Source organism: Conger conger, chromosome 12 (assembly GCF_963514075.1).
Source record: "Conger conger chromosome 12, fConCon1.1, whole genome shotgun sequence".
Classification (NCBI taxonomy): domain Eukaryota; kingdom Metazoa; phylum Chordata; class Actinopteri; order Anguilliformes; family Congridae; genus Conger; species Conger conger.
In genome coordinates this window covers 4539884-4611676 of record NC_083771.1, presented here as the reverse complement: position 1 = coordinate 4611676, position 71793 = coordinate 4539884, and the positions used below count along the sequence as shown (strand labels likewise).

Sequence of the window (71793 nt, the reverse complement as noted above, 5' to 3'; positions counted from 1 at the left end):
AAGATTTTTGTTTCAAGACCATTGTTAATCCGTTCCTATCATTGAAAAAGGCTCACTGACATGTTGACTCACCCTCTGCCTGTGTTTATAGTCCTTAAATTCGGGTTTCAAAATATACAGTTGACAGCCCGACAATCTGTACCAAAACAGTAAGCTCATTGGTTGAAAATTGGTTCTACTTGCAGCCAATGGCGTTTCATCGTCAGGATGTTTACATAGAAGGGGGAGGGATAAACAGTGTTGTGGATTGAAGGTGTTTGTTTTGTTGACTGTTAGTCCGAAATTACCTATTGTACCTTTTAAAGATGTTATTTCACAACACTAAAAGTTGGGGTCGCATGTCACAGGAGTCTTGGGAGGCTTTTGTTATACCATTGCGGGCTGTATTCTGACATATTCTGCTAATCACACTAAGGAACATAAAGAGAACACAGCGAGGCATAAATCAACCCCACATTACATTACATTACATTACAGTTATTTAGCTGACTTTTTTTTTCCAAAGCTTGACTAAGCAGGAGACAATCCCCCCCTGGATCAATGCAGGGTTAAGGGCCTTGCTCAAGGGCCTAACAGCTGTGTGGATCTCATTGTGGCTACACCAGGGCTTGAATCAACCTTCCGGGTCCCAGTCATGTACCGTAGCCACCAGGCTACAGGCTGGTCTCTTCCCTGCACATATTCCTCCGTGGGGTGCATTTAATGCCATCCCATTAATCATGCAGATATGTGGGCAGCCCGGTGCTGTATGTTAAAGAACTCGAGTTTCCAAGCCCAGAAGGAAGGTGGAGTTCATCTGTCGTCTGCCTGAATGGTGTGAAAGAGTCTGAAGACAACACTGCGTAAAAGAGCCCCCACTCGAGATCTCTTCAGATTCACTCCTCTGGCAGATTGGGCTCAGAGCGGTGAGTAAGGCGAGGAGAGTGAGAAGTGAGAGGTTACTCACCACCTATTTAGCGGGGTGAGGAGCGCTTTGGCGGCTGGCCGCGCACGGGGGACCTCCGTCCTCAGAGTTCTCCTGCCGCGGCAGCTTGAGCTCCAGACGGGAGGGGGGCAGATGGAAAACATTGTTTTTAAAACCGAGGAGGAGGAGGATATTTAAAACGGGACTGGATTGGAGTTGAAGGCCGGCTCAGTGCCCCAGCTGAAGACGCACAGTAACCTGTGGGGCCTGTACTGTACGTGTGCTGCTCACTTTGAATTCTCACTCCTCAAATGGCCAGTTATTCAGCAATTTTTTATTTTTTGCTGCACTGTTTTGAAATCATATTGCCTGGAATGAAATAGAAATATTACGTTTTTTTTTTCACACTTCACAGACTTTCAGCGATGCAGCGTGTTTTGCTATACCAAATGTGGAATTGTGTTGACTAGAATGAACTGAAAATATTACCTCATTTCCTCATATTTGCTATTGATAATGTAGAAATTGATATCAAATGTATCTGCTCATCAAAATCACTGCTATAGGTTATCTGTGCAGGAATATGAACACAAAATGTTTTTCTCTTGGGTCATTTCATCTGACACACCAGCACACTTAACCATAGAGCAGAACAGAAATGGCAGCATTGTTATGTAAATTGACCTTTGTTTTTAAATTTAACTGCCTGGACCTCCAGATTTAAAGTCTAACAAAAGCAGCTCCATTAACAGTACTTATCAGACTACCAAGGTAAATAAAGTTCTCAACTCCTTTGAGAGGCTGGCCATTAACACGGATTGGCGCAGACAAAGTGTTAATGCACATAATGGTAACACTTTAATAATGTTCTATGAATTGGCATGAACTGATGTTGCTGTTTACCAACTACTAATGAGAAGTGAATCTGTACGACTCTGTTAATGCATTTGTCATTAATGCATCATTAATGTGTGCAGGAATATGAACACAAAACTTTTTTCTCTGGGGTCATTTCAACTGCGCTTCTGTTTTTGATGAAAGAGAGAACCTGGGAAGGAAAGGCTTGCCATAGTGTTGTGCTCTCTGGTTTTCATCTTGGTCACAGACCATACAAAGACTGGGAGAAATCAATCACTTCTGGATGTAACTACCAATTGATTTACTAATCAAATTTACAGTATTTGAAGGTCTAAATTAAACCTGGAGTGAGACTCAATACTCCGGAGAAACATGCAAACACCAAACTCATGTTGGATATGACAATGGGGGAATAATTAGTTTTGTTAAAGTTAATGTAGCTCTAAGAAAGTAGAATCTGTTCATGCACTAAACTCATATGAAAAACATTTTTGTGCACCAAAATGAATGAGGGCACTGTGTGGGTCCATGCATTATACAGAACCACGTTATTTAAGGGAAAGATTAATGGTTGTGGCAGTCCTTTGAGAGGCTGGCCATTAACACAGCTTTGTGCAGACAAAGTGTTAATGCACATAATGGTAACACTTTATAATAAGGTTCCATGAATTGGCATGAACTGAATGAAAAATGAAAAGTTGATGTATTTGTTAATGGTTAACTAATCATAAGTTCATCCAATGGTTTACTAATGTATATAAATATCATGTAGCAAATATGTTAGTTGGTTGTTAATAAATGCATTAACTAATGAAAAGTGAATTTCAGTCTTAATTAATGTATTTGTCCAGCATTAATTCATGTGAAAAACTACATTAGTTAATGCCAATTCATGAACATTATTGTAAAGTGTGACCCACATACCTGTTGTTTTTGTGGTGATGTTATTGCCACAGCTCTTTCATAAGGCTTCATTATTACTGACTGCTTTGCTAATGATAACACGGCCCTATGCAATGCTGCTCTGCATTGAGAAACTAAGCTTCACAAACGAAACCTATTTATTGCAACACTGTACTTTTACGACACAGTTTTCTGCACTGCTATGTGAGTGTATCCCTGTCAGCAGCAATAGTTCAGCTGATGAAGTCTATGTGCTTTGGGGTGTGGTAGAGGGGTTAGAACAAGGGCTTGTATAGTAACATACTAATCTAAAATTACTTCACCTTTTCCCTGTTAGGGCAAAGAGCTTTATTCCCCAGTCTCCATATGGGAAATTGAAGGTGCTGTTCAGAGCATGTAAATTGGTAAACCTGCGGGGTCTGAGAGTCCCTGACCCCCATCCCTCCTGCGGATGTGGCTACTATTGAACAGGGAGCAGAAATCTTTTCTTAAGGGGACAATGGATTTGCCAAACAATACAGGGTCCAGATTTGTATTTAAAATGGGGAACAAATGTTTACATTTTCATGCAATATAGTTTAGATAGGTGGCCAGCAAGGGCACGTATGCATGAATTGAATGGCACAGATGAAATAAGCATTCATGCAGTGTAGTGGTTTCTCACCATGAAATACACTGGGAGTTATTGATGTAAGTAGGCATGATGTGATTGATGTGAAAATTGCACGTCACTGGGGCAAATAATCAGGGTGAACAATGCAAAGGGCTTGCTCGAAAGGTTCAATCAATGCTCAGTTATGGTTTCTAGGAGATTAAACATGTTTCATTAAAAGCAAGAATTAGTGAAGCGAGCCTGCCAGCACGATGAAAGTCATTGTCGCCGAGCGCGCCTGTTTCCTTACCGCGTCACAAATGCGATATGGGATACATTAGACAGCGGCATATCAAACGCATCTCATATTTATTCAAAAGTCACAAATCCTTGAAAATGTGTGGATGGGAATGCATAAGATTGCCACCGAACCAAGGACTCAAAACAACCTGGTACAGGTGGGCCGCCCACGCTCCGGTGCTGCTTGCCTAGGCTCCCAGCGCGTCCAAATTTGACGGTGTTTACAGCCTATTAGGGCATTTCTGCACGGCTGGCAAGCCGACCGTGTAGCAGCCTGCTCAGCCCCAGCGCCTGGGAGACGGAGCCGGGAGCGGCGCTGACCGACAGGAGCTCAGCCGAGTGAGAGGCAGGAACGGGAAAAGCCTGGGAGGACTGTCGGCCTCCGACGAGCCGTGCACACGGAGAGGGGTCAGCGCTAACTTCGGCTGACAGAAGGCCAAGAACAACTGGAAGGTTTTATAAATATGCATCATGTAGACTACCCACGTGTTGCTGGAGCATACATGAGCAAAAATATTCAAATAAAAATATTAGCCAAATTTAAATGTTTTTTTTTTTCACAGGATATTCAGTGCCAGTGTGTTCATTATGCACTATAACGTTGATTCTTATTCATAGAAGAAGAAAGTAGCCTTGCGTATGTAGCTAATGGGAGGCAGAAATACATATATATGATATAATAGCATTTTCTTTTTTTTATATAGAAATCGTGACTTTTGTTTAATGCCTTTTTTGAATTAGCGATGATAGAGCTTTCATGTAAGATCTTTTAAAAAGGCTGATTAACACATCCCAACAAAAGTAATGTTATAGTTCTTTATAATTTTGTATATAAATATAAAAACGTATTCTACTACTACTACTGATGCTGCTGCTACTAATACTGCAAATGTGAAAATTGTCTGTGTTCAGTACTGGTTCATGGTAGCACGATCAGAATTAAAATATCATTATTTTTTATGTAAACACACTAATCAGAATTTTACTCTTTAATCAGTGAAAATACACAACAGAACCCGAGATAGAATAACGATAAGAAGAGCCTGGCTTTCCTCAGAAAAGGACATTTAGCGATACAGGGAGTTTTCTGGAAGAGCGTGTTTATTTCCTCTAGAGGAGTATGACCTCATCGCATTCTAATACCAGTTAGAATTCTTAAATTTAGAACATTCCTTATCGTGTATGTCACTCTAACTAGCAGCATTGGCTTTGTCATGGATATGGCTCAAAACTGTTGCTTGACAAAAAGACACGAAAACAGGAAGGATCAAATACTGTATATAAAATGCAACTCAAATTAATTCAACTTTTTAGTGTACTTCAAGTTGTTGCAATACCAGCGATAAGTAAGTCAACTAGTATTTTTACTTTGGAAAACCATCTTGTTGAACTGGTTCCCAGGATATATGTGGAGTATGTGGCGCTGTGAATATTTCTTAGAAATATAGCTTTCTTGACCTGCGTCCAAATTTTATTTTGTAACGTGTGACTAGGTCTTTACATTTACATTTACATTTTAGTCATTTGGCAGACGCTTTTAATCCAAAGCGACTTACAAGTGCATAGGTTCTACCACAAGTCAAAGCATCACAACCAGAACAAGGAAAATACACCTGGACTGCTGTTCTAAACATATAGTCGTCATTATAAGTGCAATTCTTTTTATTTTTTTATTTTTATTTTTGGGGGGGGGGGGGGTTAGACAGGGATAGGGGTATCAGAAGGGGGGGGCGGGGTAAGTCAGGAGGGAGGACTAAGGTAGAGTTTGAAGAGGTGTGTTTTGAGTCTGCGTCGAAATAGGGGGAGGGATTCTGCTGTCCTGACAGTGGTAGACAAGTCATTCCACCACTGAGGGACCAGAACGGAAAACAGGCGTGAACGTGCAGCTCGACCGCCAGGTGCCCGTAGAGAGGGAACCGTAAGGCGACCAGAGCTCAGGTCTTTGGATGGGAAGGCTGATGACTTGGGGTTCCACCACACATAGGTACTAAAAAAACTTTTCTTCAACCAGATCCTGTAATCACTTTGTGGAGGAAGGTCACAGATTGAAGAAAGAATTAGTGTTTGTTGTTTCAGAGTTGTATCAGTTTTTTTTTGTTGTGGTAAAGCTACAGTCGATGAATGTGACTTCAATTAAAAGAAAACAATCCCGTCAAGCAAGAGCTGAAGAATCCAGGACATTGTATGCTAGGCCCTTATGATGTTCTACAGAGCATTCTCCAGAATGTGCCTATTCTGACATGTCTGTGGTGTGTGAATGTGTTGGAGATATAGATAGAATGGAGCTCATAGTTTGACAGGAGCAGCTGCAAGGAGTAGGGTCACAGGAAGTGTCACTGCCTAAGATTTGCTTGCCTTCTGCTTGTTATCATGTGTGATACTTGAGATTTGTCAGGAGTGCAGATACACCAGAGTCTATTTGTCCTGTGTATAGCTGGGCTTTTCAGTCCTTTCATTTCGCAGTGAACCATGCACTGTGGTTAAAATGGCACCTACCTTATTTATGACCTGATGTCTGTAAATATGCCTCTAGTATAGACCGGAAATGCACTAGAAGAGGATCTGAGAATCTTTGGTCCGGCACACACTGTCTGCAGGGTTCTTGTTGTGTGAGTTATGTGTTCAGTCCTGGAGCCTTGGCCCTGGTTGCACACAGCATGTCTGGGAAAACAGATTACAGATTTTTCCATAAAGTTCCATAAATCCCCATTACCACCCATGTGTAAGCTTCATTTCTCTGTTGGGAATACGAGCGGGAAAAACGGCGAAATTGATCTCTGCAGTAACACCCAGGCCTGGGTTGCTGTGGTCAGATTGGACTGCGGGGAAACTGGGTCATAATGGCTTGGGCGTGTCAGACCTACAGCCTGTGAGGTCAGTCCAGAGTCCACACCCATGAGTCAGATGAAGAGGAGGGCGTGAGAAGAACACATTCATGTGAGCCTCACTGCAGTCGCTGGGTGTGTCTGCTTTCCGTTCCAAATAACCAAGCCATCCCTGGGAATGAATAATGACATCAATGAAACGACTTGAAGGACCTCCTGATTGGTACGTGAACAAACTCATGATTTGTTCCCCAAAGCTGTCGCTTCGAACATTTAGACCCAAGCTCAGCCGACCGCTGAGATGCGAGAGAAATGCGCTGTACTGTAAATTGTAATGAGGAATAATTATTCAATTGTAATTGAGAATATATTCAGTGAGACTCACCACTGGGGTACACTGACTAGCATTATGTGTGAATATTAGTTTTTGGAGGCAGAATTAACTCTCAACTTGTCTTCCTAAATGTTGTGTAAAATAAATAAAATGTCTTTCCCAGGTTACTAGCGTGCTAGTTTGCTGAGAATGTCTTATTTAAATAGCATAATCATAAGATAACACAGCTTCTCCTCCCACTACCCCCTCCCCCCCAAATTGTTGAATTAGGTCAATGCAAGTCATGCACTGACTCCATTTTAACTTCTCTGTGCGTTCCCACTGTCGTGCACTTCGTCTTTCATTATGAGCAGTTCTGTGTTACTTTGCTTTCCTAGAATTTGCTGCTACTTTTGATGGTAAACCAAGCCACTCTGGATAAACCCACCCTGACAAGGTACATGAGGGGTATGAGTATGTGGCACTTTGAACAACCTCGTGAGGTAAAGGTAGAGTTACAGCAATGAAAGTTTTAGACACGATAAGTGAGTAGCATTGTTTTAGCTTTAATTATAGAACAGCCATTTTTCTGTCTACACTTATCTTAATGAAAAACATGCAGTGCATTATTAACGGACTGAAAAAAATTGCACGGATTTTAAATTGAACCACATTTCTGTTCTGCTAATAAGCTCAATTTTCTTGTCTTATCTTTTATTGTCCCTCTGCAGCAGATGAACTAGGATAACTGGGAGTACTTTAAAAATGAGATTTTTCCTAATGTAGGTTTGGCAAACCCAGCAAAGGCCATGGAACAATATTATGAGAACAGAATATGGTTGTGACTGGCCTCAGGTCTCACTGGCAGGGAAAGGAAAGAGTTAATGCAGAACATTGGTAAAGTACCCAGCCCAAATCAAGTTTAGTAGTGCCCAGTCTTAAATGCCAATTAATATTTCCTTTGACAAAAGATTTGTTTAATCACAGAGTAGTCAGTCTTGTTAAAACGATAGGCATGTCGTTGTTAAAGGAATGCTTGTGTGACTGTACATCTCCGGGTTTCAGAGTGTCGCTGAGGCAGGGCAAAGCTATGGCAGGTGTGCAACAAATGTGCCCAGTACTATAAATCAGAAGCAGCTGGATGGTTGGCATTTGATTATACAGGAGAAGAGGCAAACGTAAAGACAATTATCCTAAGCATTCCCGTTCAGTCTTTATCCCTGTCAGAACTCGCAGGAGACTGCATTTCCTGTGAGCAAGGCCTGAAACACGAAGGCTCTCCCTTCTCAAAGGGTGTTACACAACGCAGATATCATACTGCACTTTCTACGGTTAACCCATCCTTTCACTCATCCTATGACTAAGAGTGGAGGAACATAAACCCATTAAGAGCCTTTTGTTTAAACATTATAATGCAATTGTTCACAAATTAGTTCAAACGTACATTATTTTTTATTTTTTGCTAAATTGTATTTTTGTAAAACATAACATGGTGAAAGATCAAAGATATTATGTAGAGTTCTGCTGTTATGTGAACCTTCATATTCAACATTAAACAGAAAGGTTTAAACACTGAGGTGTAAAAACACATGTTGTTTTTCATCAGTTTTGTCAGTCTTGCTTTTGTTATCGTAAAGCTATTCTGTGCACATAATTTAGCTGGAAGATATCTACCGCCATCTACTGACCGTAAAAGGTATTCACCAAAATTCCCAGAAAAGACTGGGAAGGATGGAGCTATCCTCTCATTTCTTGTCAGATGATAATCCTACAATACCTACAGGCAATTTAGACTCTCCAATCAGCCTAACCTGCATGTCTTTGTACTGTGGGAGGAAACCAGAGTACCCGGAGGAAACCCACGCAGACAGGGGGAGAACATGCAAACTCCGCACAGAGAGGCCCCGGCCGACAGGGATTCGAACCCAGGACCTCCTTGCTGTGAGGTAGCAGTGCTACCCACTGCACCATCCATGCCGCCCTAGAACAATTCATATTGTGTAAATTAATTACTCTATGCTTTCACACAGTACCTTTTCTAATCTTTTACCTTCATTGTAACTGGAAACGTTGAGCATGGATATTTCTTGAATGCAGTTACTGAATTCTTTAGAATACTGAATTCTATGCACCTATGTTTTAAAACCAATACCTGAAAGAAAAGTATAACCCATTTCTATTTAAAATGTATATTGCGTTTTGTATTTGCTGCTTCGAGTTTGTGAATGATCTACCTGTAAACGGAAGCACTGATTAGTAGTTATTAGTAATTAGCTTGCACACCTGTGGAGTCATACAGGTATATACAGTATAAGACTGCTATCAGCACACAACACAGTTTCACTGAATGAAATATGCTGAAGTGTTTGAATAGTTTAGTCGTATCTTAACTAAAAATATTGAGTGCAGAATGTGGAAAATATTTCCAGAATGAATTTTCACACTTCTGTTTTTAAACCAAACGACCAAAATAAAAAGATAATCCACTTCTATTTAAAATTAATATTTTGTACTTTTTAGATTTTTTGGCACAAGTACTTAGCAAATCTAAAAATGGAGGTAATTGGTTGTCTCTCTGTAATTAGCTCGTACACCCGTGGTGATGGGTGTGGAGTTAGGTAGGCGATATAATACTGCTATCTGCAGCAACACCACTTCACTGAAGGCAGTCTGCTGGAATGTTTGAATCGTTTCACCTCATGTGATAGTTTACGCCATTGAGGGCGGCTCTTTCCTTTAGACGGTTATTATGCTTTGACGGTACAACAGTAGCACACACCTCCACCTCTCCGCGGGGTGCACAGCCCGCGCTGTCTGGCTTCAGAAGCAGCGGGAATGAAAATGCTCCCCAGCTTGTCGAGGCCTATCTTCGCTGTCAGATACACTTCTGGATTTGAACATGAAGTCAAACGCTTCCGAAGCCTTTATTGACTTTGCGGCGCCTTCAAAGTGAGGCGCTTTTACGCGGGAAGGTATGTCGAAGAGCTCGAGGGTGACATCGCAGCGTGTGGCTAAACGACGTGAGCAGAGGACGTGCCACTCGAGGCCTCTTCCATCTGGGCCTGCAGTTAATCCTCATTAAGCGTGTGATTAATTGGAGAGACACACAGGACGCCTCACTGAAATGGGGAAATGGATATGTGTCTCTACTACCTACTACAACTAAAGCTACAAGCTGCTTTTAAGATAGGCGACAGTTGTCAGTCATGTAAAATGTCTTATGAATAAACTTTACAAACTGGCAGCTGTTGACCTCAATGTGATGTAAAGTTTGACGTAAAGGCTTTGATTTCCCATTGGGGGAAATTATTCATTGGTTGATCAACCTGAGGCAAGAACAGGTTTGCACAAAATAAGGGTTTGATAAAGCTTGAGTCATGATATTGCGTAACATTTTCTGAACATTAAAACACCCAGTTTGGTGGATGACACCTTGTTATCGTATTTCTCACCACTGTAATGTAATATGTTTAATCATAGAGGCCAGAACTAAACTTCCTCTGACGATGTGACAGCTACAACTTATAAATGCAAAAAAAATAAAAAATAAAAAAATAAAGCATGTGTGTGCATGTAATTTTCTATATAAATGTGTGTAAGAAACAGAAAAAATATTAAAAAGGAATGGAGAAAAAAAAGTTCGTCAAATGAAAAGAGAAAGGGAAAAATCCAACATGAAAACTGAGGCAGAAGGAGCAGGCTGTCTCCTATAAGGCTTTACTCTGTGCAGTTATCTGTGCACCTGGAGTCTGCATGTATTCATATTACCCAATTATTCTTGAATTTTTTTTGATATTGTATATCAATAGGATTTATGCTTGCCACCTGAGACCACTGCACTCAAGGAAGGAACTGACATGACATATTTGTTTATAATTGTGAGTAACAGTACAATTTGTATGTTTAGACTGTTTTGGAGTTACTTGTTCATTTTCTTGCTTAGACCACAAACCCCCAATGCCTTATCCTTACTATTGCAAATTCTGCAGGTCCTCAGAAACTTCTCTAAATGTCCTTTGTCAGAAACTGTCTGGGTTTGAGTATTTTTTAAACCCAGAAAGGGAACAATCCCTTTAAATGAGCAAACCATAGAAAACATAAAGCCTGTTAAAGCTACACAATTTTGTAAGGGTGATTGCTTTATACTGATGAGAACGGAGTTAGCCCCTGAAAGTCATGTGTCTGTGCCGATTGCCAAATGCCTATACTGTAATGTAATGAAATTGTAAATCACAAGTATACCACAAAGGTCCCAGTTTGGTGCAGCAACTTCGACAGTACAACAGTGTAGAAGTTTCACTCTGAGGTATAATCATTTGTAAATTAGTAAGATAAAAACTGTGCTAGATCCAGCATAGCTGCCACAAAATAACACATACAAATGATCACACATAAAGTGTAAATTATTCAACTATTCAATATCATTCACTGTTGTCTTAATAATTAATGTGTTACAGTTTGCATACAATTATAGAAACATGCCCACAGTATTTTGGTAGTCTTATATATAATTTGCAATAGTTCGACTAAAGTACAAGCCTACTTTCGCGAGTTTTCTTTTTACACTGCCCTGCTCTGAGACACAGAAGCTTCTGGAGATTATCGGTGATTAGGAGTGTTAGTCATGAGGAGCCCACCATTTCATATTGGTAAAACAAACTGCAATAATCACTGAGTCTTAATGTCTCTTCTTGGTGGAAATATGTGTGTTCGACAAAAACACTGAACTGAACTGAACTGCTGTTCTTTTACTTTCATTTTGCTTGACAAAACCAGTCTTCTGGTTTCACATTGGAATATAATTCCTAACAAGGGCATCAGCAACAGCTCATAGACGTCATAGATTTAGCAATGAATTATAAGAGCTTGAGGCAAGGGAAGGGTGGAAATAACTGAGTACCATGTGCCAAGAGAAAAGATGGGAACATGGCAACATTATATTAGCATATATATATATATATATATATATATATATAAAAATAAAAATATAACTGACAGGTGGCCAAGGGTAGGAATGCTGTACACTGAGTCTGGCAAATGACCCATGACCTTCCCAACATTTTACCAGTTAAACATCTTATATTTTATGTATGACTTTTATTGCCTGTATTTTAAAAAGGGACATTAGTGCAAGATTTTGGAATTTAATCTCAATTCATAAACACCAGAGTGAAACATTTTCAGAACATAAAACAAAGAAGAACAGAAGAAAAGGCCAGCAGGCAAAGGGTTCATTCATCAGGAATTTCCCAAAATTCACCAATATTTATTTGAATTTTCAAAATACAGGATTGCCTGAAACATGAGACATTGCTTTCTGAGAAAAACGATTTCTCATTCTGAACAGAAACATCCTGCCATAATTACCAATATACAGCCACTGCCACGTATATAGACAATTATACAGATATTCCCATTCGACTGCAATCGCTCTGTCTCCAGATACCCTCCACTGTCACACTTTAATGGAAGGGTGTATTTCTACTGTAAACATTCATGGAATTCATGTGATATTACTTACTAACAATCCCTTTGCAACTTTATAGACCACAATGTTAACGGGTAAGGCATATATGGAGCAAATAGTGAAATATGAATATTTCTGCAATGTTCTATAATGAAACATGCACGTGCCACTTGGACACTTGTTCAGATGGAATTTAATGCACAGACTGTAAAGGTTACATAAAGATTTTGAACCAGGATTATCGGTTACCTGTGTATTGCCTGGTCGGTGAAAGTGGGAATACATACATTAGTAAGCAATATCAGCAACCCCTTAAAATAAAGTGTGACCAGCTCCACCAGCATGAGGAAACATGGAAATAAGGCAAGGAGGAGGCGACCGGGTCAGTCAGTCAGGGAAGAACCAGGCTCAGGACAGCTGAAGCCCCTGCTGGAGGGCAGTTCAGTCATCTTGCGTTTACGTTCTCCGTGTCAGCTTGAGTGCTTTCCGTAGTGTCTGCGGCCATTTTGTTTCGTTTACTCACACTGGAGCAGTACAAACGCTGTATTTTGGTTTTGAGAACTAAATGTTTGACATGATCTCTACTACCGTTAAATTGTTTTTAAAGTTCCAATTTAATAGACTGAAGAGAAACGAAGTGAGCATTTGGCTGGATATAGAGAATGCAAAGTATTATAGATGCTTGGTATGCGCGCAACCATTTTTTCTCCCCAATTTGGAATTCCCAATCAGATGTGTATAGCAGCGCTCATTTCAGCACCATTGATTCAGGAGAACAGATGAGCTCTCCAAGGCAAGTGACCCCAAGCCCTCTCAGCACACCGCTGTGAACAAGTCACGCTCACAGACGTGAGTCAGTGGACGACCATTACGATCCGCGACGGAGGAACTCCCTGTCAACTCAGACCGATAGGGCCTCAGTGGATGCTGGTGGAGCCGAGACCAGAGGCCCAGAAACCCCAGAGGAAACCCCCAGCTCTAACCCGGGAGGTCACCCAGCCAGTCTCTGGGTCACCACCTCGCGGTACATGATGGAGATGTATATGAAGAGCAGCAGGATCACGAACAGGTCGTCCAGGAAGCCCAGGAGGCCGAAGAGCGCCTCAGGGATGAAGTCCAGCGGCGAGGCCAGGTACGTCAGCGCCCCCACCAGGCAGAGCAGAATCCGCAGGCGGAACATCCAGAAGAGCCCGCCCACGGAGAACATCTCCCGGAAAGCGTGCCGCAGCAGGGTGGGCACGTCGCGGAGGCGGTCCATCAGCTGAGGGGGAAACGCAAACGGGGAAAGCCTTTCAAAACGGGCCCAAATACAGTCATTTTCACAATGCTGTGAAAAAAATTAATAAAAAATGAATTCCAAACAAGTGCATCACCGATAGCTCAGACGTCACAGACTTAGCAATGAATTAGAAGAGCCTGAGGCACAGAAATGGCAGAGTGCCACGTCTCAAGATTGTTTAAAAGATAGGAACACCGCAGCAACATATTAGCACGCTGACAGGTAGCTGAGAGCAGGACTACTGGTGTACTGTGCACGTATCTGCAGTTTTCCGTGTCCCGTGCACGTATCTGCAGTTTTCCGTGTCCCGTGCACGTATCTGCAGTTTTACGTGTCCCGTGCACGTATACGGAGTTTTACGTGTCCCGTGCACGTATACGGAGTTTTACGTGTCCCGTGCACGTATACGGAGTTTTACGTGTCCCGTGCACGTATACGGAGTTTTACGTGTCCCGTGCACATATACAGAGTTTTCCGTGTTCCACGCACGTACACGCAGCGCTGAGAAAGACGCAGAAGGTGCACTCACAGATCTCGGCTGACCGGAGAACCTGCGGTTGTAGTCGTTGACGTCCTGTTGGATCTGCCTGGCCTCAGCCTGGTCGTCCTGCGCCGGATTCCCAGGAGCGTTCGCCCGGAAGAGCGGGAACAGCAGGGTCACCTGAAGACCAAACGTAGAACCATTTCAGCACAGGCCCTTTTAACACATCACCGTTACAAACCTGATGAGACACCAGAAACACAATACAGTTTTTTTATTGTTTTTTTTTTTTTTATGAATAATTTATAAACCTGGTTACAATCATAAACAAATTCAATCATACAAATGCATGTGAAATCTTATAGACAGGCATATTTACTGGGGTTTTTTTTATATTAAAAAGTGGTCAGTGCAGTCTACATAGGACTGCCGCGTTGTGCATGTGATCTACCTGCATCATATTACTGCTTTGCGCATGCAGTCTTTGTAGGATTATTGTATCACCCACCAACCAATGCACACCCAATTCTCACCATTTGTCTACAGATGGGACAGTTTATTGCTCCGAGCCATGATCCATTCCTCCAGTATGCAATGATACAGGCACCTGAGGACGAAGCTGAACAGTGTCAACCTGCTCAAAGAGAACAACTGACCAAACAAATACGCCCAGTCAAGGCCTCGCTATCTTCCCCTTGGGAGTTATCATCAATAACAGGTGAACAGAAATAAAAATTACATGTTATATTTGGCAGGTGACATCATGGTTATGCACTGACCACAGAAGAGGTGACCGCAGTTGGTCTCCACAGGCAGGGAAGCCTGCTGTAGGCAGACTGGACAGGACATGTCTGTGTAAAACTGCTGCCTGCGGCCTTCAGGTGCATCCTAGGGCACGGTGAAAATATCAGAGACGAACACAGCTTAAACACAACAGCAGGAAGTACTCAACGCACTCTTAAAATTATGACAATATACACGCTCACAAGAGTCTTTCAACACGTTTCCGGTACAAAAATGGACCAAGAATATCTCCCAGTGGAGCTTGGCTGCTTGCAAAGTTTTTTTAATTTTTATATATAGTTTTATATACAGTATAGAACCTTTCTATTATCACTTAACATATGTATCTTATTACTGATGCATTTTTAACTGCACAAAAACATACAGAACGTACAGGAGTCAATTTCCCAAACGATTTTAAAAACACATTCTTATTTAAAATACACACTCTTTATATGCGCAGTGAGTAGGGTCGTGCCGTCCGTACCTGCTCGGACTGGAGCTGCTGCCGGATGATCCTCACCTGCTCCTGGTTCTCTGGGTGGATGTTCTGCTGCTCATTTCTGAGGTGAAAGAAGCCAAGAGCAGCCTCCATCGTTATAGAGATTTGGATTTAAACAACTGCAGAGGCAGACGGTTTCATGAGACCCAAGCTATTCCTTCAGTTTTACTACTAGCAAATAAAATAATGTTTTAAAACACACTTTTATGTTATGTACACAATTAAATAACAAAAGCACTCTGAAAAATGTTACAATAAGGGGCCTTCTTTATAATCTGTAATAGATATAAATGATATTCAATATTACAGCTAAAATAATCTTTCAATGCACAGTTTTCACAAAGATCATATACTTTAAACTTAGTAAAATTATAAAGAAAAAAAATAAATTCTTGAAGCATTTATACTAATCTGGGATAACACCAAGGCACCCTTCTATCAACACTGGTCCCAAGAATACTTTAAACAAAGGCAATGGTTTCTGAGTTGTCAAGATTTGGACAGGTACAGTATATAACCAGGCTTATCTTCATGAATAATTACCTGCAGAGCAGAATGGCCAGTCCGCCCAGAAACGCAAAACTGAGTACAACCACAGCAAGAACCAGGTCGCTGACGCCCTCTATGAGCGAATCCTCATCTTGCATGGAGTTCACATCCCCCCACTGGTTTTCGTCCATTCCACTGTATCATAACCTGTACCCCTGGAAAGCAGGAACCGACAGAATAGACAGACAGTTAGACGAGACTTAGGATAGTGCTTTTTATAGAAATTGCAATAACATTCATCACAAGTGACAGCAGGTGCTGTTGTTGTGCGGATGCAATCTGATATTAAATGGCAGGCTTTTTGGCGATTGTGGGAGGACTCGGTCGGTTATGAGACCGCGTGTGATCGGTCTCTCGTGAACCCCAGGTTGATCAGAGCACCCTTGGAGTGCATGAGAATGCCATATATAAGGTGCATTCCTCCGACTCAGTATGAGCTTAGCTGCACGCTGCACGGGGAAAAGCAGGCTGTGGACCGGTGACACCACGTGTTATGAATTACAGATGTCTTCACCCTGCCGAATCGACAGTTATGCATAAATGCAGCTACAAATGGATATTCAAAGTCAGGATCGCAATTGGACATCTTCGGTCCTATGTTGGGCACTAAATGTAATAATAATACTAATTATTATTTAATTAGTATAATTATACTATATAATAATACTAGTTTTAAACTACATCAGACATAAAATGGTCGTCTGAAAACAGTAGGCGATTGCTGGCGGGTTCATTCATATAAGCAGGAAACTGCACTGGAAATTCTGGGTACTTGTGTCAACACCAGAACTCATGAACTGGTGTCAGGCGACGCAAGTCAAACAAATGAAAACAAACAAAAATGATACGTCTGGGTGGAATTCATGATTTCGTTTTTAGTTTATCTTAACATATATTTGGTGAAAAATATGTAACTAACAAAGTCTTTTGAAGTTAAAGGTAACATGAAACGGAAGTTAGAGCAGCACTAACTTCCGTGAAATTACATGCGTGAGTGAAACAAATCTTTCGGGGAGATTTTTAAAGGGTACAAAGCTACAAATCTTCAATACTGATGTACAGCGTATGTTAGGTTAACATGCTAGCTATATCTGGCCGCTTTTAACACACTTAGCGATAGTAATTTACTTTTCTACCCGCAATTATCGTTTCTGTTTCAGTTTCGCCTTCATGTTGTAAATCGGTTAAGTTAACTCGAGGACCAGCTATCCAAATGTCAACCAGATAGATAGCTAACTTTATACGTTTTAAAACACCTTCCAACATTATGGATTCGCCAGTTAAATAAGTTAACACTAATAACAGCTGTTCAACTTACCGGGATGTTACCAACTACTGTTTCGCTGCAGGCATGTCTTCACCGGCAGAAACAGCCAGCCACCTATCACAGGAAACGTCATCTCAGTTAGTTACCTTGCACAGATGGCTCGGTCCGCATCAATGGTCTAACTTGTGACTGTAACATGCTACGATTTAACATATAGCTTGGCACAACGTTAACTAGATAAAGGCTGCCACGTTAAGACACGACAACTAACGTAGGCAACGTACGTTAACCAACTTGGTTTCCTGTTGACTTTAGCTTGCTAACGTTAGCCAGATTTAAACAGGGCTTAACCAATCGATGGGTGCGTTATATTTTGCGACATATATACCTAAATAGAAAAACAAGTATAATGTCTGATCAGCACAAAGCTGGCATTGATGAAAATGAAAGGCTCGGCATAACAGTTCTTCTTAGTTACGTTAACTTTGAGAGCTAACGGTACCTGTCTTCGTACATGGCAATTCATCGTCATGCCACTTCCGCATTCTAATACGGGGCTTCCTGGGGTGTGTTGTCTCCGTTATTGCCTGTGGTATTTATTATTTTCATCAAAAGACCCACAAATGTGTAGTTCTCAGAAGTTTTACATATACATATAAAAAAGGTATAGCTGCCGGATAAAGTTTTTTTAGATTGCGAAACATTCGAGCAGTCCCTGCGAGGATTGGGCTGTCCTAATTCTGCTGGGTGGCACTCGTAGGACCCCGACAGGAGAAGGCAAGAGAGGGAGAAACCGGTGGAGCAGTTTTTTTTCCTGTCCCTATGTGGCTGTTTACAGTCATTTCCCCCTTGTTAGATACTCATTTAATAAGCAAAATATATATTTTTTAAAAACGGGAGTGCGTCTTACGCCAGTGCTAACCTCATATTTCGGCATCTTCCTAGTGCTTTGTCTTTGAACCAGCCGGACGTTTTGTGATTTTATTATTGTGTGTTGATTTTAAGGATAACGTTTTCTTATTTTTATATCGTGGATTAATTTACATACGATGAGTACTTTAGACTCCGTGGATCGTGTGGAACTGTGTGAGAGCCTCTTGACATGGGTGAGTATTTTATTTCTATTTTTCTGTTTGGATGGTTTGGGGGATGAATTCAAGATTCCGATTCAAGGCCCTAGTGTTGGCATTTCAGGCTGCTAAGGGGACTGCCCAACCTTACATACAATCCTTAATCACTCCTTACTCCCCAGCTAGACCACTCCGGTCTGCCAGCTCCGGTCTTCCTTTTCAAACTGTACCTTAGTCCTCCCTCCTGATTTCCCCCGCCCCCTTTCTGATATCCCTATCCCTCTTGTCTAACCCCCTCAAAAAAATAAACAAAAAATAAAATTGCACTTATGATGTTTATGTTTAGAACAACACTTCATGTGTATTTTACTAGTTACGGATGTGATGCTTGTGGAACTTGTGGAAGAACCTATGCACTTGTAAGTCGCTTTGGATTAAAAGCGTCTGGTAAATGACAAAAATGTAAATGTAAAAATGAATTGAATATTTTCCAGAGTCTCACGCAATCCCCAGAAGCGATGGCTAACAAGAAGCCGACAAGCAAATTGTGGCTAGGAAGTGAAAGGCTAACGTTAACCTGGTCGATTCGTTTGGATTTTGGATGTCAAGAGTTAAAGTCAAAAAGAGACCAGTCGTGTAAATGTGGACAATGTTACATAACTAGCCTAAGTAAGTTGGCTAGCTTGCTAACTAACGTCGTTAGTTCATACAACACGTATGTTATCCATCCACAGTGACACTGCTGCTTGCTGCTAACGTTAGAGCAATTTGCCTGGTTTCCTGTCTTGTTATCCTTCCTCCTTCCATGTTTTAATGTCACTTCCCTTTCTAAGTTGTGTATCTCCAGCTAACGTTTGCGGAACCTACGCTATTCATTTGTCTAGACAGATACAATACCAGCTATCGTATTTTGTCAAGTTAACTCGCTAGGCTAGCTAGGTACTATTAACTTGACGTAGCATTGTGTGTGCGTTTCACTAACGTTACGCGAATCATTTAATGAGCAGGCTAGTAAATTACCGAACAAATATGCAGATGAAGTAGTCATGGTGTTTCCCCATACGTAGATGAAGTAGAGGATGGGGTGTCCATGGTTTCGTTGGTAGCCTAAGGGTCAGTTGTGGAATAGAATAGCTTAATTCAATGCTGAAAACTACTTTAATTAAAATAAAAATCTACCTTGTGAGCTGCATTTGATTTAGATGATAGCTTGATGATTTATCAAAGCGCCCTTTGTTTATACTCTTGCGTCAAGTACAGATGACTGATGCGTGGAATGCCTACTGGCTTCTAGTAAAATGCACATTGTCATCAGAACTGCCATCAGGCCTGTTGTCATACCACAGTGTTTTAGATTTTCAAAACACTGAAGGTGCTGCATTCTTGACATTACTTTAAAGAGATATTTGGTGGATGTGTAGTGGATACGTCCCTCTGTGATAAGTTATGGTTATTTCAACAATTTCCCGCTGCTTTATGGTCACTCGGTAAGGATATTCGTCTCTCCTGTTACACGCCCAGTTTAAATCCTATAGCCCACATTAATTTTAACATAAAGTTGCTTTATAAGGTCAATTGCCATTTGCAAAATTTGCATAGTGCTTTTTACAAAGGGCATTGTCACAAAGCAGCTTTATAGAGTTCCAGGCCTGAACCCCCCCCGAGAGCACACTTGAGGCGACTGTGGCTGGAAGAAACCTTGAGCAGAACCTGCCTCAGGCCGGAGGATGAAGTTATGTTAAGCCTGAATTTCGGTTCCCCAAATCCTGAGAGAATGGTTTCAAAATCCATCTTCAGGACGTACCTTTTCTGATTACTTTGTAATTTCAGTTGTACTGGGTCGCACCACTATACTTCCAATGTTACTTCCTTTCTTGACTTTTTGGGATGCTTTCATACCTCAGCATTTGTTCTGCATGGATAGGGTAGGGAAGTGTTTTTTGAAATCAGAGTTCTTGTGAGGTGATACATCAGAGTTCATATCTCTTGGGTTTTTTTTGCCATTAATAATGTTCTGATATCTATGTTTGGGATTGTAATCTTTGTGAGATTTAGCGTTATTTCTCTTTGCGCATGTTCAACATTTTCTTAATTTAGGAGAGACTATTATTTTTGCCAAATTCAAAGCAAATAGATGGGCAATTGACAGCTTAAAGATCCCCTGAAAATCCACTCTTTTTACACATAATGACAAAGGCCCAGTGTTAGCTGGCTAGCATTGAGTACAGGGTGGTTAATGCATAAGAGGGAGGGAGTCAGGATAGCTGGTATTTGCAGTTATCTACAGGGGATTTTTGGTATCAGTTCACTGTTGGCATTTTAATTGAATATCCTATGGCCAAAGTCTGCAGTTATGCTTACATTAATAATAAGTATTGAAACATTGAAAGAAACTGCTATTAAAGATTTGCAGTTTGTGGTGTAACATGTCTGAAATCAATTGCGGTGTTGATTTCAGACATGTGGAAAAAACCCCCCAAAAAACAACAACCTCTTTTAACATGCTTTGTGAAGAATATACAAGCACTAGAAAGTAGCCCAATTGTGTATTTTGTCAGATATCCTGCATAGCTACCAATATTCATTTTCCTTTTGATGTTGTTTACATATGTTTTAAGCAGAACAACAATTGGGAAGTTTGGGTCATTTTTTGATATTTATTATAAGACATTAAAGGCTAGGGAAAAAGGGAGCTACTTGAAAGTGCCAGATCAATAAATCGCTAAATCTAGGCTGGCCTATGTCAACAGAACATAATGCTCATGAGATTTGTATATAAGGTAAGGTAAATAAATAGCTAGGTTATACTATGACCATTTCTGGTAGCAGTGTGTTGTGGAAAAAGATAATTGTACATTCCTGTAAACGATTTGAAGAGGAATCCTGCTTGGCACGCAGTCTCGGTGGTTCTGACGAGTTTTGGAGATTACCAGCACAATTTACAAAATTGTGAATGGTTTTCCAGAGGCAAAAAGAGAACAAAAGAAAACCCATTGGGCCTAAAAATTGTAAGCTGATGAATGAAAAGCATGTTCGCACAAAGCAATGCTTTCGCTAAAGCGACATTGGGCTCAGTTTATGCTCAGTCTAATTTTTTTGCCTTCTACCCTGTACACAAACAAGCTTTGTTGGACATATTGTTCTTTATGTCTGTATTTATAGTAAATTGTGCACTTCTTCACTTCAGCCATCATGTGAGTTGGCCAGATTGTGTTGTTTATCACAGAACTCGCATTTGACTAAGAGTTTTTGAGTATTGAGAGTCAGCTGGAGGAAAGAGCATTCGTCCTTATTAAGGACGCAGTTCCCATAATATTTTCTTATGAGGGACACACTTCCCATAATATGCCGTCACAGTAATCATTAGCTGCGCGACATGAGCTCAGGAGGTAAGAGCTGTCATCCAGTAATCGGAGGGCTGCCGGTTCGATCCCACCCTGGGTGTGTCCAAGTGTCCCTAAGCAAGAGACCTAACCCCAAATTGCTCCTGGTGCCTTGCATGGCAGCCTGGTGGGTGAGGTGCATCAACTGTAAAACTTTGGCTAAAAGCGCTATATAACTGCAGTCCATTTACCATTATCAGAAAATACCTTTACCGAGAGAGCGAGTAAGTGGAGAAACTGGTTTGGACTTTTGGTACCCATATGTTTATAGTAACAGGTATTTCTTCTGTATTTCAACTTGCATTGAGAGATAATGATGTCATTTTCCCTTTTCATGTTTTCACTTTGTGTACTGTGTACTGACCACAGTAAACTTCGCGTACTGTGTACTGACCACAGTAAACTTTGCGTACTGTCTTCTGCTCAACCTTTGAGACAGACCACTCCAGCCCTCAGCTGCCTTTCATTCTCTATGGTCCTCCAAGGAAATGAGGCTGGGGTGCAAGGCGAGTTTGGTGCAAACGGGCATCGTAATGGAGATGTGTATCCTTAGGCTACGCTGTCTGCCGTAGTCAAAACAACCTTTAACTGCTGGTCCAATCTTGTGGTTTATTTCAGCTTCCCTGTCAACTGCGCTCTGCTGACAAAACACAGTGAGCCTGTTAGAATGAGACTATTTTGGGAGGTTGAAAATGAGCTGTGCTGTTGTCCTGAATATATTTTATTTACACGGGCAAAGAAAAAGTTAGTGTGCCTACAAATAATTGGTCCTGGCTCATTGGAAGCCGAACGGTTAGTTTGCTGGCGTGTAGTTCATAGAGTTTGCTCTTTTGTTTATTTGCTTTACACCCAATTTTGAATTGGCAGATGAATGTTAATCTCTGATAAAACTAAGCCTGTGTGCGTGATGCGCTGCTGTCGTAGGCAAAATGTGTACGAGGTTCTAGGGCCAGTCCCCCCAGGCAGGCAGACAGACAGGAGAGGAGATGACTGGGTTTTGCATTTCTGACGTCTGGCTCGTGTAGTGTTCTGCCTGGGGGTCTGATTGGACCATCTGGCCACCCCGTCCTGGGCAGACGGCTCTGGTGCTGGCTAATCGATGAGCACCGTGATCCAGCAGGCTGCTTCTCGAGCGCCTGGGAGGGTAGGTAAGACATGACAGCTTTCAGCTGCTTGCATAGCTTCTCAGCCTTTGGAATTGATCTGCTGGTAAAATGCGTCTGATGCTGGAATAGCATTAATAACCGTGCTAATTTCTCCTTACTTGTCAGCGGGCCTTGCTTGGCACGTCATCGTCAACAGATTGCCTATAATTTCCGCAATATGGTGGCCTGGCCCAGAAACCTAGCAATGGTCAGAAATGGTAAACTGTGAGGCAGCCTGCAGCCTCGAGGCTAAGGTGCTTGACTGGGACCAGGTTGGTGGCTCAAGCCCTGGTGTAGCCACAGTAAGAGCAGTGCAGCTGTTGGACCCTTGACCCTCCAGGGGGGATTGGCTCTTGCTTTATCTAACATTGGATAAAACTGTCAGCTAAGTAACTGTAATGTAGTGTAAGGTAAAACCCCTCTCACTCAACAGCTGATTGTAGTGATTATATCTTCTGATGCCCCCCGCCCCCCCCCTCTTTTTGTAAAAGTCACTGAGGACAGCAGCCTGCCCAGCTTGGCTGGCATAATAATTGTATAATTATGTTATCTGATGCTGATGCTTTTTATATACGCCGACTTACTGTTGATTAGACTTAGCCCGGGACAATCCCCCCCTGGAGCAATGCAGGGTTAAGGGCCTTGCTGAAGGGCCTAACAGCTGTGTGGATCCTACAGTGGCTACACTGGGACTTGAATCACCGACCTTCCAGGTCCCAGTCATGCGCCTTAGCCAGTAAGCTTCCAGCTGCCCCTGACATAGCATGTCGGCTCTGAATGAGCGAAACCTTCTTAGTTTTGCTTCTTTGGCTTGTTGACATTCAGGAATAAGCTCTGAAACGTTTAGCAGACTGAACAGCAGGCAGAGCCTCAGTCAGTTCACTGTGTGGAATATGTGACCACGTGGCAGTGTTTACTGTCTCAACAGAGCCTTTCCACTGAAAAACACAGCCGTGCTGTAATCCCAGAAGAGAAGGCCCAAGGCCCGTAAACCAGGCAGGATAACTCAACGCAGAGAGGCAGTCTGTCTGTAGGTTTACAGTTCAAGGCAAAGTAAATGGGGCTGTGAACATTTATTCAGAAGGGATATCTGGATTCTTATAAAGCTTTTTCAGGACTGTCTTTTCCACCATAGGAACATTTTTGTCAAGCAACCAGAGATGATGTTGAAGACAGCAAGACGGTCATATTTATAGCAAACAAAAGCTGTGGTTTACTGCTCACACAGGAAGTAGGACAAGCATGTTCACTAAGTAGGCCAATGTTCTTCAAGGGGATTTTTCAATCAAATATATTGGTTTACTTTCATAGGGTTGGATCTCGCTTTTGCAAATTGGTAAAATATGTGGGGGATGACTGTATGTGAAACATTTTTCATTCTTAATTTCCTTCGGGAACATTGGTATGTTTAATTTGCATATAAAGCAGTTTTCATAGTTTAGCTACTAGCGTGTGTTGCCCGGAGGTAATTGAAGTTAAGCTCATCGTTGAAAGGGCGATTGTTTTGAGAACTGGTCCTGTTAAATGATACTGAAGAAATCCAGTTCTGTAGTTGCAGTCTTCTCTTTCAATAGCTGAACAATGGGCATTCACATGGACTGAGTGTCTTGGTGGGTTAATGCTACATGTACCATGTACATGGGTCAACTGGCCAAGGTCTTATCTTGTGAGATTCTTAGTTTATATTTAGGCTGAACACCAAAGGAAACTATCAATTGTACATTATTAATATCAGCCTTGTACAAAGCAGTATTTTAGTTTTAGTGTATATTTTCAATTGGCTTGGACAGGTTTTATGCGTGATGAAGAATACTTTGGACATATTGAAGTTTCTGATGAGCTGCTAGCTAGGATTATATTTCTGATTAAATAAAATAGTTGTTCCTGCGCTTACCAAAAATATTTATACTGTGATGGCTATATTGCCCAGCCCTAATACAAAGACCGTCAAAGTATCTAAAATGTCCTTCGCTGCACATGAAGACTATCCGCAGTTGGCTGGGCAGGCTTGTGAGAACATGTCTCTTTAGATCACAGCGTAGCAAAGCGCAGTGACATTACAGTGCAGAAGACTGCTCTTATCCCTGGAAACAAAGTGACAGGTTCACATTCCTCGCATAACCCTTCTGCTCCTTAAATGACACTGACACTGAGAACTTATGTTCCAGTATCTAACTGGGTTATTTTGACACTATTTTCTTTGAAATTGACCTCCTATTCCACCTCCGTTTCCTCATATTGTGGAACTACAGTGGGTGTGGACATTGTTGGTAAAACTTTCCATTGTTGCGGAGTGTGCATCTAATGAAGTTGCTTTCACAATTTACCTGTGCAAATCTTGTATCTTGCACAGATAGGAGATACTGCTCCTGTCTTTGTACTGAGCATTCCTGTTGCCTATAAATGACGACATTATTGAATTATTGTTGATTTGTTTTGCTTTTTATAAAACAGATTTTTACGGTTACAGAATTGAGAAGTGTTGTGCTGTGATATATGTGGTTAAGGTTATGATTCCTTAGGAATCTCATACTGGTTCAGGCCACGCTTTGGTTTCACTAAATTCATCATGGAAAGTATAGAAAAGGTTTTTGGTTTTTGCAGGGGTTGGATGGCAGAGGGCAGTGAGTCAGGCTTATTAGGTTTGAGTGGCTGCCACGCTGAGCTCAGTGCGAGAGCTCCTGAATCACAGGATAGAGTTTCTTAACCAGCATGTGAGAGCTAAATTTAAAGCCCTACCAGCTGAGTCAACCTATAATGGCTTTCCTACGGCTGCAAATCTCATGTCTCGCAAGAAAACATCCCCAAGATCTCACTTAAATCTGTAGCTTAAAAAACAATCGCGCTTTTCAAAAACAAGTCGGGCTGTTGGTGGTTTTGAAATGTGCTGTAAAATGCTGGTCACGGTGAATCGTAGTGTGGCATTTTGGACATTCTGATGCTGCAGTGTACTGAAGTAGCCAAAATGCTAGAGTTGACTGACTTAAAAGTGATTATTAGAACAATGACTCCTGCTGCTCTATGTTTGGTCCTGCAAAACGTTGCAACAGCTTTACAGTTTTCCTTTGCGAATGTAGGATGCACCTTTCTGTTGAATAAATTGCCTGAAATTGCTCTTAAACCCGTCAGACAACCCCGGCGAGTGTCATTTGCATCATTTCCTTGGCTGCTGCTCTCCCCGGAGAAAAAAAGCCGTATTGTTCCTTCTCTGGCTGTGGGGGCAGGATATGTTGCACTGGCACGTGGGTCTCTCTCTCCGTGGTTATTGGCGTTCTGATACGTGCTGTGAACCTTCAGCACTTTTACTGATCCCCAATTCCGCACATATTTCTACGGGTCACCTTATTGCCTTTGATGTACATAATTCATTATTTCTGCCCTGGTCTCAACAATATATTGTTTGATCCCAACATCAAATTGGTTTCATAAATGACTGTTGTGTGAGCTGCTGCCTGCTGATATTTTAATAGGCATGACATGTGCAAATCGTGGAGTTAGGCACGTGAGCTAACTCTCACTCCTATCACAGCGAAAAGCTGACTGGAGCGGAGAACTAGCTTGTGAGTTATGCTAACTCTTAACCTGGCAAAGTTGTACAAATTGTGCCTGTTTGCTGACATTACGTTACATTAAATTATAGGCATTTGGCAGACGCTCTTATCCAGAGTGACGTACAGTTGATTAGACTAAGCAGGAGACAATCCTCCCCTGGAGCAATGCCGGGTTAAGGGCCTTGCTCAAGGGCCCAACGGCTGTGCGGATGTTATTGTGGCTCAGACCGCCGACCTTGCGTGTCCCAGTCATGTACCTTAACCACTACACTACAGGCTGCCCTACATTTGTAGACATATCGGCCTACAAAGAAATTATGCTTTAAGTAATGCATTTTCTAGTGCCGTTACCCCAGATATTGCAGTGTTCGGACTTCCAATCGTAACACGAGTCATAAACCACTTCCTACCGTAACCATAATCCAAAACTGTGGGTCGTGACTGCTAGTAGAGTCACTTGATTTGAGGATGGGGTCGTGTTTTTTGGCACTCTAAAATATGTGAATATAGGCTACTACTATCACAACAACCCTACTATAGTAAAGCAGCAAGGCGTGAGAGGTTGTGGTACATTGCTAATGCGGCACAGTTAAAGGGTGTTGTTGGACACGAGGGCTGTGTGTGTGTGTCTGTGGGCGGGGTGAGGAGGGTTGTATACAATTGTAAACATTCACTTGGAGTTACTTCAGAAAAATGTTTAGGAACCTCAATAACCGAAATAAGCATATTTACACTGATTTTGAATTACCAGTGCAAGACCTAGGATTTTCATCTATTAAACTGGAAAAAAAAAAAAAAAAACCTTATTGTGCCAAACCCTATTTGAAATACACCTCCCTCTCAGACATGCACAGCTATGCTGTATATTTCAAGGCATCTTGGCTTGTCACTCGTTTGCTATCATAGAGAATCTAAAAAACCTATTGGCTAGTGGCTATATACACCAAAACCTGACGCCTACAAGATATACTGTTATTTTTTTATATTTCTTTATTTTTTAAACGCTAAACAATTCATAAAGACCCATGGTTCGTCTGTCCCCTTATGTCCTGACTCACTGCTGATACATATGATGCACACGGCACATAGAGCAGCTTTTCCAAATTTCACTGGATTGTTTCCTCATCGTCTTTATATTCCTCAGGGAAACCTTCACTATGCGCTTCCGCTCGCTTTGTCTGATATGACATCGGTATATCAGGCTGACCCCTGTGCTGCATTGATCTCAACAAAGGATGACTGGGCCTACATTTTAGACGCTCTTTCGCCACCCAGCAGAGCCTCTCCAATGGATGATAAAATGGAGGGGTGGGGACGGGGTGCTGAGAAACCCTCACACCGCAGTGAATCTCAGAAACCGGCATGTGTCTGAACGAACACTGCACTGCCATTTTAACCCATCAAGGGCTATAGAAAACCCACAGAAAGGCCTAGGAATCACAATGCATTTCAATGGTCGTGTGCTGCCATCCCATCCGTCTGTTGAGTGAGGTGTAACACGCAGGTCACATCCGTCTGTTAAGGGTGATGTAACACGCAGGTCACATCCGTCTGTTGAGGGAGGTGTAACACGCAGGTCACATAAGGGGTTAAAGGAAAATAATGATCGTAGGAGATTGACTTTATTTGTGCTGGTGTCTGGTATCCGGCCCTTGGCGGATGTGTTTGTGATTTAAACTGATAGAACTGGAAAAGAGAAGTGTCTTCAGTCACAGAACAACACACGTGCCATTGAATGTGATGGTCATATAGTATGTTTATGGGCTTTTAGTTCTGAGGTCCTGAGACATAGTTTTGTAGCAGATGTTCTGTGGAATGTGGTTTGTGGAGACGGTGTCTTTTCGCGTATGGTCAGTGGACCTCTGTGACTCGTGTTCAGACAGTCATTATGCATGAGAAACTAAGAACCGCAGTCTTTCTGTGGGACGTGTTTTTTCTGTCCTTTTTCAGTTCACCTCCCTCGTGACTGTAGGGACCCCTCTGTTTTACTCAGAGGAAGAGGAAGAGGAAGAGAAACAAACCAAAAGAGAAAGAGGAGACTTGGAGAAAGAGAGACCTTGGTAGCAAATGTGGTTGTGATGAAAAACAAAACTAATGTTAAGCAATTGGGGGTGTGCTCCATTTGACCGTGGGTTGAAGTGTGCGGCCTGGTTTTCGTTCCCCAGTACAGAGGACTGTTTCAGGGGCTTATTTCATTGAACGGTGGCTTGTTATTCCAGCAGCGTGCAGACGCCTCCGTCTGCTTTCAGCCTGTTTATGCGAGCGGTTTAGACATTCTGCTCGCAAACGATCACAGGAACTAAGAGGAGCCGTAATCCTGAAATGTTCTTATTCTCCCCCGCACACACACACACACACACACACATACACATACGCCCCTCTGCCAGACAGCACAACAGAGCCCTTTCAGCTGGGATCGAGTTTCCGTCGACATGTGCCGAAGTGCGTGCCCAGCCCGTGACCCCTCCCTCCCGTCCCTCCCCTCCTAAACGCTGTTGCGTAACGGCCGTCCCTGTTTGGGGCCTGCCCCCTGGCCGCCTGCCCGAAACCAGCTGACTCGGCCGGCTCTGACGTCGCGAACATGGCCCTCTCCAGCCTCCGCAAGTCTCCACGTGTCTCAAACCTGTTTCTGAGCCAGTGTTCCTACCGTGTACTTTTTCAGCTCATTTACTCTGAATGTGCATTACGTTACAGTTATTTAGCTGATGCTTTTATCCAAAGAGACTTAATCATTAAGGGCCTAAAAAGCTGTGCAGATCTTAACATGGCTAAACAAAGGCTTGAACCACCAATCTCCAGGTCCCTGTTATGTACCTTAGCCACTCGGCTGTCTGCTGCCAATGTAAACTAAACCCCTTCGCTATCTAAAGCTAGCTAAACAGAGCAATACAAACGTATTTGTACATCATTCATTCATGTTAACGACTATATTTGTTAATGCCAATTTGTATTGGAATTAAAATATATTGGTTAATGGTTAACTAATTATAAGTTTATCCTATGGTTTGCAAATGTAAATATTCACGTACCTAATACATTAGTAGTTAGCACATGAATTAACTGATGCAAAGTTAATTTCATGCTTAATTAATGCATTTGTACATCAATTCATTTATTTTGACAACTGCAATTAGTTAATGCCAATTAATGCTCCCTATGGTGTGGCCAACTGATATTGTCATATGGATGACTTGTTGAGTGGACAATCGACCTGATTTTAATCTTAGGGATGGTGTGTTAGCTGTAGCTCGTGCTGGAACAGTCTTTCCCATGTTATTCCTGAACAGGACAAAAGGTTCTCTGCCGTAGGCTCTGTCAGAGATGAGGGTGTTGGGCTTTGTCCTTTTTGAAAATGTTTTCCATGTGTCAGCTGAAGCGGTCGGGAGTGTGTTGCACCGCCATCCAATCCTTGAACAGAGCATGTCACAATAGGTCCTCCTAACTGGAGGAGTGCTAAATGCCATAGTAACAAATACCATAGTAGCGCGAGGAGGACTACAATGCAGTCCAAAGGGAAAAAGCAAACCACGTCCCCTGTGAAAAGATTAGTTTGATCTTCATGGAGGAAAGGCATGATTGTCCCCACTGGAAAAAGGGATGTTGCTCCGCCGTACTGACAGCAGAAACCCCGGGAACGCTGGGGTACTGCTGAATCTGGACTCTTGATTTCCGGCTATACGGAAAAGGCCTTGGACGTGGATAATGAGAGGAAACACAGTTCCTTAAAGCGCATTGCGTACGAGGCGATTCCTGAAATCTGCACAGTACAGGAGCGGAGCTGGGAGCAGGCCTGAAAGATTTGAGAAACGCACGTGTTGTGTTCATCCCACGCATTGGTTATGAGTGAATCATCACATCCCTGCTGGTGCTGTGAGGGGATGGGTGACCTTAAACATGACTGCTGTTTATTTATGTTTACCTCTAAACGGATTTGACAGCTGTCCACAGCTTCCCTTTACAGATGTTTACAGGTTTGATGAGTCTGTGATGATGACTCTGTTGTTAAGGGCAGTGTTCCTGTGTGGATGACACTTCCCAGAGTTTGCTGTGAAGTACCAGCTGTAGCCTGCAGGGCGATGCGTAATTGGCTGTTGCATCACCCAGAGAGGGTGGTTCAGACGGCTGGAGAACCAGGCTGTGTCTTCTTCCTCATTGGCGACCCCTGCTGGTTAACCGGACTGTTACAGGCAGCAAGCTCGAGGACAGCGTTCGTCAAATCGCGGTCCTCGGGGTTCGAGAACTGCTTGTTTTTAACCCTCCCTTTACCTGGGCGTCAGGTGTGAAGACCTATCTGGACAATCAGTAGCGCTAACTCTTCAGCTAATTACCTGGGAGGAAAACCAGGGCTGGATTTGATGATTGCTGCTCGAGGGGTTTCCTCTGACTCCTATCTGCACATTATTTTCCGTATTAGTGAGTGCCTCACACTGAGGTGATGCGTGACACACAAGGTGTGACGCTGCTGGTGCTACTTTGAGTGAAACCTGTCATGTCCCAGCTTGCTAGATAAGCAGTGGCTGTATGCTGAATGCTCCCTGACTGACTCTTCCTTTAGGAGCCATAGAGGCACTGGAAAGGTGAAGGTAACGGACTGTGAGTGTCGCAGCAGATCAGAGCCTTTTCAATGACCTGAAAATGTATAGGATAAACACCGCCTGTTCCCAGTGTGACTTGCAGCAGGGAGGGTGTGGAATTTCCATTATGAGACACTGAACCCCCAAGACTTGGTTGAGTGAGACCTCCCTGGGGGCAGCCGTAGCCTAGTGGCTAAGGTACATGACTGGGGCAGCCTGTAGCCTAGTGGCTAAGGTACATGACTGGGGCAGCCTGTAGCCTAGTGGCTAAGGTACATGACTGGGGCAGCCTGTAGCCTAGTGGCTAAGGTACATGACTGGGGCAGCCTGTAGCCTTGTGGCTAAGGTACATGACTGGGGCAGCCTGTAGCCTAGTGGCTAAGGTACATGACTGGGGCAGCCTGTAGCCTAGTGGCTAAGGTACATGACTGGGGCAGCCTGTAGCCTAGTGGCTAAGGTACATGACTGGGGCAGCCTGTAGCCTAGTGGCTAAGGTACATGCCTGGGGCAGCCTGTAGCCTAGTGGCTAAGGTACATGACTGGGACAGCCTGTAGCCTAGTGGCTAAGGTACATGCCTGGGGCAGCCTGTAGCCTAGTGGCTAAGGTACATGACTGGGACAGCCTGTAGCCTAGTGGCTAAGGCACATGACTGGGGCAGCCGTAGCCTAGTGGCTAAGGTACATGACTGGGGCAGCCTGTAGCCTAGTGGCTACGGTACATGACTGGGGCAGTCTGTAGCCTAGTGGCTAAGGTACATGACTACGACCCAGAACGTTGGTGGTTCAAACCCTTATTGCTCCGGGGGGGATTGTCACCTGCTTAATCGAATGAACTATCAGTAAAACAAAAACATCAGCTTGGATCAAAGCATCAGCCAAATAACAAATTATAACTCTGTTAGCACTCACACTTAGCACGTAGCAGACCCTAGGCGTGTAGCGCCACTGAGCTATAAAAACACTGCAAGGCCACTGTAACCTGATACCAGCGGTGGACTGTCACGGTTCACAATGCGTCTGTCTATGGGACACGCAGGGAGCAGTCTGTTCATGCGGTTTTGTTTTACTCATTTGTTCCCAAAGAGAACATAATTTTATTTTCCTGTTACATTTGGGAAATTGAAGAACAAATATCACCTTATTTCTGAGAGTGTACGGTAACATACGCGGACGTGGAGGAGTGCCTCTTTGCTGCACAAGGTCTTCAGTGTCCTTGAACCCTCTTGTTTAATCTGCACTGGTCTGCCAATCCCTCTGCAGCCGGTGAATCACACCATAAGCAGCCGAAGGCCGTTAATCTGGTTATTTAGGTGCCTGATAGGGCTCGGTGCAGGCCTGTATGATTGATTGTTCTGTGGACATGGGCCAGGGGAAGATGGATTGCCGCTTGTTGTGGTTGAGGGGGAAACGGCAGCGCTCTGTCTGACTGAGCAGCGCTCTGCCCGCGTGCAGTGAATAGGCCGATTTTCCACCCCGTCTGGAGGCTGTAAACGATCGCAAATTACCGTGCTATCGGACCGGTAACTCTCCGCGTGATTAGAGAGCGAGATGAAACTGGCCCCCCCAGCTCTGCACATCTGTCTGGGGCTCGGGGGCGGCCACGTGAAATGGAAAATTGGAACGTGTCCTTGCGTGCAGTGTGTAAAGGACCACGGCAAATCTTTCCTGAAATAGGGCTGCAGTTGCACCTGAAAAGTGTCATTTAAGCACAAGTGCTGCCGAATACAGCTTTTCCCTGTTCGGCCGTTCGCAGTCAATTGAGAAATGACTGTGATGAATAGCCAAGGACAGGGGGAAAAGTGTTCGCTCCTCTTGCTCGGTATCCGTGATTCCTGCCTTTTATCCGTAGCCCTCCTGTGTTATCTTTTGGAAGGATCGGATCACATGGTTGGAATTTACCTTGCTGCTTACTGACATTCTTATTTTCCTTTAACATTAATGGCATTTGGCAGATGCTCTTATCCAGAGCGATGTACAGTTATTAGACTAAGCAGGAGACAATCCTCCCCCTGGAGCAATGCAGGGTTAAGGGCCTTGCTCAAGGGCCCAACAGCTGTACGGATCTTATTGTGGCTACACTGGGGATTGAACCACCGACCTTGCGGGTCCCAGTCATGTACCTTAACCACTGTGCTACAGGCTGCCCTTTTAACTTCTGAACCGAGTTAAAGGAAAACTTGTGAACTTTCTGGAGAGCTGGAGATAAGGTGGATTCAGGAGGCGTGATTCATTAAAATGCTGAGACTGCATTTCTTGTTCTAACACTTCACACTGCAAGGGAGAGCGATTTGCATGGGATAATGAATACATTTGTGATGTAAACACTTAAAAATGGATAATAGCTTCATAATGAAAGTAAATAAATACTTCATTCAAAGTTGTTGGCAAAGCAGTGGGTTTCCTGACTGAGACATGTTTTCAAGGTCCGTTGTACTATGGTCAATAATAATGATTATTTCCCTCTCTTTCCTCCTCAGATCCAAACCTTTGGAGTGGAGGCACCATGTAAATCTGTAGAAGACCTCACCAGTGGGGTGGTAATGGCACAAGTCCTTCAGAAAATGTAAGTGCATTTCCACTGTCTGGCCTCTTTAGTAGTAGTAGGTACTTTATTGTCCCCGTGGGGAAATTAGTTTTCGGTAGAAAATCATTGTTGGTGGTGTTACATAAAAACAGGCACAGCACATAGAGACAGACATATAACATCGACAGATCAGATCTGAAGTCCAAAATTAATAAAAATTATATAAAAAATAAATAAATAAATAAAACACGGTGCACTATAACAACTGCTGGTAGTTACGACATATATAACAAAATAAGAGTAGTGCTCTGGCTGGACCCGCTAGACAGAGTTAAACAAAATATAAATATAAAATATAAAATATAAATATAAAAAAATATATAAAATATGTGGGTTAGACCTTACCATTCAGGGATTTAATCACCTGTGGTATGAATGAATGTTTGGACCTGTTTTTTGAACAGGACAGGACCTTTATTACTGTTACATTCGTATATTGCATTACATTACAGTACAGTTATTTAGCTGACACTTTTATCAAAAGTGACTTATAGGTGATTAGACTAAGCATGGGGCAATCCCCCCTGGAACAATGCAGGGTTTAAGACCTTGCTCATTGGCTGAACAGCTGCACTGATCTTATCGTGGCTACACGAGCTTGAACCACCAACCTTCTTTCTTGGAAAAATATATTTTTCTGTTAAGGAATGGATTGCAGTTTTTGCAGAATTCGGTTTGGCATGAGGGAGTGGATGCATTGTGTGTAAAACTGTTTTTTAAAATAGCTTGTTTGGTCTTTCCTTTACCCTCGCATGCCCTTGTAACCATTAAGGTTTTCTCAGGTACAGGTATTACTCGCCACTCATTGTATGCAACTTACCTACACCGTTTCTTTTTTCCAGAGATATTGTCTATTTTAATGACAGCTGGATAAGTCGGATTAAATCTGAAGTTGGCGACAATTGGAGATTAAAGGTATGATTTCCTGTACGCTTTAATTTTATCATGAATTTGAACAATTTTTATAGTCTTTATTTCTTTTCTTTTTTAGGTCAGCAATTTAAAGAAAATTTTGAAGGGCATTTTGGATTACAACCATGAGGTAAGGCAACAATGAATGATTTTCCTGTAAGTAGAGAAAACAAAAATGAACATATTTATTTTCTTTGTCAAACAGATATTGACTGTTTCCCTTCCTGCAATTCTGAATGATTTTAGCGCGTCTGGCATAGTGTGTATTTTTAATCTGAATTATTTGAATCGGACGTCTGTGGCTCTATGGCTGGCAGTTCCAGCCTCCTCTAACAATGCGTCTCCACAGCGAGTGACTAGTGATGAGCCTTGAAGCCCCAACAGCCTGTTATTAGATTACCAGAGTCAGAGCCCAGATTCTGAATGCCGTTTTGCAGCTGAAAGCTTTGGCAGATTCTGAAAGGAATATTCAGAATTTTCCCCAAAAACAATCTATCGACTAAAATTCTGTGTTATCTTTACCCAAATGTAGTAGCACAAACGCTGTGCAGTTATTTTGTAAAATTAAAGAAATTAAATTTCAAGCAAATGTATGAGGATATTACATATTCCATGGTATATAACCCGTTTAAATTTTTTGTCGAACGCAGTCAATAGCGGACACATTCGGATGCATTCCCGTCGTTGTTGTCTGTGTTCAGTTTGTAACAATAAATATCAGCGATGAACAGCTGTAACCTGCAGTTAGCTGGAAGGTGGTGGTTTCTGGCGGTAGTTCTCGCTCCGCTGAAACTCCCCGGTCCAGGCTGAGGTGTCCTCTTCCCGCAGGTGCTGGGGCAGCAGATCAATGACTTCACCCTGCCGGACGTCACGCTGGTCGGGGAGCACTCGGACACGGCCGAGCTGGGCCGCATGCTGCAGCTCATTCTCGGCTGCGCCGTCAACTGCGAGCAGAAGCAAGGTTTGTGCCGTCCTGTCCTGGACCGGAGGGGGCTTCACTGCTCTGGGGATAGACAGGGGGGTGACGTTTTACAGACTACTGCTTCTTATCGGACTTCAGCTCAACCGAAAGCTCTTGTTGATAAACCAGGGCTGCCTTAAATGAAATGAAATTCGAGACTGTCCCAAAGACGCTTTATACAGTAACGGAAGGGATGAAAAAATGGGAAATACCAGCTCTGAGCCCCCAAATAGCTTATGAAGTAAACGACTCTCTAGTGCTCAGAAAAACCCTGAAACAGTGGCGAGAGAACTCCCCCGATGGGAAGAAATCTCAGGAGGAACCCAGCTACAGGGGGATGCCCATCCTCTGCTGGGCTATAGGTTATGATGGTAAGGGTTTAGGTATTAAACTAGCAGGCAAAGCAGAAAGTGGATGGATATAGAGCATGCAGTTCAGACGGTAGGGGATGAATCTGCAGCTCCAGGATGTGTGGGAGCGAGGACATGGGAAAGAGGAGCAGGGCTGCAGCAGTCAAACGTGAACTCCAGACATCACTTGCATGTCCTAGTGCTGACATACTAAAAAAACCTCATATGGGTGTCCTAGAGAGGTGCCCTAATTCCAGACCTAATGCACATGTGTTAGAGATGCCCCAAGCAATTTCCAGTCTGTGGATCTGTCCAATGAATGCGATTACAGTCATTAAATCTCAGCCTCATATATAACCTACCGAGTCCCTGCTTCAGTGTAAATGTTACAATCTTACAAAGTGGCTTTGCTGTACTGCACAGTCAAGGATAATTAAACAAATCCTGTATAACAAAACAAAGACTTTATATAAACAAAGACTTTGTTTATACAATATAATGAGCTTTTAAGTTGCTTAGAGGAAAGACGGAAGGTGTAATTAAAGTGAATATGAGCAGCTTAATTTATTGTCTTAAGTGTGTTGTCCTAGAGAAAATTACAATCATGATGAAAACGCAAACTAAAATGAAAACTAGCCATGAAAAAGATGTATTGGGGAATGAAAAACCGAATAAGGAACACACTTGTCCAAGAAAGTAAAACTAAACTGAAGCTATAATCTTTGCCTCTTAAACAAATTACAATAAAGTCCAATCGTAATTTGCTATTGTTTTTTTCTATACAAAAGATGATATACAGCCAATGGCCTGCCTGTTGGGCTTCTAGGTAACTGCAGCCAGTATGTGATGATAGGCTTTCAGGTGATGGCCTGATTTTGCTAGCTACCATGGCAGAGGCCTATGCTCCAAAACACTGTCACGCAGAAGACAGTTTTTTTTTCAACTGAAATAAAACTGCATAGGAAATTAAATTTATAAATGGTATAGAAATAGGCTGGAGCCTGTCCCAGCTTACATTGGGCGAAAGGCAGGAATACACCCTGGACGGGTCGCCAGTCCATCACAGGGCACACACACCATTCACTCACACACTCATACCTACGGGCAATTTAGACTCTCCAATCAGCCTAACATGACTGTGGGAGGAAACCGGAGTACCCGGAGGAAACCCACACAGACACGGGGAGAACATGCAAACTCTGCACAGAGAGGCCCTGGCCGACGGGGATTCGAACCCAGGACCTCCTTGCTATGAGGCGGCAGTGCTACCCACTGCACCATCCGTGCCGCCTAATATTAATTGTGGAAAAGTTAAAACTGTTATGACCTTGAAGCCAGTGATTTGATTTGTTTGTCTATATTTCACAGAATACATTCAGACAATAATGATGATGGAAGAGTCCGTACAGCATGTTGTTATGACAGCGATCCAAGAGGTAATCATTTTTCAATCATAGTTGCAGATTTAAAAAAACATGGAGAGCAACCGTATTTATTGATCTAGTGCCTTTTAGATATATTAATATAAACCTTGTAATGCACCTTTAACATGAAGTTTTTTCCATTACAGCTGATGAGCAAAGAGACCCCTGTTATGGCAGGAAATGACGCATACATTGACCTTGACAGACAGGTGAGTTCATCTGGTTTCTTCAGCATCTAAATATTACGTTACCTTTCGCTCATTCCACTGACAGTGGTTGAGACAGACGTTTTAGTGGTATGACAGACTTCGAGTATTGCTTGAGACAGACTTTTTAGTGGTTTAACAGACATTGAGTAGTGCTTGAGACAGACGTTTTAGTGGTTTGACAGACTTTGAGTAGTGCTTGAGACAGACGTTTTAGTGGTTTAACAGACATTGAGTAGTGCTTGAGACAGACGTTTTAGTGGTTTGACAGACTTTGAGTAGTGCTTGAGACAGACGTTTTAGTGGTTTGACAGACTTTGAGTAGTGCTTGAGACAGACTTTTTAGTGGTTTGACAGACTTTGAGTAGTGCTTGAGACAGACTTTTTAGTAGTTTGACAGACTTCGAGTAGTGCTTGAGACAGACTTTTTAGTGGTTTGACTGACTTTGAGTAGTGCTTGAGACAGACGTTTTAGTGGTTTGACAGACTTTGAGTAGTGCTTGAGACAGACTTTTTAGTGGTTTGACTTGAGTAGTGGTGGAATATAAAATGAGGTGGCCTGCTGTACTTCCACACTGCTGTCAGTGTAACAGGAATAAAGTGAGGACTGGAAGTGGCAGTCGGTTGTAAACATTTCTGCTCCCACGACAGCTGAAGAAAACCGTGGAGGACCTCAATGACGCTTTGGCCACCAAAGAAGAGATCGCACAGCGGTGTCATGAGCTGGACATGCAGGTAGGATAGACCAGGCTTCTATAGCAGCCTTTTCTTCCATTTTCTCACAAGCATTTTTACATGGCATTGCAATTTTCATTTATATACACAATCATGCTTATATTACTATGTATTGCTTTAAAGGGCCTATATCTGTTTTACTTATGAAATATTTAGAATTAAACATAATTTAAGTTTATTGAATGGTGGCGCTTTTTGATTTATCATGCAGTTTCAATATCGTTCCCATGTCATGATACACGTATGGAAAGCGTGTACATTTACCTGGATAGTTTGCATGAGCAATGTCGGTCTATTTCGCTTACTGGCTATGTTTTGTTTAGCTTACTGGCTGGATGCACTGGATGGCCTCTAATTCAAATGCGATTTTAATTCTGTTAACATATAATGGGGAGGCTGACTGTGGGTGAAAATGACTTTGTGTTTTTTAGATCACCCTGCAATACTGCTTAGCAACTTAAACGAGTTGACTAAATTCTGAATTTAACAAAGATAATTGCGTAATGTTCCCTGATAATAATGAAAATGGAGTTGTTCTGTCACAGCATTTTTTCAACCTGCCATTCCTGAAGGTTTTATTTGAAACTAACAGTGCTCTAGCCTACAGATGTGTTTCACTGTTTTCTGGAAACCCTGCAAAAACCTGTTCTCTCTTTCTTTCTCCCTCTCTCTCCCTCTCTCTACCTCTCTCTCTCTCCCTCCCTCTCCTGTCCTTCTGTCTGATTGTATCAAACCCTTGCCTGTGGTAACCTCTCCACTCTGCCTTGCTTTGAAGGCATACCTTGTTCAAGAGGAGCGAGATAGACTGAGGTTAGAGTATATTGAACTAGAGGAGAGGGTAAATGCTTTTTCTTCTTATTGGTGTTGGCTTCTGAAAACCCTGGATTTACCACCTGCTTTAACACCATCCCTGGCCAGTCCGGGCTCCTTAACCTTCGTGTGTGCGCTTCAGCTGTCCCGTCTGACTCTGTTCTGTCTGTCGCCACGCCCTCCGACTAACGCCCTCCTGTCACTCAACTCTGACAGAGGAATCCCTGTTGCCACAGTAACACGCTTTGCCGTCACTGCTTCTTGGAGGGAAAAAAGTTGTCTTGTACAATAACACTTTTTATGAATCAAGTGGTTTGCCCCAGGCTATTGACGGATAAATGAATGTTTGTTTAGTGGTGAATGCATGTGGTGAAAGTGTGGAAATGTCCACAGGGTAGCAGCTTGTTTGAATCGGATGATTTATTTACTCGGCTTTGGGACGTTACTGCTGAAAGAAGCAGATTACATACAGCAGCATGTAAAAACCTACTGCAGTGTGTCTTGGTGGTAATCTGTAAAAACAAATGACAGAAATCTGTAATTCAACAGTTGGGCCTGATCCCCACAAGATTGGTTTGGCCGTTAGTTTGCCTGCAGAGACCAGTCCTCCCTCCACCACTGCTTAAGGAGTAAAACGCTATTCCGGCACCTTAACTCTAAGGCACCAAGGGCTCTCTTATTGATATTTTTACTAATCCAGTCATGTGGCAATTGAATGGTACTGCCTGGACCTGTTTTTCCTTTTGTAGAAGGCTTAGAGGGAGGAAACCTGAACTGAAGCCCGTTTTGTTTTTTTGTTTTTTTTATTATTATTATTATTATTATTATTATTTTATTTTTATTTAGTAAAGTGGATGTAGATTAGTGAACAAGGTACAAGGTGCTGGATGGCCAGGTGTAGCTCGTACGTCATGTGTGCTGTGGCATAGTCTACCATCATCAGGAATTGTACATGAATATGACACCACTCCACAAGAAGGTCAATCAATACGCACTTAGATGATGGAAGTAGGGAATCTTTGTCATGGGTGTTTGTCTAGAATGTCCCATATGGTTGGCCGGATTCAGATCTGCTGAGAAGGCCATATGGATGATGTCATTGTGGGTCATTGCATCATCAGCAGTGGGAACCTTTTCTTACCCAAACTGACTATGAATGTGTGTATGCTGCTTTGTACTGTAATTTTGTCCTCCTGTAATTGTTGGAAACATTGCCCTCGTAGCGCACTTAATTCCTTGTATCGTCTTAATTTCATATGTATACGAATAAATAATGATAAAAATGGGAATAGGCCATTAAGTCCACATAGGGTTGTCTTTACCTACAGTCTAGAGAGTTTACAGCACTTTGTCAGCGTGACATTCCCAGTTTCATGCATTGACAACTGCATAAAAAAAATCCTAGTTCACGTTCATCTGTTTTATGATTTTATAAACCTCCCCAAACTTTAGTGTCCTTTTTTGAGCCTGAATCGGTGTCTTCAGAGCTTTCTTATTTTACGTTTCACACTTTGAAGCAGGTTAGTTGGCTAGCTTTCTAGGCTCTCTTGTACATCTTACATACAGCTGTTATGCATACCTTTCCCTCCCAATGTGGGACTCTCTCTGTAATTGGCAGTAACATCTCAAAACTTTGGGAAAGTTTGGCGTGCACAATTTAATGGATTATGTGTATAATTTTTTCCTATATATTTTATATTGTGTGTGTGTTTTCTGTCATTTGTACATAATTCACAGTTTGTTTCTTTTTTTTCGAGTTACTTTTTTTCTAAACATTTTTTGAGAATATAAATATTTCTTGTCTAAACTGGATTTAGTTTTCTATAAGGTGGAGGCCTTCATTCAGCTGCTTTTAGCTGGCTAGCTGTAGTACTCAGAATATCCGTAAAAATCTATTATATTTTTAAACAAATGCATATGCATATTTAATATACAGTCAGGTCCATAAATATTGGGATGTCGACACAGTTCTCCTCTTTTTGGCTCTATACACCACCACAATAGATTTGAAATGAAACAAACAAGATATGCTTTAACTGCAGACATGAGGGTATTTACATCCAAATCAGGTGAACGGTGTAGGAATTACAACAGTTTCTATATGTGCCTCCAACTTTTTAGACAATTGTAAATGGGACAATTGGCTCCTCAGCTGTTCCATGGCCAGGTGTGTGTTATTCCCTCATTATCTCATTTACAAGGAGCAGATAAAAGTTCTAGAGTTCATTTCAAGTGTGCTATTTGCATTTGAAATCTGTTGCCGTCAACTCTCAATATGAGATCCAAAGAGCTGTCACTATCAGTGAAGCAAGCCATCATTAGGCTGAAAAATCTAAACAAACCCATCAGAGAGATAGCAAAAACATTTGGTGTGGCCAAATCAACTGTTTGGAACATTCTTAAAAAGAAAGAACTCACCGGTGAGCTCAGCCACACCAAAAGACCCGGAAGACCACTGAAAACAACTGTGGTGGATGACAGAAGAATTCTTTCCCTGGTGAAGAAAAACCCCTTCACAACAGTTGGCCAGATCAAGAACACTCTCCAGGAGGTAGGTGTATGTGTGTCAAAGTCAACAATCAAGAGAAGACTTCACCAGAGTGAATACAGAGGGTTAACCATAAGATGTAAACCATTGGTGAGCCTCAAAAACAGGAAGACCAGATTAGAGTTTGCCAAGCAACATCTAAAAAAGCCTTTACAGTTCTGGAAGGACATCCTATGGACAGATGAGACGAAGATCAACTTGTACCAGAATGATGGGAAGAGAAGAGTATGGCGGAAAGGAACTGCTCATGATCCAAAACATACCACCTCATCAGTGAAGCATGGTGGTGGTAGTGTCATGGCGTGGGCATGTATGGCTGCCAATGGAACTGGTTCCCTTGTATTTATTGATGGTGTGACTGCTGACAAAAGCAGCAGGATGAATTCTGAAGTGTTTCGGGCGATATTATCTGCTCATATACAGCCAAATTCTTCAGAACTCATTGGACGGCGCTTCACAGTGCAGATGGACAATGACCCGAAGCATACTGCAAAGGCAACCAAAGAGTTTTTTAAGGCAAAGAAGTGGAATGTTATGCAACGGCCAAGTCAATCACCTGACCTGAATCCGATTGAACATGCATTTCACTTTCTGAAGACAAAACTGAAGGGAAAATGCCCCAAGAACAAGCTGGAACTGAAGACAGTTGCAGTAGAGGCCTGGCAGAGCATCACCAGGAATGAAACTCAGTGTCCGGTGATGTCTATGCGTTCCAGACTTCAGGCTGTAATTGACTGCAAAGGATTTGCAACCATGTATTAAAAAGTGAAAGTTTACATTTACATTTTAGTCATTTGGCAGACGCTTTTAATCCAAAGCGATTTACATTACATTACATTACATTACATTACATTATTGGCATTTGGCAGACGCTCTTATCCAGAGCGACGTACAGTTGATTAGACTAAGCAGGAGACAATCCTCCCCTGGAGCAATGTAGGGTTAAGGGCCTTGCTCAAGGGCCCAATGGCTATGCGGATCTTACTGTGGCTACACTGGGATTAGAACCACTGACCTTGCGTGTCTCAGTCATTTACCTTAACCACTACGCTACAGGCCGCCCTGTAGTTCTGTGCAGTTCTACCATAAGTCAAAGCATCACATCCAGAACTAGCAAAATACACATGAAATGCTGTTCTAAACATAGTTGTCATCATAAGTGCTTTTTTTTTGGGGGGGGGGGGGTTAGACAAGGATAGGGATATCAGAGAGGAGGGGCAGGGGAAATCAGGAGGGAGGACTAAGGTAGAGTTTGAAAAGGTGGGTTTTGAGTCTGCGCCGAAATAGGGGGAGGGATTCTGCTGTTCTAACAGTGGTAGGCAAGTCATTCTACCACTGAGGAACCAGAACGGAAAACAGGCGTGAACGTGCAGCTCGACCACCAGGTGCACGTAGAGAGGGAACCATAAGGCGACCAGAGCTGGCAGACCGGAGCGGTCTAGCTGGGGAGTAGGGAGTGGTCAAGGATTGTATGTAAGGTGGGGCAGTCCCCTTAGCAGCCTGAAACTAGGGCCTGAAACACTAGGGCCTTGAAACGGATGCATGCGGCAATAGGAAGCCAGTGGAGGCCAATGAGAAGTGGGGTGACATGAGCCGACCTGGGCTGACTGGTGATCAGGCGGGCTGCAGCATTCTGGACCAGCTGGAGGGGCTTGATGGCACACGCTGGGAGACCGGCTAGGAGGGAGTTGCGGTAATCCAGGCGGGAAATGACGATCGCCTGGACTAGGAGCTGGGTGGCTTTCTCAGTCAGGAGATGGCGGATATGGCATATATTATACAGTTTGATTTATGATTGTTAGTTTGTCCCATTGTCCCTTAAAAAGTGGGAGGCACATATACAAACTGTTGTAATTCCTACACCGTTCACCTGATTTGGATGTCAATTGGATGTAAAGCAGTTAAAGCACATCTTGTTAGTTTCATTTGAAATCCATTGTGGTGGTGTATAGAGCCAAAAAGATGAGAATTGTGTCGATGTCCCAATATTTATGGACCTGACTGTAGTTTACTGTTTTAAATCAGTGTTATGCATTTTCATTTTCAGCAGTGGAAATGCTTGCAGTTGAAGAGACTTGCAGTAGGGCTAGTAGCTATTGCCACTGACTGTCAGGCAATGTTGGGGCTAGTAGCTAAAGCCACTGGCTGTCAGTCGATGTTGACCATTGGTACCCCTGTGTTTAATGTCATGCATAGCTCCTATGGAATCTTTGTTTCACCGAATAGTCTGCTTCAACACCATTCTGATTGTACTAGTCCTTTCATTGGCAAGCTAATAACACAATTAGGTTTTCAAGTCACATTGCTTTTGCTTTTGTAAGGAGTTTGAGTGCTTCACATTTGGACCCTGGGCATCACATAGACCATCCAGATTGCATGCCACCATATCTTCACTAATTCACTATTTGTTTTTTGTGTCTCAATTATTTTGTGTGGATGTTTGTGTGTTTTCTTTGAACACATTATAGACTTAAGATATTATGCAATTTAAGAATCAGTTAATCTGCTGATTAACTGATGGGGTAAGTTTATGGGTAGCAAGCCACTTTTCCAGTAATAGAACTCCATTTTTTCTGCAATCACACAGCTACTGTTTATGGTAAAAGGCCATGTAGTAGCCATCAACATCTCAGCGCTCCAGTGTCTTAAAACCTGCTGTAGCGTGTTAGCTGTTGGCTGTGTTCACCCCCCATCTCGGAGAGGTTAATAGACACTGACGGGATAAGTGCCTCCAGGTGCTGGCTCACCTTGACCGCTGTAATGTCCTCCTCGGCCTGTAGGTGGCAGCGCTGCAGGAGGAGAAGGGCAGCCTGCTGGCGGAGAACCAGATCCTGATGGAGCGGCTCAACCAGTCCGACTCCATCGAGGACCTGAACAGCCCCGCCGGGAGGAGACACCTGCAGCTGCAGGCCCAGCTGGAGCAGCTCCAGGAGGAGACCTTCAGGTGTGGAGGAGGAGGAGAGGGAACGGGAGGGGGAGGAGGAGGAGGAGAGAGAAGGGGAGGGGGAGAGGGAAGGGGAGGAGGAGACGGAAGGGGAGGAGGGGGAGGAGAGGGAGAGGGAAGGGGTAGAGACGGAAGGGGAGGAGGGGGAGAGGGAAGGGGAGGAGCAGGAGAAGGAGAGGGAATGGGAGGAGGAGGAGGGGGAGGAGGAGAGGGAAGGGGAGGAGGAGGAGACGGAAGGGGAGGAGGAGGAGAGGGAAGGGGCGGAGGAGGAGAGGGAAGGGGAGGAGGGGGAGAGGGAAGGGGAGGAGAAGGAGAGGGAATGGGAGGAGGGGGAGAGGGAAGGGGAGGAGGAGGGGGAGGAGGAGACAGAAGGGGAGGAGGAGGAGGAGAGGGGGAGGGAAGGGGAGGAGGAGGAGGAGGAGACGGAAGGGGAGGAGGAGGAGGAGGAGAGGGAAGGGGAGGAGGAGGGGGAGGAAGAGACGGAGGGGAGCGGGAAGGGGAGGAGGAGGGGGAGGAGGAGACGGAAGGGGAGGAGGAGGGGGAGAGGGAAGGGGAGGAGGGGGAGGAGGAGAGGGAGAGGGAAGGGGAGGAGACGGAAGGGGAGGAGGGGGAGAGGGAAGGAGAGGGAAGGGGAGGAGCAGGAGAAGGAGAGGGAATGGGAGGAGGAGGAGGAGAGGGAAGGGGAGGAGGAGGGGGAGGAGGAGACGGACGTATGTATTAAAAAGGCGTGGTGGCGAACTTGATGGAATGTTCATTTAAAATCGTTCAACAGTATCGGTTTGCTACAAACATAGTTAGTCGTCTTGAAAGCACGTCAGTTCTCATTTCACTTGACATCTGATTTCCCAGATGATTAGGGCTTCATTGGACTGGTGTTTACGTACCGGATGGCTTCAGCAGCAGCTCTGAAAAAAGCAGTAAATTAAAATGGGAGCATAAAAAAACATTATTTCTGATTAGTGGCCAACCTTTGTATCTCTGGCAGAGTGCTTGGGCTTGTTTTGATGGGTTGTCCAGCATACAGTGTGAGATGATGCAGCTGCATTTAACTCGCCACTTTAATCCGTCAATTTTTATTTTACATGCCTGGACAACACGCAGGGAGCAACACTGGGTGTTTTATAAAGAGATGAGCTTGCCTTTCCTCTCTACAAAAAAAAATAAAATAAATTGTGGGGCAGCTATTGATTCTTGCCCTTGCACTGGGCTGGTTAGCAGTGCAGACACTACGCATTAATACCGATTAAACGGCACAAATGCATTTAATGGGCTGTTGAGCTGCAGTCGCTCCTGATTTAGGAGACTAACAGCCCCGCTCTCACACCAGGGCGTCTGTCTCAGACCTGGGGCATCTCAGCTGAGACTACCAGCCCCTCCCTCCAGCCCTGTTCCCCCGGGCCCTGAGCCCGCTGCTGTGTGTGTCTCAGTGCAGGTAACGTCCCCCTGTGCAGCTGCAGGGGGCGGCACGGAGGGTGGGGGCGGTACGGACCGGCGCCGCAGGGCTCGGGGGGGGCCTGGCTGGCACTGTGGGTGTGGGTGAAAAATGGGCCACCGCTCCTGCCACACACCGGGTGTCCTCAGTCACAGACCGCCCTTCCATTACGCTCCACGTTTCACTGCCTCGCTTCTGTTCAGACTGGGGTTGCTAGATGTCGGTCCTTCAACTGGAATGTCTGGTTTGAAAGTTATTAGTACAGGGCTAATTTGTGGTCCCGACCGGACAATGTGTAGGGGGTCCCAGCCAAATAGGGGCGACACTGGCTCAGGCGGTAAGAGCAGTCATCTGGCAGTCGGAGGGTTGCCGGTTTGATCCCGCCCTGGGTGTGTCGAAGTGTCCGTGACTCCTAACCCCTAAATGCTGCTGATGAGCGGGTTGGTGCCGTGCATGGCAGCCAATCGCTGTGTGTGTGTGTGTGTGTGTGTGTGTGTGTGTGTGTGTGTCTGTGTCTGTGTCTGTGTCTGTGTCTGTGTCTGTGTCTGTGTCTGTCTGTGTGTGTGTGTGTGTGTGTGTGTGTGTGTGTGTGTTTGTCTGTGTGTTTGTCTGTGTCTGTGTCTGTGTCTGTGTCTGTGTGTCCGGACTGAGTAATTGCTAGAACAGCCCTAGAGGAGGGCATCCGCGGACCAACAGCTCCACGATTACGCTTCCAGCTGTGTGCGGTGTCTGTTTCTCACACGTCTTAAGAGACGGATGGCAACCCTAGTTGAGCCCCACGCCTGTCAGCCCCCCGTGACCTCTCCGCGTCCCTGCTGAAGCTTACGGGCGTCTCTGATTTTCAGGCTGGAGGCTTCGAAGGACGACTACAGGATACGCTGCGAGGAGCTGGATAAGGAGCTCCAGGACCTGAGGGGCCAGAACGAGGACCTCACCTCCCTAGCAGATGAGGCCCAGTCCCTGAAGGATGAGATGGACGTTCTCCGGTGAGCTGACACCTTGGTCAGATATGTAATTCTTTTGGATTCAAATACTTTTCTGTCCTTGCTTGATTGATCTTGCCTGGTGCAATTGAGCTGACCAAGAGGGCCAGAAAGGTGGGGTTTTCACTTTGAGAGTATTTAATTGGTTCCAATACACCAGATAAGGTGAACATCAGTGAAGATAGAAAAGTGTTTGAATCCAAACAATTCTGTATTTCACCCAGGTCTGGCCCCTTTGCAGGAGTTCAGTACTGTTACCCTGGCCGGATTCCCTTCTTCTAAACAGTCTAAACACAACTTCTTTGGAATGTGTGATCCCGTGTTGTTTGAAGAATCATATTGGGCACTTAAGAGTTTATGTGAATCAAAAGCTGACACCTCAGCTTTAAAATCGCCTAACCTGTTCACTATATAGCACTTATATATTACTCTGATTACTTGCGATAGCTGCTATCCCTTTATTTTGTGTGGATACAACTTTTGCTCAAACATAAATTATTTTGTTAATTGTGTGTTAACAGACTGGGTATTATTTGTCAAAACTTAATCAAAGGGTATACAAATATAACTGAATGGATGGGCAATGATCCCTGTTTCTGGAACCTTCCTTTCCCTACAATGCAGTGTATAGTTGACAGGCGTTATAGTATGTTCAGTCGTGAACCTTGTTTTTTGGGGGGGGGACAGGCACTCCTCAGACAAGGTGTCCAAGCTGGAGGGCATGGTGGAGTCGTACAAGAAGAAGCTGGAGGACCTGGGGGACCTGAGGAGGCAGGTGAAGCTCCTGGAAGAGAAGAACACTGTGTACATGCAGAACACCGTCAGCCTGGAGGAGGAGCTGAGGAAGGCCAACACAGCCAAGGGACAACTGGAGAACTACAAGAGACAGGTACACACACACACACACACAAGCACACACACACACACACACACACACACATACACAGATACACACACATACACACACACACACACACAGACACACACACACGCATACACACACACACATACACACACGCATACACACACACACATACCTACACGCACACACACACACGTATACATACATACGCACGCACGCACGCACGCACACACACACACACACACACACACACCCCTACAAGAGACGGGTAAACACATTCACACACTACTCGAACGCACACACACGCACACAACAGAGCTGGGGACATACTGTGTCTCCTACAAGAGACTGGTATCGGAGCCATACAAGAGACATGTGCACCCACTTCTCACTCTCTCATACACACATACACGGCTGGACTTACCAGCTGACTCTCTCCTGGTCTTTGTCCTGTGCAGGTGGTGGAACTTCAGAACAGACTGTCGGAAGAGTCCAAAAAGGCAAACAAGATGGAGTTTGAGTACAAACGTCTGAAAGAAAAAGTGGACTCCCTCCAAAAAGAGAAAGATGTAATTATTTATTTTATTCCCAGTGTTCATATCACATGCAAGTCAAAATGATGCTTCAAGTTCAGGGTTGTTCTCTTGCTTTAGAGCCATTTTGGCGCCATGCACAGTCTCCTGCTTTGTATTGCCTTAGTAGTAGGAACGCAGTTACCAATGGCAGTGAAGTTGAACTCTTTTGGACTGGCTCTGTTTGCGTGGGTTCAGAGGGCAGACAGGAAACAGCTGGACTCACTCCAGTGCCTGTGGTGTTTCTCCCTCCTGGGAAAGAGTGCATTTTAGAGCTGGTGATAGATTCATATCTCACCTCTCTCATCCTGTTGTGGTTGGACCTGGAGTAAATGTCCTCGGCTGAAGTGTTGAGAGGGCGTTGTGGGGCTGTATTGTGTTGCAGTGTGTGTGTTCACATGCATTTACACATGTGTGGTGTTTCTCAGCGCATGAGAACAGAACGGGACTCTCTGAAAGACACGATCGAGGAGCTCCGCTGTGTCCAAGCCCAGGAGGGCCAGCTCACTGCAGGTACAGCATTGGCCACCACACACACACACACACGCACACATGCACGCGCGCATGCACACACACACACATACAAGCACGCACACACGCACGCAAGCAAACACACACTCTCTGCATTCAGCGTTTCCCTTGAGTAGTCTCATCAGTTGTTTCTCATAACTGTCATACCCGGATAACTGTCATACCCGGACGACTGTCATACCTGGATGACTGTCATACCCGGACGACTGTCATACCTGGACGACTGTCATACCCGGACGACTGTCATACCCGGACAACTGTCATACCCGGACAACTGTCATACCCGGATAACTGTCATACCCGGACAACTGTCATACCCGGACGACTGTCATACCCGGACGACTGTCATACCCGGACAACTGTCATACCCGGACGACTGTCATACCCGGACAACTGTCATACCCGGACCCATGCAGGACCCCACAGTGGCGTCTGGCCTGAACCCCGAGGCCTGAATCCGCTGTCTTTCTGCCAAACATCTCATCCTGGATCTGCTTCAGCCAGTTGGGCCGCCTGTGTTCCAACATGGCTGCAAATCCGCGGCCATCCGCACATATCCGTCTGTTATCGGCCAGGCTGGTCTCTGTAAGCTTCACTGAAGGCCTGTCTGTTCCTGTAGCGCCTCCTCCATTTTGTACAGAGATGCACAGTCAGTGTGTGCCACAGAGCTCACTGAAAATAATTTGTCAGGCCGCATGTACAGTGATGATTGGTTGCAGTAGGATGGGTCCACAATTTTCTTTTAGAAAAGTTAATGTGTTATCTGTTTTAAAGTTAGTGTACTGTACATCGAATTACATTTGTAAGTGAAGTAATTTCAGTGAAGTTACTTAAAACATAATAAGCTAAACAATATTTGTGTGCAGTCAATGGCCCTTATAAATATATTCCAACTATTCCTTTAAATATTAGTCACTTTCTAAACAAACTCTGTCCCATTCATGATGTGTTTATATTTAATTTTAATATATAAATTCAAAGAATTTTAGTAACCTCACGGCATACTTATTATTATTACTTGGATGAGTGTGCTTCCATATTTTCCATATCTTTTTATTTAATGGGTTTTTTAATGATTTTAGATGAAAATGAATCATGTCCTCATCTTTAAATAAACTGCACAAGTAGTTGCGGGAACGCATTTAGTTTTTTTCTGACCAGTCGCTTAAATAAATGTTTTCCTTTTTTGGTTGTGACTGCCGTTGAGTAGAAAGATTGATGTGCGGTAATGTTCTGGAAGCAGTGATTGATCAGTGTGCTTGTCTCCGGCAGGTCTGGTTCCTCTGGGCAGCAGTGAAGCCTCCGACCTGGCGGCGGAAATCATCACACCTGAGATTCGGTACGTCCTCTGTCTGTCCTTCGGGTGGCCTGTAGTGCAGTGGTTAAGGTACACGACTGGGACCCGCAAGGTCGATGGTTCGATCCTCGGTGTAGCCACAATAAGATCTGCACAGCCGTTGGGCCCTTGAGCAAGGCCCTTAACTCTGCATTGCTCCCGGAGAGGATTGTGAAGAGTAGGGCGGTTCCCTGGTGTCCTGGCTGAATTCCCAACCTGGCTCCTGCCAACTGCCACCGAATCATCCCTTGATTTAATTGGCTAAACATTGTTATCTCCCTCTCCACCTTAGCTGATGTGTGGTGAGCATGCTAGCATTCTGGCACAAAATGGCTGCCGTTGCATTGCATAATACTTTGTATCCTGTATAAATGCTGTTGTACCATTTCTGTTATCCTGTACATTCAAAATTGCTGCAGAGGGAGTTCTGTTGCTACTATATTCTGTCCTGCAGACGCTGCGTATAGATTTGCTCAGAAAGTGGGTCACCCCAGCGTACTGGGGTTTGGCTTCCTGCTGCGTTCCCCCTGCTCTGTTTCTGGGAGCGTTGCAGTATAAAGTGTATGCGTGAGCTGAGTGAGAAGTGCGTGGAGGTTATGTAAGCAGGAAACAGCCTCCAGTCCAGATGCTGTGGTTGCATCAGCTGAGCTTCCCTGCTTTACGTTGGCGACGAGACCTGGTGCCTCAACGGTGCGCGGCGTGGATGGGAAAAACGTGTCAGGTGTGGCGTAAACGCCCATCCCGTTTCACCAGGAATGGCCTTGCAGCGTCAGTTCAGTCCATTGAACACGCTGCCCCATGATTACATTACGTTAGTTATTTAGCTGACGCTTTTAGCCAATGTGATTTGCAGTTGCTCTCCCCTGGAGCAATGTGGGGTTAAGGGCTGTGGTCAAGGGCCCAACAGCTGTACGGGTCTTATCATGGCTACACTGGGGATCGAACCACCAACCAGGTCCCAGTCATGTACCTTAACCACTTGGCTACAGGCTGTCCCTGAGCTGTGTAAGAGCTTTAATACCAGGATAGAATTGCTGGTGTGTTGTGATTGGTAGTAGAGTAAAGGAAACTGGCTGGGCTCCACGTCTGACACAATACGATCATAGCTTCTTGACCAGCATTCCCCATTTCTGGTCCCGATGAGCCCTGTGCTGGTTTCATGAGTCAATCCGTCAGAGCAGGAGATTGTCCTGGATAGAACCCCTCCTTGGCTGGTACTGTTGGTTGTAGGAGGGAGGAATGGGTGGTGGAGAAGGCCCACACCCTGGGTTTCTTGTCGTGTCTCCTGTGGAGTCATGCTGCTTACAAGTGTAATAAAGCCAAACGTGTGATCATATGGTCGCTGTGCGGTCATGCCCTGAGGAGCTCGCTGACCAGGGGAGCGGGTGTGTCCTACAGGGAGAGGCTGATCCGCCTGCAGCACGAGAACAAGATGCTGAAGCTGAACCAGGAGGGCTCGGACAACGAGAAGATCGCCCTGCTGCAGAGCCTGCTGGAGGACGCCAACAGCAGGAAGAACGAGCTGGAGACGGAGAACAGGTACCGCCAGCCCGTATCAGGACCCTCTCGCTCACCTCGGCCCCTGATTCCACACGCGTTAGCACGTTAGCATTATTCCAGAGCTTTAGCACGTTAGCATTATGTCAGAGCATTAGCATTTTAGCGTTATTACACAGCCTTCATCTGTAGCACGGTAGGCTTCAGCCCGTACCGATTCCACACGTGTTAGCATGTTAGCATTATTCCAGAGCATTTGCATTATTGCTCAGCTACTGTTAGTGTCAGCCTGTAACACTTTTGCACACGTTAGCATTATTATGGAGCCTTGGTCTGTAGCACGGTAGGCTTCAACCTATACCGATTCCCCATGCATTAGCACCTTAGCATTATTCCATTGTTGGCACGTTAGCATTATTCCAGAGTGTTAGCATGCTAGCATTAGTACAGAGCCTTGGTCTGTTGCTTGGTAGGCTTCAGTTCCTACCGATTCCACACATGATAGTATTATTCCAGTGTTGGCATGTCAGCATTATTCCAGAGCGTTAGCATGTTGGCAATTTTTAACTGAGACTCCGCTGTGTTTAATTTCTCCCGTTTCAGACTTGTGAACCAGAGGCTGATGGAGGGCCAGTCTCAGGTTGAGGAGCTGCAGAAGTCCCTGCAGGAACAGGGCTCGAAGGCGGATGATGTGAGTATCCATGGAAGCCATCTGGATCGTCTGGAAACAGTTGTGTCTCTTTTTGTTTTCCAGGGGTGGAATGCTATTATTTGTTGTAAAAACGTGAACTGCACTATCACCAGTCTCAGCCCTGCTTGGCTATTAACAGTACTAACATGCTTACAGTTTGCTTTATGTAACGGGCCTGTATTTTGTCGACTGTCTTCAACCACTATCTTCATAACATACTTATTTATGTGTTCCCATTTGAAAGAGCTGCACCAAACAACCGAAATTGAGTTGATGTTACTCAGAATTACGAGTGAGAAATCTTCAGTGTAAAGCGATTATAACTGCATTATGACAGTCTTCTAAAGTCAAAAGCCTGCTTTGTAACTGACAGGATTATCTCTTCATTCATTATCATTTTTAAGAATCTCATCATACTAACGCCTCCAGTGTGGTGTGTTTGTGTTTGTGTGTGTGCGTGTGCGCATGCCTGTGTGTGCTGGTGAGTTGCTGTCATCCCTGTGATGTGGTTTATGTTTTTAGCTTGGCAGCAGGGAGACCTCGGTACGCACACCCGCACTGTGGGCCCCGGAGCCCGGGGGTGTAGAAAAAGGGCCTCTTGAGTGTGTAAGGGGCGTCCCGCTGCTGATGGGACTTCCCGGAGAAGTGACGTGCATGTGTGTGAATATAATACACGACAGTGCCTCTGGCGCCATCTCCTGTCCACTTCCTGCTGCTGCTTCACTAAATACCTCCCTGTTTAAACCTCGCCTCTTCGGTGTGGCTGGGGCCCTGCTGCGAATCATTGCTTCTGTCGCATTGCCTTACGCCCCTCCCCTCACAGGCTATTGGCTATTGTAAGTACAGCTTATTTGGCATTCCCTGTAGGACTCCCAGGTGGGAAAGAAATACGTTTTAAGGGAAAACATAACGTCCATAGGACGTGTGTGGCTGGGCCTTGTAGATATGTATAAATCTCTGTCAGAAGATGTGCTGAATCTGCATGCACCTTGCTGGCAGCTAAACGCTCTCTCTCTCTCTCTCTCTCTCTCTCTCTCCCTCTCCCTCTCCCTCTCCCTCTCCCTCTCCCTCTCCCTCTCCCTCTCCCTCTCTCTCTCTCTCTCTCTCTCTCTCTCTCTCTCTCTCTCTCTCTCTCTCTCGAGGCCTCCGCGGTAAGGTGTTGGCCGTGTGTGGGATAGGCGCACAAAGTGCTCTTTAAGGGGATATCCTCATTAGCTGTGATCTGAGACTGGTTCCCATGTTTGCTCAGTCACCCTGGTGGGTAGAGCCTATCAGAGGTGTCTCTTTGAGAACCCTTTGAGCACCTCACGTGGTCTGTGGGCTCCTTATCCCCTAGTAGTTCTATGTCTGTGTTGCATTCTTGTCTTTGTTGCATCTTCAGAATTTGTTCCTTGTTACCGGTTTTATGCGCCTGTCTAGAATCCTGTGTGCACCTGGTGGTGGTGCAGTGGTGCAGTTTTGGATATGTTGATTCACCGGCTTGTTTTGGTGTTGGTAAACGGCACAATGGGCAAGCGTTCACGTTCATGAAAAACTGTCAACTCCTGTAGAACTTCTACAAAAGGCCGCATCCGCTTTCATTGTCAAATCAAGCAGATTGCAAGACATCTTTCAAGAAATCAAGAAAATAATTTGTCTTTCAATTCTTTTCCGTGCTCTGCTTTTATATATTATTCTGAATTGGATGTTTATCTGTTAATGCAAGGGAGGGAAATTAACCTTTTTCCCTGTAATGCCCTCTGAAGAGTGGTCATTACAATCACTTGTACCACACTCATTTCATCATAATAAACATAGTGAAATTAGTTTAGTTTTCTACAGCTAAACGTTAAAGGTACAATAGGTAATTTCGGACTTCCAGCGGTTAAGAGACAAACACCCTCAAACAGAAACATACACCCTCACACCACAAGCACTGTTTATCCCTCCCCCTTTTCTGTGAATGAGCTTGTGTTTGATTTGCACTTTGTTGTACGTCGCTCTGGATAAGAGCGTCTGCTAAGTGCCACGTAATGTAATGTAATGTAATGTTGAAACCCCCCCCATGTCATTGGCTGTGTCAGTTACATTACATGTTACATGTTTAGCTCATACCGTTATCCAATTAGAACCAATTTTCAACCAAGCTTGATTTATTGTACAGCTATACAATGTGTTGGTAGTGTCGGTCCTTCAACTGTATAATTTGAAACCCGAATTTAAGGACTATAAACACAAGCAGAGGGTGAGTCAACATGTCAGTGAGCCTTTTTCAATAATAGGAAGGGATTTACAGTGGTCTTGTAGCAGTATTATAACACAAAAATCATACCTATTGTACCTTTAAGGCTATCATCATACTTATGATTTATGTTAATTAAAATCTCATTATATATTATATGTGATTCATGTACAGTTATTTCTCTCCCTGGCTGTGATTACTGTGTGTTGGTATTGTGTCTTTTTCGAGCAAAGGATCCATTAAATCCAGTTTTAGTAGTGCTGTTTATCGCCCTCTGCTGGAGGACTAAAGGAAAAGACATTTGCATGTCTACGGTATCACATCTTGCCCCATTTATGGCTCCCACAATACCATGCCGTACGTGTCAGATATACGCAGGGACATGTTTTATTGACCCCTAAAGTGCAAAGATACAGGTGTAACGCACCTCTTCTGATTCATTCGGCACTTAGCCTTCAGCTAACATAAGTCATTGCGAAACCGGCGGCGCTTAGTTTTAAAATAAACCGCCATTACCCTTCGGTTTGGGGTGATTAACTCTCGGCGGCGGAGGCTGTAATTCTCGCGGTGAGTTGCAGGGCAGTTGAGAGCCCACCTCATTGCCCTCGCTGTCACACTGTGGATGGATGCTGCCTCGTCGGGCAGCCTGGAATGGGGTCGCGCGATCTGCAGGTGATGAGGTAGACGGCAGCCAAAAAGTGAGCAGTCATCCGCGGTAGCCCATCGATTTGGCGCTGGGATTAACTGGCCGTCTCAACAGGCACTAAGCGGTGGTTTATAGGTAGCTGCGGAGCGAGACCGGCTGTAAATGAAATGTTACAGGAATATTCAGTTATTTTTGTGCCTCTTGGTTCAGGGGGAGGAGGATCCACTTCCATGGACCAAATTAGGATTTCATTCATGAATATTAAAGGATTCCTTTTGCCACATTTTACATACATGAGTAGCATCAAGTGTAGTCGTCAAATATAGTAAATACAAATAAAAAGTAGTAAAATGTGAATGTATTGAGTATAATAACAACTATCATCAGCGTTCTTTCTAACAGTTAAAGATGTACATAGGATGTCGTTTAGTTTATTAGGCCATCTCTGTTTTATGTGAAACCACTTAAGCTTGCTAATTAAAATGTATATTGCAATGAAAAATACAGAAGGCTGCCATCATTTAACTGTTTAAATAGTTTGTTTCTTGATGTCCACCCATGTACAGATGTGTGGAAAATTTAGTTCGATACGGTACTGAGTTTATATTTCCTGTTCTTCCAGCAGAGGGCACTAAAGGCACATTGAGCTACTTGGATTTCTGACTGGAAAAAAAAAAATCCATGCGTTCTAATCCTGTTCTTATCTGTTTCAGTCAATAATTCTGAAGAAGAAGTGTGACGAGCATTTGTAAGTAGGAGTGTGTGCGCACCTCTGTGTGTGTGTGTGTGTGTGTGTGTGTGTGTGTGTGTCTACCTATACGTGTATAATGTGTATATGTGTTTTCAGTGTTATGGTGTTTTTTTGAAGAGCCATGCTTTGTGTCTTTATTCGTGAAAATCAGGGAGAAGCTCCGTGAAGTGAACAACGAGCTCCAGAAGAAGAGCACTTTCATTGAAGACCTGGAGCCCAAATATAACCTTAGCTGTGAGTGCAAGTGTGTGTGTTGGAATCTCTGACTTTTCTGTGGTCATCATATGCTGTACACTTGTAATATAAGTGCATAATATTACAGCCTTGTGTGTCTTTTACCCACTTCTTTTTCTTTAGCCCAAAAAGTGGAGGAGTTGGAGGAAGCCTTGAAGAAGAAAGATGAAGACATGAAGCAAATGGAGGAGAGGTATAAAAAATACCTGGAGAAGGCCAAGAGCGTGAGTACAATTTAGCCCACAATCCAATTCCATTTCCACTGCTGTTTCCATATTCCCAATATGAACTATCCCCCATAGCTCCCCCGTGTTCCTGTCAACGACTGCTCCCAGCCTCCCATTATTTTTAAACTACATCCCCCATGTTCCTATATCAACTACTGCTCCCAGATTCCCATTCATTTTAATTCATTTTAAACCACAACCTCCCATTCAATTTAAACTACAACCCCCATGTTCCTATATCAACTACTGCTCCCTGATTCCCTTTAGTTTTCGGCTAGCACTCCCATATTCCTATATGAACTGCAGCACTCTGATTACCGTTCATTTTAAATTACAGCCCGCGCGCTCCTATATCGGCTAACATTATTACTCCCCGATGACAATTCACTTTAAATGGCCGCCCCCGTGTTCCGATATCAACCACTGTTCCCAAATTCTCATTCATTTTAAATGGCCGCCCCCGTGTTCCCATACCGACTACTACTCCCAAATTCTCATTCAATTTAAACTACAACCCCCATGTTCCCGTATCGGCTACCGCTCCCAGTCGGCCATTCATTTTGAACGTATCGCCGCGCTCAGTCTATTATGAAGTACCGTTCCGCGCTCCCAGTCAGTGTGCACTGTTATCACTGTGTTCTTCTGCACAGTGCTTTTTTTGTGATGGGGCTACATAATCAGTTACACTCTGAATCAAAGATATCGCTGCATTTTGATGTTCTGAAGGAGAAACTCGGCCCATTCTGCTGAATTCATTTGAATAAGTGAATGGTATTCAGCCTGTTCTTTCGAAACAACCGTGTGGAATATTAGCTGAAAATGCCTTTCTTTAGCTTGGTCAGAGTGCGATGGTGTATGTGCTGTTCTTCACAGTTTTATCAGAGTACAGTGTGTTTATACAGGGCTGTGTGTAGGTGGTTGATACAGACCTGTCTGTAGATGGTTGATTCAGGGCTGTGTGTAACTGGTCGATACAGGGCTGTATGTAGATAGCTTTATACAGGCCTGTCTGTAGATGGTTGATACAGGGCTGTCTGTAGATGGTTGATACAGACCTGTCTATAGATGGGTTGATACAGGGCTGTCGGTAGATAGTTGATACGGGGCTGTCTGTAGATGGTTGATACAGGGCTGTGTGTAGGTGGTTGATACAGACCTGTCTGTAGATGGGTTGATACAGGGCTGTGTGTAGGTGGTTGATGCAGGGCTGTGTGTAGATGGTTGATACAGACCTGTCTGTAAATCGTTGATACAGGGCTGTGTGTAACTGGTTGATACAGGGCTGTGTGTAGATAGCTTTATACAAACCTGTCTGTAGATGGTTGCTACAGGGCTGTGTGTAGATGGTTGATACAGGGCTGTCTGTAGATGGTTGATACAGACCTGTCTATAGATGGGTTGATACATGGCTGTCTGTAGATAGCTTTATACAGACCTGTCTATAGATGGTTGCTACAGGGCTGTGTGTAGATAGCTTTATACAGACCTGTCTGTAGATGGTTGATACGGGGCTGTCTGTAGATGGTTGATACAGGGCTGTCTATAGATGAGTTGATACAGGGCTGTCTGTAGATGGGTTGATACAGACCTGTCTGTAGATGGTTGATACGGGGCTGTGTGTAGATGGTTGATACAGGGCTGTGTGTAGATGGTTGATACAGGGCTGTGTGTAGATGGTTGATACAGGGCTGTCTGTAGATGGTTGATACAGGGCTGTCTGTAGATGGTTGATACAGGGCTGTCTGTAGATGGTTGATACAGGGCTGTGTGTAGATGGTTGATACAGGGCTGTGTGTAGATGGTTGATACAGACCTGTCTGTAGATGGGTTGATACAGGGCTGTGTGTAGATGGTTGATACAGGGCTGTGTGTAGATGGTTGATACAGACCTGTCTGTAGATGGGTTGATACAGGGCTGTGTGTAGATGGTTGATACAGACCTGTCTGTTGATGGGTTGATACAGACCTGTCTGTAGATGGGTTGATACAGGCCTGTCTGTAGATGGGTTGATACAGGGCTGTCTGTAGATGGTTGATACAGGGCTGTCTGTAGATGGTTGATACAGGGCTGTCTGTAGATGGTTGATACGGGGCTGTCTGTAGATGGTTGATACAGACCTGTCTATAGATGAGTTGATACAGGGCTGTCTGTAGATGGGTTGATACAGACCTGTCTGTAGATGGTTGATACAGGGCTGTGTGTAGATGGTTGATACAGGGCTGTCTGTAGATGGTTGATACAGACCTGTCTGTAGATGGTTGATACAGGGCTGTGTGGAGATGGTTGATACAGGGCTGTGTGGAGATGGTTGATACAGGGCTGTGTGTAGATGGTTGATACAGGGCTGTCTGTAGATGGTTGATACAGACCTGTCTATAGATGGGTTGATACAGGGCTGTCTGTAGATGGTTGATACAGGGCTGTGTGGAGATGGTTGATACAGGGCTGTGTGGAGATGGTTGATACAGGGCTGTGTGGAGATGGGTTGATACAGGGCTGTGTGTAGATGGGTTGATACAGGGCTGTCTGTAGATGGTTGATACAGGGCTGTGTGGAGATGGGTTGATACAGGGCTGTGTGTAGATGGGTTGATACAGGGCTGTCTGTAGATGGTTGATACAGGGCTGTGTGTAGATGGTTGATACAGGGCTGTGTGGAGATGGGTTGATACAGGGCTGTGTGTAGATGGTTGATACAGGGCTGTCTGTAGATGGGTTGATACAGGGCTGTGTGTAGATGGTTGATACAGGGCGGTGAGTAGTCATGTCTCCCATGTGAAGCACGTTGCTCTTTCTCTGCAGGTGATCCGCACCCTAGATCCCAAGCAGAACCAGGGCTCTGCTCCCGAGGTCCAGGCTCTCAAGAACCAGCTGCAGGAAAGAGAACGGATGCTCCACTCACTGGAGGTGGGGAAGGGTGTGAGAGAGAGTGTGTGTGTGTGTGTGCGCACACGCGTGTGTGTGTGTGTGTGTGCGCGCGCGCGCGCGCGTGTGTGTGTGTGTGTGAGAGTGTGTATGTGAGAGAGAGAGTGAGTGTTCACTCACTTCCGCTCACTCTCACACGCACACACGCACACACACACCATTTACCTTTAAGTTTTAGCGCATAATTTCCTCTGTGCCTACAGAGGAAGCGACTTCTTTTATCCCAAAATGTGACACACACAATGAACTACACTGCCGGAATGTAGCTATAGGCCAAGTTAATTTTTACAGGACATGGCACCTTAGCCACATTTTGTGTTATTTTCACACTAGCCCGTAATCCTTTTATTTCTGGCCTGCACTCTTGCCCCTGACAAGCTTCATCCTACAGCAGCTGATGGCAGTAGTTCTCTGTGGAATGCCCTTTGGACCTCAGGTCCTGAGTATGTCCATTAATGCACTGTCCTCACTGCGACTCTGCTCTCACCCCCCCCACAGAAAGAGTACGACAAAACGAAAACCCAGAGAGACCAGGAGGAGAAGCTCATAGTTTCTGCCTGGTACAACATGGTGAGTGGCTCATGACTTTGGACCTCAGGCAGCCTCAATATCTATGTATTTCTATAGTCGTTTTTGAACCATTTCCCTTACCGTTGCCAAGGATGCACTTTTAATTTTAATCATAAAATGGCAGTTTGATGAATGTCAATAAAATAGTCAGTTTCATTTGACCTGGAGCTTATATGAGTCCAAAAAGAGGCTAAAGTCTGTGTGCAACCTGTCGGTCTGTAGACGCGGTTCTGTCGGTCTGTAGACACGGTTCTGTGTCTGTAGAACCGGTTCTGTGTGTCTGTAGACACTGTTCTGTGGGTCTGTAGAGGTGGTTCTGTCGGTCTGTAGACGCGGCTCTGTGTCTGTAGAACCAGTTCTGTGTCTGTAGACACGGTTCTGTGTGTCTATAGACGCGGTTCTGTGGGTCTGTAGACGTGTTCCTGAGCAGCCTCTCTCCGCAGGGCATGGCGCTACAGAAGAAGGCTGCGGAGGACCGTCTGGCCAGCACGGGTTCGGGGCAGTCCTTCCTGGCCCGCCAGCGACAGGCCACCAGCGCTCGCCGAAACTACCCGGGACACGTGCAGGCGGCCGCAGGAAGGTAGAGCGACTGGGCCCCCCCAGCTGCCTCACAGACGTCTGCCCCAACACGCCGCAGCGTTCAGGGCATAAAGCCCTCCGTTTGTTTTGTTCCCCCCCCCTCCCCTTTTTGTTTAACTAACACTAAATAATGTACAACTTGAGGATTTGTGTTTTTCCCTTTCCTGTCATTTCCGCCATGTTTTTAAAGTGTAGAGATCTTCTTTTGTGTTATTCTGCCTTCCGGGCGCAGTGGTTTTAAGTCGGGATGCCAGCTCTTCAGTGAATTACCCAGCAGCGCACCTTTCACGATTGTCATACCGTGCTCGCAACGCACACCAAGCAGCTGTGAGACTGCCTCACAAGTTTCATTATTTATTATATAAACCCAACAAAATACTACCCTTTTTAAACTTTAAATTTAAGATGTTTTATGCAGTAGTTATTATGCTTCGGGATAAGATTTTAGTATGCTTTGCAAGTAGTCTATTCACACAGAACTGTGTGTAGATAGTTCATTTGGTATTTAGCTTTTTTGAGTTAGCATTGTAGCCAAATAGGCGCCTCTTTTAACCAGTGCAATAGACAGAACAAGTCACTAAAGTTTCACTAAATGAAGACTTTCTGGGGTCGAGGTCAAGGTTTGTGTTCAGTGTTAAGTTTTATGCGTTTCCCCAGTGTCAGAGACAGACCAAATTTACAGAGAAAGAAATATTCTGTGGTTATTTATTCTAGTATTTTCCTCTGACAGTAAATGTTACTTGCTATAAAACCACCGACTGGTGTCTACATTGATCACAGCACAAGGCTTAATTATTTTCATGTCTTTACATTTTGTTTAATCTAAGTTTCTCTGGCTAAGACCCATTGTTACACAAAGTGCCTCCATTAATCAGTGTTATTGGTCCTAGCATGGGCATCTCTGCTTAAAACCCAGAAGGTGAGAAAATTAAGTCACTCCTGTGAAATGGGTTCTGGGTCTCCTTCCCCTCTCACTGCCACTGTGGTAATGGAGGCAGAAAGAGTATTGAACAGTGTTGGCCAAATAGAAGCTTGAGTCTGAACCTTTATGAAAACGTTAATTTCTTGCTTAGTCGTGAGTCATGTTTGTCACTATAAGGGTAATGAAAGTTAGTTTTGTTTTTTTGAAGAATTCCCGTATCTATGCAGAGGCTCATGGGAATGAGAGTGTAGCCTTAACGCTCATTTGATTCGAGCTCCCAGCAGCACAGCTCGGTGTGGTGTGAAGCTCCAGTCCTCACCCAGCCTGTGAACGGAGACTCGCTGGTGTCTGTGCGGTGCTCATGACACGCTTTGAGAGGGATCATGCAGCGATTTCCCCCCCAAAGTTGTACACTCTGCAGCGATTATGCTGATTATGCCTTAGCATATTAGGTGTTGCAATAAAACCTGCACCGTGTGTTCGGCAGTTGGAGTTGTTGCACAGCTGCTGTTTAAAGGTGCCATTCGCAGTCCACAGGGTGTATGCATGCATGCGCAGTCCACGGGGTTCCTGACGTGATAGACTGTGGTTTCCTCTGCTCCGACCGCTGACGTATGACTGTATCCAGCCTTTCTGCGGCGTTGAGGAGTCGTTTTTTTGACCACTGCCAGTCGTTCTAATCATGGGGGCAGCCAGTAAAGAAATGGCCGCTTTGGGTTTTAGGGCCTGTCTACTGGCTCAATTCCATCGCAGTTCAGTCCAATGAAACACACATGTTGTTCCATGAGGATGTTTCTGTTTGTTTGTCGAATTTCCACCCCATTTCCTGCACTGACTGAGCTCGGATGAAATTGATCCCGGTTCTGGCGAGTCACCGTGCGACATCGGCTGTGCCAAAGGTCTACAGTAGGCCTCGCCACCGTCGTGTCGACTGCACAAGCCCCCTCCCTTCCCCCGTTTCTGTGATTGCAATCAACTGACTACCTAACCATTGATTTTGAACCTTTGTTTTCCCAACATTCATCAGCACGTTCTGCATCAGGAGAAAACTGTTATAATCCTGGAGGGCTATAATCCTGCTGTGTCTGTTCAACTAGCACCTGACATGTAGGAGGAAAAGCAGGCAGAGGGGACGCCTGAGCCAATGAGGACTTGTATTAAAGGGTGAAGTCGAGCTTGAGCAGGAGCAGAGAGTGGGCCCCTGTGTGCATACGCCACGGGCTCACCGCTCTGTCTGCTTGCTCAGATGAAGTACCCCAGCCTCTCCAGGGTAGCCCCTCATGTTAACGCTGCAGTCTGGCCGTCCTGTGCCTGCCAATGCCACATCATTCAGGCACCACGCCTCTGTTACTAACGTTAGTTTATGAACAAGCTCAGGGTTAGTGATGTTGGGCGATTGTGAGAATAAAATTTACTGTAACATGTTTTTATAATTCGTCTGTAAGGACGAGTGTCACCCTGAAGGGAGTAGAGATTATGTTTTGCTCTCCGTAAGAATATCATGTCTTCAGAGTAACCCACGGTGAATACACCATGACAAAGATAAGGTGCCAGTTTCCTGTATTAATATTTGATTAAGAGCGAACAAAGGTACTCTATATTCGGTGAAGAGGTTGTCATAAGCCCCAAACGTGATTGAGAATACATTTAAACTTTGAATGTATTGCTCGAATTAAGTTGAGCTTTTTAAATTAATGCAAGGTGCAGGTTGATTGGCATTAACTCTAAAATGATTACGCCTTGCTTCTCCACTAATCCTGCCTCCCTGTTGGTTCTGTGTGCATGTTTTCTCCTCTGTGACAGGTTTCTGTGTCTCTCTCTCGCCCCTGCAGCGATGTGGTTGCATGACCCCCCGGCGGCGTTGGGGTTGCATGACTCGCCGTTTTGCATGACTTTGCGCTGAGCCTGCAGATAACCCCATCGACACTAACCCCCGCGCCCCTCCTCTGCCGAGGAGCCAGAGCTCTGTCAGAGAGGGGGACCCCTTTCCCCTGGCCACACCCGGAGGACTCCCTCCCCCCGGCCCGACCTCTGGGACCCCCCACCCCGCGCTCCCCCGGACATGCTTGCTTTTGCTTCTAAAATACTACATTTCCCATCATGCTTCAGCCCAACACGAGGGGAAGTGTTTGCATGAGGGCTGGCCAGACAGGGAGGGAGCCATCTCTTTCCCCCTGCTTTAACCCCCCTCTCCTCAGCCTCCTGCTGCTATCGAGGGTCACCTCAGGACTGGCAGTGAGCTTTGTTCTCAGAGCCGCAGAACGGCTGGGACAGTGGTGTGGGTTGCAGGAACCGCTACGATGAGGACGTTCCCCCCCCCGGTCTACAGTGAGCGTTCAAATATGGCTGACGAGCCTCGCTTGAGAGGAACTCGAATTTCCCCAGTTGGGTATCTTCTAAATCGGAATACACCTCATTTTACTTTAACCCTTGTTATGTTGCTTTTCTCGTTCCTTTGTTAATTGTGTGCTAATGGAAGATCAATGGTTTGGTAATATGTTGATTTTTTAAACTTGTAATTATGGATGCCCAAGTTCTCCGAAGTTTTGATCATCTTACCCCTCTAATGGATTTGTATAGATTTGTCTTCTCTATACAATTCATTTTCTTATTCACATTTATTTGTTTTCCATTTTAGATCTTAGTCTTAACATCTTATACCATAAGGAGTGTTAACTTCATTACGTCTTATTTTAACCCTCATCAGTAATGTGTTGCTTTCAAAGTGGCAGAGTTTGAGGACAGGAATAAGCCGTTTGCGGCCATGCCTTTATAACGATATTTATTTACCTTTTGTATTTACTCGCGCAGTACTGATATTTCAAACACATTTAACGTGTATTGTGTTTCGTCTTACAGACTAACATGCCAGCAGTCTTTTAAAGTCTATCTCTTGATCACTGCACCGAAGGTCGCGCATAGTTCTTTTTTTTAACCGTTTAAATATGACCGTTTATGAAATCGCATCAGTGGAGGGGGTGCTAGGTCTGGGGGGGCACTTGCGGTTGGTGCTGCGTCAAATCGTTGGGTTCCTCTTCAGTAGCGCCTGATTGGTTGGGTCCCGTTACGGGTCTTTCACGGGCCAATGAAGGGAAATACAGAGGTCGTAATGATCCGGTTTAATTGAGGTTTTAAAGTGCTTTTACCTCTTCTGCTGTGTGCCAGCAGTGAACCCTAACGCCCTGAAGGCTACTTTGCCCCAATGTCTCCCCTGGTGCGTTTTGTGTAGTAGTACGTTGTTGCGACTGTACTCGTCCATATTTTATAATATGCAACCAATTTTCTGGAATTTGACTTGAGTGACGCTGTCTTGTGATGCGTGACTGCAGATAGGCCGTATTAGATTTAGACGCAAAGTGATTCCCCCCCCCCCCCCCCCCCAGACTGCTGACTTGAGTGTTGTGAGAGGTAGTCGTGACGTCATAGGACATGTGCAAGAAAGAAGCCCCGTTTCAGAAGCGCATGAAATGGAGTCCATAGAGGTTTTAATCTGTGAGCTTTCTCACAACCGTCCATTACGATTCCTGTGTTCGTCTTCTGCATCCAACAACCTCACGTGGTATGAAAGCCGAGGTTGTTCTGTCATCATTCATCATCAGATTGTGTGATTGCTGTAAGATTTTTTTGTTTTTTAAGGATCTGAAGATTACGTATATTGAAGTAGCAAATAACTCTTTCCATTTGCCAAGTTTTATATTGCTTGTATACAATATGTACATAATATCTGTGAGACGCAGTTGAGGAAGGACTTGGTCATTGGGGAAACGGAAAAGGAAATTGCACCCTGATTGGGTAAAAGGGTTTCACGGTATCTCTCCATTAGAACTTTATGGATACAGTGTGCTTCCTGTGCTGCAGAAATGTACAGTTGTTAATCAAGATGTAAATAAAGCTTGTATAAAACCCCGGCCTCTTTACCTCGTTTTTCCTGTTTCCAATGCTAAGATGTGGCCTAAAGGTTCTTGATAATATCGAGAGCGCTTGGTACATGGTGGGTTTTTACAGGATGCACTTATGCACTTCAGATGGTTGCTCATTCTGAGCATGAAGTTTTCTGAGACCGCTGAATCGTAATTTCACGGCTTTAACCCTTCGTGCGAGGGCTCCGCCCATTGTGTTTGTAGGGTTGATTAAATATATTTATAAGGGCCGTGAAATTGTTTTTCTTTCAGGGCATTCAGATCCAATATTTAAGTTAACTTTAAACAATCATTCCTTGGAATAACAATGACCACTAAAAGGAATGATTTCCTCCAGGCTTTAAAGTTCTTTTCTTTTTTTTCTTGCCACCTTTAAATAATATACTTCTGTCCAGTGGAGCTGGGCTAGGGTGGTTGGGAGGACTGTCCACCATGGCTAAACAATTGCCCATTTCACCTTATTTCCCCCCACTTCATAATATAACATTAATTTTAAATTCTTTTTCATACGGATGACGTTGCACATTGCAATGCATTTATATGAGGTGAGCGACAGTGTGACAAATCATATTTCTTACTTCCATACATATACATTGCACATCATACAAATCAAATCCTGACCATATATACAATGAAACTTAAAGGTACAATAGGTATCTCGGACTCCTAAAGGTCAAGAGGAATTGCAGCAGCAAACCACAACACCGTTTATCCCTCCCCCTTCTCTGTGAACACGCTGACGTTGAAACGCCATTGGCTGTGGCCATTAGAAACAATTTTCAGCCAATGAGCTTGAATTATTGTACAGCTGAAAATGTTCTGGTACATGCATGTCAACTGTATATTTTGAAACCCAAAGGACAAAAACACTGGCAGAGGGTCAACATGTCAGTGAGCCTTTTTCAATGATAGGAAGGGATTTACAATGGTCTTGTAACAATGTTTTAACAAGAATCTTACCTATTGTACCTTTAACCAAGTGATAAAGAGGGAAAGGGGAGAGGGAATCTTTCACAAAGCTTTTTCACCTTATGAGAAGCTAAGGCGCTATGACCATGTCAGTTTCTGGATGCCACAAAGTACAGTAGTGCTATGGATTACTGCAATTAACCGCTTTTCCCCAGTTAATGAGTGCACTAATTTTGGAACTTGGGCATGAAATATTTGTTTTCTCCATTAGCTCATTTGTTTCACAAGCATTATGATTTCATAAAACAAACTCCAATGACAATTTACCACACACAATAGACAAAATTAAATAATTATAATGGTAATGATAATTATAATTGCATTAATGCTTCATTGTTAATGTCATGCAGATTTTTTTTTTTTTTTTTTTAAACTTCTGACATTCATATGGATGTATCTGCAAAAAGGTTGACTTGTGCATTGTCCTTGTCAGATCAATGTACTAAATAAATGTGATCAGTAAAAGCTATACATGTTTAAATAGTTGAACTTACTCATCATGTGTACCTACTACGTGTTCCTGTATAGTTAAATTAATAGAAAATGAAAAGTCCTTGGCCTTCTTCCATGACAGTAAATGAATACAGTCCAGTATAGAGATTAATTTGTCCAAATAATTTTGCTCCCCTAAAATGGACTACATATAAAAAGGGCTGTAATTCCTGCATGGTCACCTGATATTGATGTAAATACCCTCAAATTACTGCTGGCAGTCTGCACGTTAATGTTATGTTCATTGTTTTGTTCAAATCCAATGTGCTAGAGAGTACAGAGCCAAAACACAAACATTGTGTCGCTGTCCAAATACTTATGCACTGCACTGTATAATGTCTACATGCCTCTGGTTTTAGTACTGATGTGGTAATCCCCATTGATGTCCAGGAAATTTGAGATCATATAAGAATCTTGCTCTGCCAATTTCAATTTCCTATACAATTTTCTGTGCTGTTGTATTAACATAGCATTTTTATATCACACGTGGGACTTTTAAGTCTAAAGTACAGATGACTTTAACTGGACCTCCTTCTGCACGTCATTACAGTGAATTTATATAAGGCATTTTCTGAAGTGCTTCCACTGGGAAATGTGAACATCTGAACAGTCCATTATATATTTTATATTTTACAGTTTCAATAACCGGGTTATTCATCTGGAATTGTACTGTCGCTATGGTGGTGAAGTGCAGTGCTCAGAGGCACTTGACTGTCCACCAGCTGCTCCATCCTATGACTATTAGGTCCCTGCTGTCCTTGCCACATATTATGTATAATGGCTTCCCAGTCACACAGGTGAATGAATCGTGTCCATTCTTATTAAAAGGTTCTAATTTAATTAGTCTGTTTTGGTCTCCAGCTGTAGGCGGCACGGATGGTGCAGTGGGTAGCACTGCAGCCTCACAGCAAGGAGGTCCTGGGTTCGAATCCCCGTCGGCCGGGGCCTCTCTGTGCAGAGTTTGCATGTTCTCCCCGTGTCTGTGTGGGTTTCCTCTGGGTACTCCGGTTTCCTCCCACAGTCCAAAGACATGCAGGTTAGGCTGATTGGAGAGTCTAAATTGCCCATAGGTATGAGTGTGTGTGTGAGTGAATGGTGTGTGTGCCCTGCGATGGACTGGCGACCTGTCCAGGGTGTATTCCTGCCTTTCGCCCAATGTATGCTGGGATAGGCTCCAGCCCCCCTGCGACCCTTTTCAGGATAAGCGGGTTAAGATAATGGATGGATGGATGGTCTCCAGCTCATGAGTGACAGGATGGTTTTGTGGACCTTGTTTTAACACTTAAGGTCAAGACTTGGACTATAGTTTTACTGGAAGTTTCAAAACATTCCTAATTGATAAATGTTTCATTACCATGTCTAGGTCAAGGGTACATATTTTTCAGATTAGTCGTGGCCCCAGTTCAATGATCCCAAAAATGTCAGTAATCAGCCCTGAAACCATGAGATTGGTTTCTTCCCTCAAACCACCTCCACTGTCAACACATCAAATGGTAAAAGGCATGTTTAGAGTTTACATTTTCTTGAAGTGTATGATGAAACTTCAACCAGACATGCCCCCCAGGGCAGTTAGGTTTAGTAGCTGCCAAGTTATTACACTTACAGTGGTCAAACTTAAACCACTATGGAAAATTAGTCTGGTCTCGTATAATATTCCAACTGGCAAGTACCATGGGAAGCATTATGTTAATGTAAACACTGTCATCAGAGATCTCTGTTTGGGAAGTACAAATACTTCCAGAATTGTTCTGATTTTAAAGACTGGGGTTACATTTGGGGTTTTTCTGCTAGAACATTTGGTGTCTTTCAGTGGGTTTTTTCTCCTGTAGAAAGCAGTTTGTTTTGTGATGTTAATATTCACACAGCAATGGCCCATTCCTTTCTGTCTGAGCGCTTCAATCCAGGTTTTTTTTTAATAAAGAAGAACCGCATTTGTTCTTGGCTTCACATTACTATTATAATAGCTATTTTAAAATTGCCACTTGATCATGCATCTCCAGTGAAAGAGCTCTGCAGGCCTGTAGATGTGAAAAGTGTGAGCTTGTCTAGGTAGCCATCTATCTGTCTGGATCCATCCCACAAGAGGGACTGGAATAGATTCTTCAAAGATGGACATAAAATTTGGAGAATCAATCAGGTGAGTGTGACAGCAAGGGTTAGGTTGCAAACTGTGAGACTTCCATGATGTGTGATGGCTTCCCAGTCACACAGGTGACTGAATCGCATCCATTCTTTTTAAAAGGTTCTAATTCAACTGTATTGGTCTCCAGCTGGGATGGTTTTGTGACCTGGCTTGAACATTTAAGGTCAAGACCTGAACTATAGTTTTAATGGAAATTTCAAAACATTCCTAATCGATAGATCAGTCTGAGTTGTGGCCCAAATTCAATGATCCCAAAAATGTATTTGGTTAACACAATGTATTCATTTAGAACCAAACAGAAGGACCAAGGACTTGGTTTCTGAGAGACAGTCTTCTCTCCCTGAGAAAAATATGAGAATCTGGCATTTCTTGTTGGTGTTTACATCCATATTGGATGATCCATGTAGGAATTGCAGCCTTTTTATAGTATAGTCCCTTCCTTATTGCAGGTAAGACAGCTTTCAGTATCTAGTCTTGATTCTAGGTTTTTGATTGCCTTTGGAGTCTGTTATTGGTGTTTATCAATACGAGGTCCAGAGTTGTGGCAATGCCTCTTAACGAAGCCATTATGAGCCTGAGAAATAAGAAAAAAGCACTTTCTGCACAAAATCATTTTTTACAACAGTTCACCGGTGCTTCACGGCAGTGTTTCCTGATCTACATTTGCACGCAGCGCGGTTTGTTTAAGACTGTTGTTTCCATGAGTAGGAGTTGGTGTTCAGTTTCAGAAACAATGTTATGTGCATGAATATTAGCACTGATTTGTGTAAATGACACTTGCATTGTGTATGAAATCATAATTTCGGTAATAGGTGAGCTCATTAATGTTTTGGTTGATGCAAATGCTAATTTATTTTAATATGGTACTGACGAAAGCCACGCTTGCTAACATGATAATAATGAAAATACACACTAATTCCATGGTGCAGTTTGCTAGTTTCCTAAAAAGCTTTTTCTTTAATTATTACCAATGCCTCGCTGTTATTGCATGCTACGGTTCGTGAGGAGCATGTTTCATACAGGTTTCTTAGCTATGCTGTGTTTCCAGTGAAATTGTGTAACTAAGCTTACTGCTCTAGCCAGTTCTGTGCTAAAAATGCTTTATGGCCATTCCAATATTTTGTTAATGTTTGCGACGCTGCAGTTTCCATGAGTAGGAGCGATAAGGTGCTGCTAATGCTAATACTCCTACAACATTTGCTCCGTCCTTCAGGGGATATCAGGATGAATCCGTCTACATAAATATTTCTTAATATTTTCCTGATCTCCCTGATCTTCCTGAACTTTGTGGTAGCTGTGCTCAAATTAGGGTGTTACAGCCTAGCTTTATTATTTGATTTTATTAATTTTATTATAACACTGAGATATGAATGAGTGATGAATTACTGTTAGACAATGTGTTAATGCATTTTAAGCGCATTTTTGTTAGATTCAGAAGGAAAGGGAAATAATTATTTTGAGTGGTCTGGTGTGATATTTACATTCTACACCTCCACAGTACTTAAGGGTAATAATCCTGTATTCATATTCAATTATCAATTCATACTTCCCAAACCAGGGCACTGGATTTGTATATGTGTAGTGATCCCAGACCCTATATGAAACCTGGACACATTATAATAACATTTTTAAAATAAGATCCATTTATACTTTTATAGTAAAAAAAATAATAATACTGTACTGCATGATCAAGAGTTGCTAGTAGAAGAGTTGGTAGCAGTGTATGTGATACTCATGCCACTTCTTTCCAGAGGGACAATGGGCCCCTCATTAGATGTGTACATTTGTATGACACAAGGCACAAAATGTTATGTTGTTGAGTAAGCATACAAATGAATCCATCAGCACATGTTAATATCAGTTTATTTGCATTTAAAAAGAAGTATGGAGGCATAAAGGATTCATAGTTTTCCTGGAGCTGAGCCTGTTAAATAATTGGCCAAATGAAGCAAAGATGAGATAAGCTACCCAGGAGATAAAGATTAAAAAGAAATACATCAGGAGATTAATCCCAAAATCTGACTAAATGCAACGTGAGTCATTGCATCAGCCAAAGAAAAACTTCATACAAAAATGTTCCACTCTTTTTTCTTTTTTTTTTGTTGTAAAAAGAGGTCACAGGAAATGGACAAGATGGCGACTGAAAAAACCTCTGAGGTGAAGGTGAAAAATAACCGAAGTCTGTAAGCCAGTATGTCACGTTACAATAAAAACGTGATGTTAGTTAATGAATAATTCATATTTTCAGCAAAATAATGATCTGAATATATTTGAAACAACTTGATTCAACTTTAATGTAGCATTAATGAGTACATTTCATACATCCCTATTGGCTCTTAAACACATTATAAGGCTACACTCTAAGAAGGCGTCATATTTATGTCAGTTGGAAGTGGCTACAGTGATTTTTGGACTGGTACCGAGCTTCACCTGTGCACAGGTCCACTGCAGGGAACAGTGCTGTCAGAAGGTGTCAGTCAATGAAAAAGCTATGACTCATGTGGCCTAATAGCTGTGCAATATCACCATCAATGTGAGAGCATGGCTCAGAGATGTTCTGCGTGCTCTCAGGTAGGGCTGCACGATATGAGGAAAAAAAGCGATATCGTTGTTGAATATTGCGATGACTTGCGATAGATAAACAAATATTGAAGTCTGCACAGGACACTGCTAACATACGTAGACCCCAGACGATGAATAGCCTATGCCCACTTAATTTTTTTTTTTTTAAAGCGTCATTTCCAACATGCTTTTGCTGAACAAATTTCACCCGAACAGCCAATCAATCTAACAGGACATCAATTAAAATACATACTATTCATCGCCGTTCAAGCTGTCTATTGCGATGCGTTTATCGCGCATATTCGTGTCTGGGTGATAAGTATACAGTATATTGTGCGGCCCAGCTTTCAGGCAAGGCTCAAGTTGAGCCACAGTGATGGCTCCTTCTCTTTTGTTCACAAAACTTAGCACTGGGAACGGTCCTCCTTAAATCATGCGTCACTGGCTCCTCTCAGGTGCTCCTCACTACCCACGACAGTGCCACACTGCCAGGGTCAACAGAATAGAG

The 71793-nt window shown here is 43.8% G+C and overlaps 2 protein-coding genes across 8 annotated transcripts; one reads left to right on the top strand and one right to left on the bottom strand.

Annotated features, from left to right (window-relative positions):
• Positions 1-11925: 11925 nt before the first annotated feature.
• On the bottom strand, positions 11926-17605 carry rnf170 (ring finger protein 170). Of its 4 annotated transcripts, none has more exons than XM_061262257.1 (8): positions 17526-17605; positions 17075-17137; positions 15751-15911; positions 15193-15268; positions 14702-14810; positions 14456-14529; positions 13971-14102; positions 11926-13423 (listed from the first exon to the last, which is right to left on the bottom strand). In XM_061262257.1, the coding sequence occupies exons 3-8, from the start codon at positions 15885-15887 to the stop codon at positions 13154-13156; spliced, it is 798 nt and encodes a 265-aa protein (XP_061118241.1). In that variant the 5' UTR covers positions 15888-15911; positions 17075-17137; positions 17526-17605; the 3' UTR covers positions 11926-13153. The 4 variants fall into 4 exon arrangements, with proteins under 4 accessions (XP_061118241.1, XP_061118240.1, XP_061118242.1 ...); XM_061262256.1 differs by having other exon boundaries at positions 17412-17562; XM_061262258.1 differs by lacking the exon at positions 17526-17605 and adding an exon at positions 17308-17453.
• Positions 17606-17743: 138 nt separating this feature from the next.
• Positions 17744-65102, top strand: hook3 (hook microtubule-tethering protein 3). 4 transcript variants are annotated; one of them, XM_061262255.1, is made up of 25 exons: positions 17744-18129; positions 18588-18762; positions 33224-33309; positions 34173-34245; positions 34322-34372; positions 35071-35203; positions 36922-36989; positions 37124-37186; positions 37835-37918; positions 38694-38756; positions 44057-44220; positions 46498-46638; positions 47323-47524; positions 47956-48066; positions 48498-48582; positions 49873-49939; positions 51335-51475; positions 52037-52124; positions 55705-55739; positions 55894-55976; positions 56100-56200; positions 59006-59110; positions 59627-59698; positions 60142-60278; positions 63032-65102. In XM_061262255.1, the coding sequence occupies exons 3-25, from the start codon at positions 33287-33289 to the stop codon at positions 63045-63047; spliced, it is 2106 nt and encodes a 701-aa protein (XP_061118239.1). In that variant the 5' UTR covers positions 17744-18129; positions 18588-18762; positions 33224-33286; the 3' UTR covers positions 63048-65102. The 4 variants fall into 4 exon arrangements, with proteins under 4 accessions (XP_061118239.1, XP_061118235.1, XP_061118236.1 ...); XM_061262251.1 differs by lacking the exon at positions 18588-18762; XM_061262252.1 differs by lacking the exons at positions 18588-18762; positions 38694-38756 and having other exon boundaries at positions 17747-18129.
• The last annotated feature ends 6691 nt before the right edge of the window (positions 65103-71793 follow it).

Coding starts and splice junctions, on each gene's coding strand:
- hook3 (XM_061262251.1), top strand. CDS start 18,073: ATGAGTACTTTAGACTCCGTGGATCGTGTGGAACTGTGTGAGAGCCTC. Junction 48,067..48,497: donor CCCTCCAAAAAGAGAAAGAT/GTAATTATTTAT, acceptor GGTGTTTCTCAG/CGCATGAGAACAGAACGGGA. Junction 59,111..59,626: donor GGATGCTCCACTCACTGGAG/GTGGGGAAGGGT, acceptor CCCCCCCCACAG/AAAGAGTACGACAAAACGAA.
- rnf170 (XM_061262257.1), bottom strand. CDS start 15,887: ATGGACGAAAACCAGTGGGGGGATGTGAACTCCATGCAAGATGAGGAT. Junction 15,269..15,750: donor CTGGCCATTCTGCTCTGCAG/GTAATTATTCAT, acceptor CTTTCACCTCAG/AAATGAGCAGCAGAACATCC. Junction 14,811..15,192: donor AGCAGCTCCAGTCCGAGCAG/GTACGGACGGCA, acceptor ACCGTGCCCTAG/GATGCACCTGAAGGCCGCAG.